At 45.2% G+C, this 71,223-nt stretch overlaps 3 protein-coding genes across 3 annotated transcripts; 1 reads left to right on the forward strand and 2 right to left on the reverse strand.

The window, feature by feature from the left end:
• Window positions 1-27,403: 27,403 nt before the first annotated feature.
• Window positions 27,404-48,134, reverse strand: LOC125344136 (cancer/testis antigen 55-like). Its single transcript, XM_048336744.1, has 5 exons — window positions 48,092-48,134; window positions 42,007-42,135; window positions 41,059-41,243; window positions 27,939-28,067; window positions 27,404-27,652 (listed from the first exon to the last, which is right to left on the reverse strand). The coding sequence occupies exons 1-5, from the start codon at window positions 48,132-48,134 to the stop codon at window positions 27,461-27,463; spliced, it is 678 nt and encodes a 225-aa protein (XP_048192701.1). The 3' UTR covers window positions 27,404-27,460.
• Window positions 48,135-50,896: 2,762 nt separating this feature from the next.
• Smim10l2b (small integral membrane protein 10 like 2B) lies at window positions 50,897-54,225 on the forward strand. Its single transcript, XM_048336664.1, has 3 exons — window positions 50,897-51,536; window positions 51,900-52,114; window positions 53,038-54,225. The coding sequence occupies exon 1, from the start codon at window positions 50,980-50,982 to the stop codon at window positions 51,214-51,216; it is 237 nt and encodes a 78-aa protein (XP_048192621.1). The 5' UTR covers window positions 50,897-50,979; the 3' UTR covers window positions 51,217-51,536; window positions 51,900-52,114; window positions 53,038-54,225.
• Window positions 54,226-58,403: 4,178 nt separating this feature from the next.
• Window positions 58,404-68,755, reverse strand: LOC125344137 (cancer/testis antigen 55-like). Its single transcript, XM_048336745.1, has 3 exons — window positions 68,671-68,755; window positions 60,340-60,452; window positions 58,404-58,586 (listed from the first exon to the last, which is right to left on the reverse strand). The coding sequence occupies exons 1-3, from the start codon at window positions 68,726-68,728 to the stop codon at window positions 58,404-58,406; spliced, it is 354 nt and encodes a 117-aa protein (XP_048192702.1). The 5' UTR covers window positions 68,729-68,755.
• Window positions 68,756-71,223: the final 2,468 nt, after the last annotated feature.

The following is a 71,223-nucleotide window of genomic DNA, read 5'->3' on the forward strand; positions in this document are numbered from 1 at the left end:
TGAAAGCTGAGGATTGTTGTTCAAAGACAGCCTAGGCAGGAAAGTCTGTGAAACTGTCATCTCCAATTAACCACCAAAAACTGAAAGCAGAGCTGGGGCTCAAGTGCTACAGTACTAGCCTTGAGCAAAAAAGCTCAGGAGCAGGGGCTGAGCCCTAGTTGACTAAAATTTTTTTTTACTAAGTCTAGCAGGGAAGTAGCATGGGGCAGGGGCGCTGAATGTTGTGTCTGGAGGATATTACACAGTCCTGCAAGTACCTCCTCTTGTTATCAGGTTATTTGGGAGGTTTTAGCCTGAGTGCAGAAAGGTCACTTGGGGAACTAGGCCTGTGAGGAATCCCAGAAATTTGCCCAGAATACTTACTGATAGGTAACCTGTGTCCTCTCAGTGCCCTAGGGTATCCTGGGACTCCCACTTGAATCTCCTCCCTCGATTGGACATCAGTCGCTAGAACAAGATACAGCTCCTCTGCTCATTTGTAAGACATGGCTACAAGTAGGAACCCAAGCCCAGACCCCATATAGTTCATTACATGGTAGTAGAAATCACTTTCCAGGTGTGGGCTATGGAAGGTTTGTGTTTTCAATCTGTGCATTTTTATATTAGAAACATAGAATATTTCTTCAGTTTAACAGAAGAAACATCACCCACCCAGAGTTGGAATATTTATAAGGAATGTGATATTAAAAGACAAATTAGTGGTAAAATGACACCAATGGTTAGGCTTTGTGGTACTTTGAGACTAGCCACTGCTTTAAGCAAGTATCACCATGCCCATTAAAGTAGTCATTTGTTTATAGCTAATAAAAGACAGTACAAAAACTGTGGATGGTATGAGCATAAACTGCCCAAGAATAAGGTGTGATGAGGAAAAAAAAACTGTTATAAACAACTCCTCATTAAACTGAGGGAAAAAACTGTTATAAACAACTCTTCATTAAAATAAAGTGCCAAGCATGGCCTTTAGGACACAAGACCAAAGCCATCCTCAAATTAGATTCCCCAGAAACAGAAAACAACATCGCATGAGGCGCGCGTGAAGGGAAACCGTGCTGGTTAAGGTGGGACACGCAAGAACTTTTTAAGATGAGACAGAATTTTCACGGATTGGTGCAAGTTTCTCCCTGCCATAAACGAAGAAGACAGTTTGGGGTGTGAAATGGACGCCAACTGAACTGTTGAGGACTCTGAGACCGCTCCCTTCCCCACTTAAGATGGCAGCGATAATACTCCCCCCCCTTCACACCCCCATTTCCATAGTTCCAGGGCAGAGGTGAGGAGGTGAGGAATGGCGGAGGAATACCTACCAACAGTCTAATGCCTCCCCCACCCCCCCCCGGCCCCACATCAGTGTCCGTCCTCACCCCTCCCACAAGAGTCCCTCCCCTGACCCCCCATCAGTGCCTGCCCTCATTCCCCCCTCAGTGTCTGCCCTCATCCTCTCCCCTCCTCAGCGTCGGCCCTCAGCTCAACAGTAAAGCCGGGCCCAGGAGCCTGCTCAGGGTTCTAACGCCCCGGGCCTACATGACTCCCAACGAGCGCCCGAGGCCCTATCTGGAGGCCCTGAGGTCACTGTTTTCAGCCAAAGTCTGGCCTCCTGCCCTCTTCCTCAAGCCCCGTGAGGCGAGACCTGAGGTAGGCCCTCTCTAGAAAAGCCAAGGACCCTTCCCCTCCACAAGAGTTCCCACCTGTCCGTCCAGCTCCTCCTCAGCGTCTGTGTGGTACGGAGCCAACAGGAGCCAGCCTCCCGGTCTGAACCAACGTCATGACCAACGCGGCTACTTATGAAGGTGAAGCCTGCTGAGGCCCCGGGAGATCCCACAACTGCCCACTCCTCTAGCCAATCAGAGGCTCTGGGCGGGAAAATTGGCCCCTCCCATTCAGCCTGCAAGCACGTATAGGGAGCACTTCAAAGCATGGTTTTGAGGAGACTTAAGCAATAGACCAGTGCCTCCCATCTGCAATATTACATACTCAGGAGTCTGACTTTTAGGATTGTAGTTCAAAGGCACTCTGGGAAGGAAAATATGTGAGACATATCTCTAATAAACCGGCAAAAATTCAGAAGTACAGCTGTGGCTGAAGTGGTAGAACTCTAGTCTTGAGCAAAAAAAGAAAAAAAAGAACAAATAATAAAATCTTTATGTTTTATGACACCCTTTCTTATTTGAAACAGTCATTTTTCATAGAATTAGTTCCCAATCATTTCTGCCATTTATTCAGCTTTTACCTAATCCAGCCAATTTCTCTACATTACATACTCATTTCATAAATATTTACTGAGGACAGATCATGAACCACACACAATTCTTGGTGCCTGGCATTAATCAGTACTTGGTAGAAACAAGAATATTGGCCTGGTGCAGGCAAATTTCTTATAGGAGCAAAGGAGAGGCAATAACCTTAACAAATAGTGAAGAATGCATGACATGGGTTTTGGAAAACACTCATGTGCATCCCTTTGCTGTACATTGTTCCAATTACAAAGGTCCACATCAAACATTAAAGAGACACTGGGGGAGGGGGAGTTGTTGGGAGGGGAAGAACTGGGACAGAATGAGGTAGGGGATGACACTATTCAAAAGGAAATGTACTCATTACCTGACTCATGTAACTATAATCCCTCTGTACATCACTTTTATAATAAAACTTTAAAATAAAATAAAGAACCATTGAATGAAGCTAGGAATGTTCTGAATGTAGTTCCAGGACTAAGACATTTCAAAACCACCCTCATTTGACCCTTGAAATGCTGCTGGCATTCCTCTCAAATTCCAAACAAGTTTAAAAGTAGATGTATGTATTTGTGCATTTTAAAGAGTGTGATCATTCCTTTTAAAACAATGTCTATAGAGAGAGTTGGTTCATTAAGGTAACCATTCTCTTCAAGTAAAACAATAACTCAGGTGATTAAAAATAGTATCAAAGTCAGACTTCATGGTCATCACCATGATTAGAGTACCTATCACTCATTAGGATACAGTAAAAGTTACTTCAAATATCACTAACATGTACAAATGTAGGAGGCAAATTAAGACATGCTTTTACTACGCCTGTGAATTCATGCCCCCTACACACATATTTTGTGTCCATGTTCTTTGATCTGAGTCATTCCTTGCTACAGTCCACTTGGGCTCCAGAAAAAACAAGATTATAAAATACAATAAGCATCTTCCACAAAAAGGCAAACTGATCCTCAAAGAAGCCATGCCATCTTCATATCTTCTAGAACGGGAACAACTAAAAGTCAGACTCTTAGATACCCCGGAGGTTGAGATCTGAGGGAACTGGTGCTGTATCAGTCAAGGCACAGAAGTCCAAGTGACTCATCTCTAAAAAACCAGGGAAAAGGTAGAAGTGGAAATGTCAGGGAAGTGGTAGAGCACCAGCTCTGACAGAAAAGGCTGTGTGAAAGCACAGGGCCCAACTGCACATTAGTGGCTCACTTCTGTAATCCTAGCTACTCAGGAGGCTGAGATATAAGAACTGTGGTTCAAAGCCAGCCAAGGCTGAAAAGTCCATGAGACTCTTAGCTCCAATTAACTACCAAAAAACAAAACAAAACAAAACAACAACAACAAAAAAAACAAACCCTGGAAATGGTGCTGTGGCTCAAAGTGGTAGAGCACTAACCTTGAGCACAAAAGCTCAGTGACATCTCCCAGATTCTGAGTTCAAGCCCTAGGACCATCACCAAGAAAAGAAAATAAAGAAGGAAAAGCAAGCAAACAAGCACAAGGCCTATAGTTCAAGCCTCAATGCCAGCACAAAAAAATTAAAAGACATAAAAAGAGAACAGCCAAGCCACAGACCACATGCCAGGCCTGTTTTAACTATGCATATGTTCTTCCTTACCCCCTGCATCCAATTTTTCCTATTTAACCTGAGGTCAATGTGTAGGCTACTAAAGATGACTGAAATGCTATCTTCCCATTGCTGCAATATAATCTTCCTCTCCATTCTTCACCATTTCTTTATTTGGCCTATTGGGGATTGTGGCTGCTCCTACTGTAAGACTCTGGGCTTGTGTTCTAACAATCCAGTTTCAAACCCAGGCACTCAAGCCTCCTAGAAAAACTCTCTACCACCCAAAGATTCTTCTAGCCTACAAAGATACTTTAAGTATTCCCTGGTTTTTATTTTCTTTTTGGTAAATTTAAGTGGAATGACTAGGTAACTGAGAAGGGCTTTTCAAGCACCTTGGACACAAGTGTCTATGGTACTTGTTATTTCTGGTTCCCCATATTACAGGGTATGTGTTTCAATTGTTTACATAATTCCCCAAACTTACTAATGTGGGAATTCTAAGTTGTGCATTTTCCTTGCTGTGTAATAAAGATATCTTTAAGTTGGGTGCTGGTGGCTCATACCTGTAGTCCTAGCTACTTGGGAGGCTGAAATCTGAGGATTACAGTTCAAAGCCAACCCAGGGAGGAAAGTCTGTGAGACTTTTATCTCCAATTAACCACTAGAAAAGCTGGAAGTGTCACTATGGTTCAAGAGGTAGAGATAACGTTAAGTAAGGAAGTTCAGGGACAGCAATCATGCCCTGAATTTGATCCTCAGAACTGTCATTAAAAATAAAAGATATCTTCTTGTAATTTTCATTTCAATTTCTCTAATTATTCATGATGGCTAAAATATTTTGAGATCATTTGTCATGTGGATATTTTTTTGCAGTGAATAATCCGTTCAAAGTTATTGCACATTTTGGAGAATTGTGTTTGTATTGCATTATTTTTATACACACACATATACATATGGTTCTTTCATACAGTGACGTTTATATGTACTTTACCTAAAATATGGTTTACCTTTTCATTTTCTTAAAAGTGTCCTTTAAGGGCTGGGAATATGGCCTAGTGATACAGTGCTTGCCTCACATACATGAAGCCCTGGGTTCGATTCCCCAGCACCACATATATAAAAAAAGCTGGAAATAGCGCTGTGGCTTAAGAGCTAGAGTGCTAGCATTGAGCAAAAAGAAGCCAGGGACAGTGCTCAGGCCCTGAGTCCCAAACCACAGGACTGGCAACAAAAAAGACAAAGAAAAAACCCCCAAAACAAAAGTGTCCTTTAAGTAATCCATTTTTCCACCTCCATACCTGTTCTAACCATGTTTCCATGCGTAGAATGGTGTAGCTTCACACCATGATTCTAAGGGCCTTGGTGGAGCTGGGCTTTGAAAACCAGATGAAGCAGGTTGTCCCTCTCCACCAACTGCACTCACAGTGTGTCTTGCTGCAGTCCCAGACCTCTCACAATCACAGTCCCAGTCCCAGTGATGAATCCCTTCATCTTGCTGTGTGGACCTCATCCATCCATTGTCCATCATGTTTCTGAAAAGCCACAGACACACACCTGAACTCGTCCTGATCTGTCAGGGATCTGTCTCCACAGGGATTTTATCTCTCTCTGGAGAGCATTTCTTCAGAGGAAGGAGGAGTAGAAGAGTGATTGTCTGCACTCTAGGCAGGTAAACAAGCTGAGGGCTGGGACATTGTACTTATGGGAACAATGATAAAGACAGACTGCTTGGGCCCAGAGACCCATTTCTGCCTTAAATTCTCCAACTTCCTGTTGTCTCAGGGTTCTCAGCCAACAAAGAAGCACTAATGGTAAGCCTTGTCTCAATTTATTTGTATATGTAATATTTAAACATTTTATATATAATTAATATTGTTATAATTATATGATATATATTACTATTGCATATATTTTATATTATGCTTAACATATTACAGATTATATAATGTATGTCATAGATAATATATAATTTAGCAAATATTATTGTATACTATATAGTATACAGTATACAACTGTATACTGTACAATATATACTGTATACTATGTAGTATACAATTATATAATAAAATAATATAATTACAAGTATAATTATATATATTATATTATACCTATACATTCACAATAGTTATAGATTCAAAACAGTGCCAACACTGAACACACACTCTGAAGCCATAGCTATTACTAATACCACAAGGAAAATACTGCTTTCTTCTCCTCTTGGTGACTCTCATGTTGATATCTACTGAAAGCCCAGGATACCCTCCCTCTGCTCACCATGTCAGCCACTGCTCCCAAATCCACTTCCTCCAGTACTGGTGAGCCCATAAATCCAGTGAACATTTCCAGCCCATTGCCAAGGACAGTCTGCCTCATCCTCCTTTGTAGATTCCTCTGGTTCGTGGGCCCCTCCTGTCCTATCTCTGCCATCATTTACAACAGTGTAGTCTTTTTCTGTGCAGGAGGAGAGAAAGGATCAACACACTTGACCCATTGTGTCCATGGATTGCAGCAGTTTCTTCCTAGTAGGTCTCTCTGCTCCATGCTGAAGTTCTCTAGAGCCTATTCACAACCAAAGTAGTATATTGCCATATATGATAGCCTGGTTCTTTACCATCCACCTCTCACTACACTCTTCACCACTCTTCATCACTCTCTCTTAGCTTAGCTTCTCCTTGAAAACATCAGAAAACTCTTACTTAAGGGTTTTTCACAGGCTAATTGTCTTCCTGGAGACACTTTCCTCTGAGCAGGACATCCTTCAAGACTTTGCTCACATACTGCTCCCTAACAATGCTTAACCTGGCTACCCTATTTGAAACTGCAGTCCATCCCTACACACTTGTCACTCTATTGCCTATTATGTTCAAATGCTTTTCAATCTATCATCTATGTTACTATTGAGTATGCTTTTCTTACTTGAGACAAAGTCTATACTTCATACCTTCCCCACTTGCAGTGAGAAAATTACCATTACTGGGCCAAGCTAACTGCCTATTAGTCCCACTAATTCCAAATGCCCAGACCTACTTCTCAGGTTTATAGTCAGGACTCAACAAATATTTACTGAGTAAATGTGCTCTCTGTAGCAGAATAATAAGCAATCAATAAGTGGTAGCCAGGCACCAGTGGCTCATGCCTGTAATCTTAGCTACTCAGGAGGCTTGAGATCTGAGGATCACCGTTCAAAGCCAGCCTGGGCAGGAAAGTGTGAGACTCTTATCTCCAATTCATCACCAGGAAACCAGGAGTAGACCTGTGGTTCAAAGTGGTAGAGCACAATCCTTGAGCAAGGATAGTACTCAGGCCCTGAGTTCAAGCCCCATAGCTGACAAAAGTAAGTTCTGAGATAAATTACTAACTAGTGGGCACTATAGAGGGAATTCTAATAGAAAACAGGTACTGGGCATGATATGACAGGCCCACAGGACTGACATAAGATTCCTGCTGAAAAGTAGCCACCATCCACTGGGTGTCTGGTTCATATTCTAAGCAACACACTGGATTTTTTTGTTTGTTTGCACAACCTGGGGTTACATTTGTACCATACCTTAACTGAACTTTTGACCCCACAAGGTAGCTCCCCATACATATAGCATGTATCTCAGCCCCCAAAGCCATTTCCCTGAGAGTTCCCTAATGGGGTCTTCAGGTTAGATTGGAGGAGCCTTATTTCCTTGGCCAACATCTCTCTTGAGTCATGAGTCCACTTGACTACTAACAGCATCCTTTTCAGCTAGTTTGAAGAAAGGTAGACTTATTACCAGATTCTCAAATGAGCAAGTTTATTTTTTTTCTTTTTATTTATGTGGAACTGAGGAATCAAACTCAAAACTTCATGCATGCTAGGCAAGCACTCTACCACTAAGCCACATTCCCAGCCCTCAAGTGAGCAAGTTTAAATGGCAGATGTTAGCCCCTGTGGTAGTGCAGTGTCCTTGTGGCTCACTAGAACTAAATCTCCTCTCATATGGGCTGAGGAAGAGGGAAAGATGTTAGACTCTGATGCCGTCTACTGAACAAACCCTGGAATTGCTCATGTTGGAACCATTCTTAACTATTCTGCCTACTCGCTTAAGTGTCTAAGACAAACCACTTAGCATCAAAACATAGAGAACAGTGAATTGCTTTTGTTTGTTGAGTACAGTAACGTAAGTTTAATATAATTACATGGTTTGTTTAACTTAATTTTTGTAACAGTACTAGAGCTTGAACTCAAGAGTCTGAGCACTGTCCCTGAGCTTCTTTGGCTTAGTCATTTTTTAATGATAATACAAAATGCAGTATGGTGCAGAACATCTTAAGTCATGATATCAAGGTCTAAAATTTAAATCTTCCTTCTGATTAACATTAGTCAAATTAGCTCATATCATTTTAATAATACTACAACTTTAACAGAAGATAGTTTTCCATCTCAAATAAGACATACCTTGTTTCTTTGTTGTTGTTGTTGTTGTTGTTGTTGGCTGAATTGAAGGACACTTGCTAGGCAAGTGTGCTGCCACCTAACACTGCATCTCAGCACTTTTTTTCTCATCACTTTTCCAGAGAGTCCTACATTTATGCCCTGATCACTCAGCACTAAGATCCTCCTTCTTGTGTTTTCTGTGTGCCACTGTCTTTTTCTTGGGCTGCCTAACACTTTTATCTTCCTCTTTGTCTCTGCTTCCTGTGTAGCTAGGATAATAAGAGTGACCACCATGCCTAGCTTCCAACTGACCATTTATAACACACATTACAGAGCATTATATTTGGCCATCTTTGAGGAAGGAGAGGAAGAGAATGGAAGAAAACAGCAATTAGGCTCCAAAGACTATGAGTAAGTACTGGGTGGTTTGATAGTGAGTGATCACAACGGAACCGGTTAGACTCTGCGCTGGTAGACAGAAGCCCGGTGTAGTAACCACTTGGATTAAATTCCTACAGTACATTTCTTTATTTCAGCTGAAACAAACAAGGTCATTGTAACCCAGTTCTGTTGCAATTTTTTTTTATCTCTTTTACTGAAATCATTCTGGATAGCACTGTCCCATTTTTGATTCTTTTTTCCTCCGTGTCTTTTTTTCTCCTCTGGGAAATAATATAGACCATTTGTTTTCACTCTCAATAATAGTTTCTCAGAATTGTTACACTCAGGGCCAGGTGACAATGGCTTACATCTGTAATCTTAGCTACTCAAGAGATGGATCTGAGGATCAGGGTACAAAGCCAGACTGGGCAGGAAAGTCCACGAGACTCTAATCTCAAATTAATCACCAAAAAGCCAGAAATGCAGCTGTGGCTCAAGTGGACTAGCACTAGTCTTGTGCACAAAAGCACAAGGTCTAGGCAGTGAATTCAAGCCCCCAGGACTAGCAGACTCCCAAAAACTTATTATCAAGTAATATAAATTCCAAGAAACTTATGAAAGTCTTAATTGACTCATAATCCTTCCAGAAAATACAGGGGAATGTCCTGAAACAGCAAAAGGGATTATTGCCTTCATTTGGCTTTTATATCTGCAGTTAAACTCTCTGTCTCTCTCTGTCTCTCTCTGTCTCTCTCTGTCTCTCTCTCTCTCTCTCTCTCTCTCTCTCTCTCTCTCTCTCTCTCTCTCTCTCCAAACAGCAGTTATCTGGGGCTCCTGGTGCAGCAATCCAAACAGGAGGAAGTAGATGCAGAAAAGTACTTGTGTAAGAAGGAAGCCTCAAGCCAGGCACCAGTACCTCTTGCCTGTCATCCTAGCTACTCAAGAGGCTGAGATCTGAGGATTCAAAGCCATCCCAGGCAGGAAAGTTATAAGAATCTTATTTCCAATTAATCAGAAAAAAAGCCAGAAGTACAGCTTGGCTCAAGTAGTATAGGGCTAGCCTTAAGCACAAGATATCACAGACAGAGCCCAGATCCTTAGTTTAAGCAAGAGGAACAGTATAATTTTTTAAGTCATCGTCACCTCTGGGATGCCTGTGGTGACACAAACCCTCTGTCCCACTTGCCCCTGGCCAGGTGCTGCAATACAGAAACCAGACTTCAGCTTCAGCCTGGAGAGAAGAAAGCTATGGATGGAGGAGCTGATAAACTGGTATGTGAGGGGTGACTGAATGGCAGGGAAGAAAGAAAAGAAAATGTAGCTTTTATTGGGGACCAGGATTGGGGAGGCCACCTTTTCTCTCTGTCCCTAATTTCCCTGAGTCAGGCGACAACAGCCATTTTTTATTTCTTCTCTTGGGTTGGGCTATTGGGAGGGAAAAAGAAAAGCATATGGGCTGAGAATATGGCCTAGTGGCAAGAGTGCTTGCCCCGTATACATGAGGCCCTGGGTTCAATTCCCCAACACCACATATATAGAAAATGGCCAGAAGTGGCGCTGTGATAGCCTTGAGCAAAAAGAAGCCAGGGACAGTGCTCAGGCCCTGAGTTCAAGCCCCAGGACTGGCCAAAAAAAAAGGAAAAATATGTGAGAACAGAAAAGCCCGAAGTGTGAGCATCCATTCTCTGTTGTTTGTTTCTCTAGATGAGAATGCACACCTGACACTGGATTTATCCAAAGAACATGAGCAGCAGGAAGCGCTCTGCAGTGAGCTCCCTAATGAGCTTCTGGAGGTTCTGGACATGCCTCTGGACACCCCGCGGTCCTGCCTGGAGGAGAGCTCCCAGCAGGAAACGCCTGTGGACCCGGGAGAGCCCACGCAGAAGGCTCCCACGGGGAAAGCCCAGCACTGTGCCGTGTGTGGCAAGTGTTCTGCTTATGCTCATAAGCAAGCTGGTAGTCCCGAGGTGGTTCACACAGAAGAGCTCGTGCACAAGTGTGCCATCTGTGAGGAAGGGTTCTTTCCCAGCCCAGACCTAGATGAGCGGGAGGTCACTGGCGGGAAGGAGAAGCACCATCAGTGCCCCAAGTGTGAGGAGACGTTCCCTGAGCACATCCAGCTCACCATGCACCAGGCGATACACTCTGAAATCAAGCCCTTCGAGTGCCAGTACTGTAGCAAAAGGTTCCTGCATAGGTCAAGTCTCTTGGAACACAGGAAAACTCACACAGGGGAAAAGTCGCATGAGTGCCCCACTTGTGGGAAAAAGTTTCTTCGGCGGGCAACCCTTAGCCAGCACCAGGTGACACACACCACAGAGCGTCCGTTTACCTGTGAGTACTGTAAGAAAAGCTACAGGCACAGGTCCAGCCTGCGATCTCACATAAAAACGCACGCAGGGGAAGTTCTGTACAAGTGTAACCTTTGTCTTAAAACTTTCCTCAACAAAGAGAACATCATCTTGCACCTTGCTGCACACCTTAGGAAAGGCGTCCCCACGAGCACGCAGGACGCGGGGCCTGCGGAGCCTGCCAGCAGCTCTTAAGCTGCCCGTGTGTGGGCTGTCTTGAAGAATAGCTTTCTTTGAGCTCAGTTCAGAGAGGCCTTTCACAGGTCGTTATTTTGAAAACTCACCTTCCAAGACACAAACATTCTCGAGTATTCCCCTGCGCTTGCCATTGTTCTAGATCTGATTTACTGGTCCTGGGCAGATTTTTAATTGTTGCCATGAGAATATTTTTGTCTCAATCTAAACCCAGTGTAGTTGTAATGAAGCATACAACCTGTGGTGTTCCTCTTAGAGGTGGAGTCTCCATCAGTAGCCAGGAGTGTGCCCAATTGTTCTGCAGAGACACACTGTTTGCATGCATAAAGGGGCGACTTGTGAGGGAAATGCCTCGCGCTGCAGTCCCTTGCCTCATCGTTTGAGCAGTGCGCCATTCTGTCATGGACAATGGTGACAAGCGGTTTGCTTGACTCCTGCCACAGCACACGCCACAATCCCTGGCTTCCGTGAGCCCCAGTGTCATTTGAAACTCAAACATGGTTCACTCTTGACATGTGGACCCTTCAGAGAAATCAAGCCCATTCATAAGTAGGATGAAGAGCAGCACAGAGCACCTGCCACAGAAATACTGTGATCATTTGTTGTATTTGATGTATTGACATGCGGGCCCTGCCCTGGTGTAGCTTCCCAGAAATAATAGCTTACCGTAATTTTTTGTTTACTATTATTGGTAATGATTATAGTTTGGATTTTCCTTTATGTAAAATTTTTATTATCTTCCATCAAGTTATGTTCCTCTTTATGATTTTTCATGACACTTTTTATTTCATTTCTTCCTCTTTGCCCCCAAATTTGTACCACGAAAGCCTTTTTCTTTTTTTTTTTGCCAGTCCTTGGGCTTGGACTCAAGGCCTGAGCACTGTCCCTGGCTTCTTTTTGCTCAAGGCTAGCACTCTACCACTTGAGCCACAGAGCCACTTCTGACCGTTTTCTATATATGTGGTGCTGGGGAATGGAACCCAGGGCTTCATGTACACAAGGCGAGTAATCTTGCCACTAGGCCATATTCCCACTCCTCCTTTTCCTAAATCTTTAGGCTCCCTTTGGATCAATGAATTATGTTTCTTTTTGCGTTCATTTTTAATTTCTTTGATTTTTATACATGTGGGTCACAGAAAGTAATGGTCTGAGATACAGGGCTCACTTCTAGATAGTCTATGTTCTCTTCTGAGATGGATAGGAGTTCTTCGTCTCTTGTGCTTCTGCAGGGCCAGTGACCCAGAGAAAGTTGATTGCCTTGTTCCTCATGCTGAGGTTTTATATTTTTGCACTTTTTTCTCTTTGTACAAGATTTCAATTTTTTATAGGGCTCACTTCTAGATAATCTATGTTCTGTTCTGAGATGGATAGGAGTTCTTCGTCTCTTGTGCTTCTGCAGGGCCAGTGACCCAGAGAAAGTTGATTGCCTTGTTCCTCATGCTGAGGTTTTATATTTTTGCACTTTTTTCTCTTTGTACAAGATTTCAATTTTTTATATGTTAAAGCGTATTTTTTTTGTCACTCATGGTGCTTGAACTTGGGACCTGAGAGTGTGCACGTGTGCACGCATGCGCATGCACGCACAGCCAGACAGATACAATCCTAGCTAGAGGCTGGGGCTCACGCATGTAATCTTAGCTACTCAGAAGGCTGAGATCTGAGGATTGTGGTTCAAAGCCAGCCCTGGCAGGAAAGTCCATGAAACTCTTACCTGCAATTAACTACCAAAAAGCTGTAAGTGGAGCTGTTGTACAAGTGGCAGAGTGCTAGCCCTGAGCCAAAAACTAAACAAAACAAAAACTCAGGGACAGTGCCCAGGCCCTAAGTTCAACCCCCAGCTCCAAGACTAACACAAAATAAAATATATTATATTTGTCTTTTCTCTAGAAATGAGAACTGTCAGCTGTCTCTCTAAGCGTGTGGCAACCTGACCCTCAGTCAGCAGGGTTGTTTCAAGGTGTACCACATTCGTTAAAAGCAGTATTGGGGGAAAAAATACCAGAGTCAGATCTCACCACTAGGTGGTAGAAGAGAGTTCTTCCACTCGCCTCTTGGATTTGCTGCGCCCATGGTAGTTTGGATGGACACAGACTAGAGTACCTGCAGGAAACTGCTTTAGCTTTGTTCTTCAGTCATGGCTTCCTCCTGAGGCCCAACAGTTCAAATAACTACAGCTCGTGCTTAAGCTGGGCCCAAGCTATGATTCTTTTCTAGCCCTCTGTAGTACATTTCCTCCTTTATTGTCTAAGTTGACTTTACTTTGTCCTTACTTCTCCAACGAGAATAACAACTTAGATGTGAGTTCCAAGGAAACTCTTTTTTTTTGCCAGTCCTGGGCCTTGGACTCAGGGCCTGAGCACTGTCCCTGGCTTCTTCCCGCTCAAGGCTAGCACTCCGCCACTTGAGCCACAGCGCCGCTTCTGGCCGTTTTCTGTATATGTGGTGCTGGGGAATCGAACCTAGGGCCTCGTGTATCCGAGGCAGGCACTCTTGCCACTAGGCTATATCCCCAGCCCCCAAGGAAACTCTTGAAAACGTTTGGAGGATTGCTTTGAGAGTGGCATTGTAACTGGCATTTCACTTTGTGGATGTGGATTCTCAGCCTTCTTTCCCAACTAAGTTCCCATTCCAAGATAGAGAGTGGAAAACAGGTAGTAGAGGACAATAGATCTGTCTTCTTGTCTCTAGAGGAAAGAGGAGACTTGTCTGCTGTATGCCCTGAAGGATTGACTTCCCCCCCCAACCTATTGCCTCAGGCCCATACAGAAACCAGGCAGGAACCTCAATGTGTGAACCTGCTTTGATATGCAGGCACCGGGCAAAACCTCCATGGGAACCTGCTTTGATATACAGGAAGGACATCTCACCTAGGCCCAGCTGTAATCAACCCTTTGAGAGCCAAATGGAAATGCCCCAACTTCCTAGATGTAGTGGTGCTTTCAATAATCTGCCTTCTTGCTCAGACCCCATATAAGCCTGGTCCCAAATTCCCCCCCTCACACAACCTCCAATCCTGCGCGGGAAGGTCTGTGCCCCTCGCTGTTCCTCAATAAACAGTCCTCGCCTATTGATGATCGAGTCCGGCCTATTCCTTTTCCATTCTCCTCCACTTTCCCAAAATGTCCTGAGACTCTGGCCCACTACGTGCTGAGAAGGTGCTCTGTGCCCCAAGGAACTAAGAAAGAATAAAGGATGACTGTGATAGCTACATTCCACTATGAAACCAAGTAATAGTTTACTTACTGTTCAGACTTCTTCCAAGCGTTAACCAAGTAAGTGTTGTTGTCCCTGACAGCTCTTAGTTAATACTAAAATAGGCATAGGCCAAAAGAGTTCTTCATCAGTGTGGCATCTGGCAAGAGACAGAAAGCAAAGAAAATTACCATCTTATAAAGCTAACATATACATAGTAGGCCATGTTTGACTGCATTGTTGACAAGGAAATCTTAGTGGTGGTAGCAAGCTAATTATAAGTAACAAAAGGCTTAAGTTGTGCCACAGTAGTGCCATGAATGATTGTCCCATATATACCCATGAGAATCAGGAGAATCATGGACAGCAGCAACAGCAACAACACTGTAAAAGACTTACACATGTTGCACACAGCTTCATAATTCCTTAATGCTTTTTTTGTTTGTTTGTTTTTTTGGCCTGTCCTGGGGCTTGGACTCTGGGCCTGAGCACTGTCCCTGGCTTCTTTTTGCTCAAGGCTAGCACTCTGCCACTTGAGCCACAGCGCCACTTCTGGCCACTTTCTGTATATGTGGTGCTGGGGAATCGAACCCAGGGCCTCATGTATATGAGGCAGGCACTCTTGCCACTAGGCCATATCCCCAGCCCCTTAATACTTGTTTTAAGAAGGAGACAACTTCAGCTTTGCTATGGATACTCCATGGGAGAGCTCCAACTTCATTATTTACGTATTAATTGTCAAAAACCCATGTGCGAGTTTCTCTCATAAACTATCTTCTATGACCATAAGTATTTTACAAAATCTGATTGTCAAATTAGTAAGCAAACTTCTGAAGCAGTGAGGTACAGTTTGCTCAAGAAAAGTCAGCAGCTGGTTGGTTAAATACATTCACTGCAAACCAAACAAACAAGAAAACAATCCCAGAACATGAATGAGACCCAGCAGAAAATTATTCAGTCTTGGCATCTAGTTTCCAAGTAAAACTTAGTAGAACAAAGGCTGATTGGTTCAATTAGGGTGATGTTAAAGGATGAATTCAAGTAGCTGTCGTCTCAGAGCTATGTTCAGGACAGTCCAGTAAGCCTGAGACAGCTTCATGCTATGCCTAGGACATAAACTCAGCCCATACACAGTTAACACGTTCTCACATATTGATATATGAAATTAGGAGATTTCTTGTGTACGCACTATTACTGATACTATAAGAACTTTATGTACAAGCTAAACCAATCCCAAAGTCTACAGCATCGGAAGACAAAAATCTATTCATATCCATACATATCTGATTTCTTCTAGACACCCACTAAGTTGAAAAAAAACTATGCGGAGTTCATGGCTTCTGTAGAAATTCTGTTATCCTTTGAGATTCAGAAACTTTAGGACCACATATAAAATGTAAACACTGGATATAAAGCATCATATGCCAATTGAAAACACAAGAAAAAAATTACAGTAGCCCTAAAAAGTACTGCTCAAAGCCAGGCTCTGGTGGCTCACACTGAAGTGATGAAGATAATCTGTTACTATGCTAGCTTTCAACAACAAAGTATTGCTAATACTGTCCTGCAGTGTTCAATGTAAAACTTTTCTGAAGCTGGCCCCTTCTGTAAAGTTATATAGATTGTATTCATCCAACTTGCTTTGAATTTGAACTTGTTTTGCTCTGTATTGATCACACATGTGAACAGTTTCATCCTGTTTCGCCACCTGGTGGTTAGATGATTTCCAGTGAAGATCAAGACACCCTAACCTGTTTGTTGTGACTGACATCTCTCGGAAGTAACAAGCCTCTATAGTTAAGCTAAAGGGAAAATTCCTGTTTGGGGGTTTATAAGCAGCCTTCTGAGATGGCCTTAGACTGCATCTTGATATCCCGACCTGCATGCAGCCTTGGCCCCAGGATTTTCTCCCTCAATAAAATCCGTTTAAAATGTTTTCTAATCTGAGTATCTCATTGCCTGTTGATCTGTGGACCCCACACCATTCCTGTTGTGGGGCACACCCGCCCGGATGCCTTGCATCATTAAGAGGCGGTTCTAGCTGGCTCTGCCTCTTTTCCCAGCCTCGAACCGCGTGTGAGCCAAGATGGCCACTGGTGGTGAACCCAGATGTGGTCCTGTGGGCCATGACATAGATGTGGGCCGTCCCTTGGAGCTCCACCCTGATGGACAGCTCAGGCGTCCATTCACAGCCCCTACGTAGGTGCACGTGCCCCTCCCCTTCTACTGCCCTCCAACCCCTTTAAAAGAACAGCTCATTGCCGCCATTAAACGAGTCTTAGCGCTGACTGGCTCCCAGGCTGTCTGTGTGTCCTTCGGGGAGAGGGGGGGCTGGGGGGCGGTCTGTCATCCCTCTTTTTTCCTCTTCCTGGCCCGTCTGTGTGGGGCGTGCTTTCCCGTCTCTCCTGCAGGACAGGAGAGCCTGGGAGGCTAAAACCCCCCGACATTTTTTGGCGCCCAAACGCAGGGCTCGAAGCACGACGAGGTGAAACTGTCAGCGAGCCAGGCCAATCGGATTCTGAGGTGAGGGTACCCCAAAAAGATGGGGCAGGCACAAACTCAGCATGACGACCAAGTGCTCAAAGCGATGAGCTTCATGCTACAAAACGTAGGTTTGGCGGTCTGCGACTCCCAGACCAGGAGGGTCTGGAAAGCGTTGAAACACGCCGCGATCTGGCTGGTGGCTGCCGGCCTTTTCAGCCTGGCTGCTTGGGAGGGGGGGCAGCCCTCCCGCTGCCCAGGAGGAGAGGGGCTCAAAGCCTCATTCCGATGGGCCCTTACACCTGCCTTGGTCTCATCTCCAGGATCCTGGGCCAAGCGTCTCAGCCCCGGGACACTCGGTGGACAAGCAAGTTGGGGGGTGACTGCGGCCCCCGCCGCCTCCTCACCCCTCCTCCACCGGAGGCTTCCCACCATCTTTTGCGGACCTGGCCTGGGGACAGTAAAGGCCCTTTTACTCTCATTCCTCCTGCTTCTGAGGCCTGGGAAGCATTGCTAAAAAATGTCTTGGATGGGGGGGAGACAGCCCCCTGGCTGCCCAGGAGGAAAAAGGCTTATTTACTTAACATCTGTTGTTGGCTAATCTGCTTTGAAAGAGACAAAAAGAGGCTTTCGGGTCTTGTTGATGTTTGCTAAGTTGGAGATTCAGTTAAATTCTGCTTGTTTGGCTGAATCTTCAACATTGGTTGGAGGTGGAGCCCACCCATCCCCCAGGTAGTGGGCGTGCCAAATTCCTCAAGGCTGGGCAGGGACTTGATGGTGTCTTGCTGTGAGCCTGCTAAGGATCTGACCAGCTCCGCTGCCATTAAACTGTGCCATGTGTCTGTTCTGTTCGTGTCTTATCTCCCATCTCCTGGACCTTCTCTGGTCATAGCATCCCACTTCAGCTCCCCATTGGAGCTGAACTGGTTTATCAAAATGTGGCTTCTTCATTTCTTTGCCAGATAATATGTGAAAATTTTTGTTTCCTAGGAAAGGTTTTGTTTTCTAACTTACCACATGGTTCTAAAATATGGGCAAAATAATATCATTTTTGCCACTGGAATTCCAGAAGACTTACATGGCCAATTCAGAAAAAGAAAATTTTTTCTAAGCACGGCCAAAGCTTGTGCACAACTGTCTGTATGTGTGTCTGTCTGGCTGTCTGTTTGTCTGTGGGTAAAACATGTAAAAACTAGCATTGAAAAAAAAGAGAGAGAGAGAAAAAAAACTCCCTCTAAAACTCCATCTCCCAACTAACCAGCAAAGAGCCAGACTGGAAGCTTGGCTCAAGAGAACCAGTGAAATGGTGAAAGTGGCACCATGGCTCAAGTGGTAGAGCACTAGCCTTGAGCAGAAGTGCTCAGGGACAGTGCCCAGGCCCTGAGTTCAAATCCCGTGAATGCCAATGGGGGCAAACCATCCCAGCAACAAGCATCTAGACCCCTGGGACTCAGCCAGTCCAGGGAACAAGGATCATGGAAAGGAGTAAGAGGAGAATGATGTCACATCTTACATGGAGTCAATTTAAACTTGCCCTTCCAAAATTAATCAGAGTTGGGAGATCAAGAGGAATAGTTGTTTACACACCTAGAGGAATAGTTGTTTACCCACCTAATGTCCATACCTGTCCATTTTCCCTCTGGACAGAAACTTGCATTCTTGCCCTTGTTACTTGCTATTTGTGTGTGTGTCTGTGTGTGTGTGTGTATATATATGTATATATATATGTGTATATATATATGTGTGTATATATATATGTATATATATATATACATATATATACACACACACACACATATATGCTTCTGACTGGTTACTCCCAACTAGTCCACTATCCCTAAACACTTCCTTCCAGTTATTCCTCCTTCCTTGTAATGGGCCACAATTGGGTTTATGTTCCAAATGGAACTTTTCTGGCTTATGCCAAGGGTGTGTTCTCCCATGTTGTTCATGTTAACTGGCCCTGTGAACTTGTCAGCCTTTTGCCTGACCTTTTCAAAAGCCTCTTTTAACAGGATAACATCCCTCACCGAGGTCGCCACCTGGGAACTTGCAGTTCAAGGCCATCCTCTTACTACACTGCTGTGCCCAGCACAGATCTGGACCCTAAAGGCCCCAGACCCAGGTACTCCTTGATGTGCCCAAGCTGCAGGAGATAGCCAGAAGAGACCATGACACCCATTGGCCCTGATAACCATTCTCGTGGAAATGATGAGGACTTTTACCAACCAAACTGGATGGTACCAGGCCAAATGATGAATCAGGGACCCCTGACTACTTTGCCCCTTTTCAGCAAGAAGTAGCTCCAGAAGAGACAACCTCCGCCCATCCTCCCAGCCTCTATTAATAAACAACAAAAGGGGGAGATGTAAGGCACACCCGCCCAGATGCCTTGCATCATTAAGAGGCGGTTCTAGCTGGCCCCACCTCTTTTCCCAGCCTCGGACCGCGTGTGCGCCAAGATGGCCACTGGTGGTGAGCCCAGAGGCGATCCTGTGGGCCATGACATAGATGTAGGGCGCCCCTTAGGGAGGTCCCTTGGAGCTCCACCCTGATGGACAGCTCAGGCGTCCATTCACAGCCCCTGCGTAGGTGCATGTGCCTCTCCCCTTCCGCCGCCCTCTGACCCATTTAAAAGAACAGCTCATTGCCGCCATTAAACGAGTCTTAGCTCTGACTGGCTCCCAGGCTGCCTGTGTGTCCTTCAGGGAGAGGAGGGCTGGGTGGCGGTCTGTCAGCTCTCTTTTTTCCTCTTCCTGGCCTGTCCGGGGGGGCATGTTTTGCCGTCTCTCCTGCAGGACAGGAGAGCCCGGGAGGCTAAAAACCCCTGACATCCTGTAATCTTAGCTACGCAGAAGACTGAGATCTGAGGATTGAAGTTCAAATCCAGCCAGTCAGGAATGTCTTTAAGACTCTTATATCTAATTAACCACCAAAAAGTCAGAAGTAGGGCTATAGCTAGGCATTATCCTTGAGCAAAAATCCTTAGGATTAACATTACCCAGTCCCTGTGGCTGGGGATATGGCCTAGTGGCAAGAGTGCTTGCCTTGTATACATGAAGCCCTGGGTTCAATTCCCCAGCACCATATGTACAGAAAACAGCCAGAAGTGGCGCTGTGGCTCAAGTGGCAGAGTGCTAGCCTTGAGCGGGAAGAAGCCAGGGACAGTGCTCAAGCCCTGAGTCCAAGCCCCAGGACTGGCAAAAAAAAAGAAATTAAAAAAACAAAACATTACCCAGTCCCTGAGTTCAAGTACCAGGACCTGTACACACACATACACACACACACACACACACACATGCACACACATTTGCACTGCTCAATACACCCAAAGGATCTTAGGCAACAAACTCCCATAGCCACCTATCCTAGTTTCTGAAAGAGAAGCCTGGGAACCTAAGTCTTGCCAAAACTATATTGTACATACAGGGGAACAGTGTCCTGACAACTGACCCCAAATTCAGTGCAGTGGTCTGTACCCCCAGGCTATTCAGTGTCCTGTAAATCCAACTTCATTTAAGTGAGTAATATAGAACACCACTGTTCTTTTCTCAGATGGATCAAAGGCCTCATAGTAGGTCAGCACATGTCCAGGAAGCTCAGAAAACCAAGCTGAATGGCACTTGTGGGATGAGCAGGGAATAACCTATAGATTGTGTTACTGGAGTCAGTGCAATGGGCTGAGGGCAAATCGAAGAGGATCTAGGGAAGATCAAAATTATGCAGGAGGATATCCTCTGTATATATCCTCTGTAATGCTAATACTCACTTATGTTCCTTAACCTGGAATGGAGTTCTTGATATGCCATGAAAAATTCTATCAAGTGATGTTTATCTAAGGCCATAAAGATTAGATCTGAAAAAAAAAAAAAGATTAGACCTCCACCAAATGGAGGATATCAAAGCTCTGCTCATTCAGATAATTAAATACATGGGATTTGGAATGTAGCCTAGTGTGGATTGCTTGCCTAATATGTGAACGGTTCTAGGTTTAAATCCAAGATCCAAAAAACAAATAAATAAAACAAGATGATGAGAGAGAAAGACAAAGTAGTCCCTTGCAATTGCATTGGCATCAGTATATTAATGTAAACTACCTATAATAAAGTCTAATGAATTTACTGCTCATTCCAATTGTGTACACAGAATTTTCCATGAAACATAATGATATGCAAATATACAACAGGCTAGAGCAACAGCAATTGCCCGTACTTGCTTGTTTTGGAGGGCCTCTTTGCCCAGGTACCATGTAAAATACATACAGGTGTTCAACATAAAATATGTTATGAGAGCTGACTGTGTAGAACAACAGAAGAATTGGAGATGTTAGTTAAGAACTATTAGAGGGGCTGGGAATATGGCCTAGTGGCAAGAGTGCTTGCCTTGCATACATAAAGCCCTGGGGTCGCTTCTTCAGCACCATATGTATAGAAAAGGCCAAAAGTGGCACTGTGGCTCAAGTGGCAGAGTGCTAGCCTTAAGCAAAAAGAAGCTAGGGACAGTGCTCAGGCCCTGAGTTCAAGCCCCAGGACTGGCAAAAAAAGAACTTATCAGAATAATTGAAGAGGGTAAGGTTCTGTGGTATATACATATAGGCGTAGCTACTTGGGAGGATGTGATAGCAGAATCACTTGAACTTGAGTGCAAGACTAGCTTGAGCAGCATAGTGAGACCACACTACAACAAAAACAAATGGGCAAGTGAATAGCAATTGAGGAGTGTGGTAAAGATGGTTTGGACAAAAGTATTAGCAGTAGAGGAAGGAAGTGGTCAGGTTCTAGTGGTATGTTGGAAGTAGATTTGAGGTTTTGGTGATAGAATTAAGGAGAGGAATAAAAGCAACAGGATTTATGAAGGAGAGAAAATATTTAGCTTGAGTAATGTAAAAAGTTGCTACCTATACAAGATGAGGAAGACAGAAGAGAAAATCTGGGGAATTTAAATACAATCCATCAATAAATAAATGCTTCATCCAGGCACTGGTGGCTCACACCTGTAATCCTAGATACTCAGAAGGCTGAGATCTGAGGATCACCATTGAAAGCCAGCCAGAGCAGGAAAGTCCATGAGACTCTTATCTCCAATTAATCACCAGGAAACTGGAAGTGGCGCTGTGGGTCAAAGTGGTAGAGCACTAGCCTTGAGCAAAAGATTGCAGGGACAGCACCCAGGCCCTGAGTTCAAGCTATACAACTGATTAAACAAACAAACAAATAAATACTAGTCCAAGGCATACAAGTGACTAAATAAATAAATACTTCACAATTGTTGCATCATTAAACTGACAAAATCTATACTGGGGACATGGATCAAATTGTAAAATATTTGTCCTGTAAGCATGAAGCTCTGAGATCAAGCCTCAGTCTGGAAAAAAAAATAGAAACAGTGGACATTAAATTCCATTAAATATTTATAAACTTAGAATTGCTACCCAGCAATATGGTTCTATTCATTTTTAAATTGGAAAAACAGGAAACCCTTTGCTTTTGCATGGAACTTTGTAGACACCTAGGGAACTGACTTGAAGCCTTGTCCCATTAATCACCTGATTTATGAAGAAAACTGGAATGTCATTGTAACTCATTACCTTAAATAAATATTAGATGCATAATACAATGCCTTCCATATAGTAATAAAACTCTTCTTACTTTATATTTTCAATGTCTGTGGACATAATGATTATGTTTAGTCTCAATATAGCACATTAAGAGATTTTTTTTTGGCCAGTCCTGTGGCTTGAACTCAGGGCCTGAGCACTGTCCCTGGCTTCTTTTTGCTCAAGGCTAGCACTCTGCCACTTGAACCACAGCGCCACTTCTGGCCATTTTCTATATATGTGGTGCTGGGGAATTGAACCCAGGGCTTCATGTATATGAGACAAGCACTCTACCACTAGGCTATGTTCCCAGCCCAAGAGATTTTTCTTTTTTGGTACGACTCAAAAGTACACTGGACTAAGCAGTGACTCCTGATCCTCCTGCTTTAGCCTTCTCAGTCCTGGGTTACAGTCGTTTGCCACAAAACCCCTGCAACAGATTCATTAACATTTAATTGTTTTTACAGTATCTCCTGGCCTGGGGACAAGAGTCCATATCAAGGCCAGGTGCCAGGGGAGAGGGGGTGGCTCATGCCTGTATGCTAGCTATTCAGGAGGCTGAGATCCGAGGGTCCACGTCCAAAGCCAGCCCAGGCAGAAAAGTCCCCGTGAGACTCATGTCTCCAATTAACCACTCAAAACCACAAGTGGGGAAATGGAGCTGTTGCTCATGTGGTAGAGCGCTAGCATTGAAATGAAGAGCTCAGGGACAGGGCCGAGGCCCAGAGTTCAAGCCCCACCACTGACACACACTGCCCCTCCAGGGAAAGAAAAACAAATGAAAAAACAAAAGTGGTACTATGGCTCAAGTGGGAGAACACCAGCCTTGAGCACAAAGAAGGCTCAGGGACAGCACTCAGGCCCTGAGTTCAAGCCCCACAACCACCACCACCAACAACAACAGAAGAGTACATACCACTTGGAGACCATGCCCAGGACCATTTCCACAACTGGCTTTGAACCTTAGCAGGCTTCTGCAAACAAATGTTTCTGTTAATGCTACTAAGGTGATAGTCACACTGGTAATACAATTTGGTGACATTGGTAAAGGACTAAAAGCAGATGCATCTTTCATTATAATACGCACTGACCTGAAATAGGTCCCCAGTGAGATCCAAAAGGACATTTTTTTCTTTGCTTTTTTCCTCTGACACAGCGCCCTGGAGGGCAAGTGCCCTCAGGCTGCACCAGCTATCTGGATATCACTCTACCCCCAATACCTATGAAATTCTAGCCCACCTGTCTTATGTAGAACACCAGGAAACAGAAGGAAGTGCAAAACTGGAGAGGGGAAGGGCTATTCTCCGATAGGAGCAGGTACAATGGACAGATCTTTGCTCAAATGCTCCCAACCGAAACTAGGATAATTGCTGCCTCCCCCTCTGCTCACTGTGTCCTTACAAGCAAAAAAAAAAAAAAAAAAGGAAAGAAAAATAGTAAATATGATCGTTCTCTCTGGTTGAATGACATTCTATTTCCATCTTATTACTTTCTCCCTTGTGCTACTAGAAACCAACAAGTTCTTTGAAGTAAGAAAGAGAACAGTTTTATGAAACAACAAGATTGTTTTGGAAAAATGAACACATGGATGTTACAAAAAATAAGTAATGAAATAAGCTATTGATTTTTCTTATCAAGAAAGATATGTCTTATAAAAATCATTTAAAAAGAAATGGGACCCAGGAGAGGAGGTGCAAATCTGCAACCCTAGCTAATTGAGAGGCTGAGACTGAAAGGATTGAAGTTCTAGGCCATTACTGGCAGAAAGTTCTCAAGACTCCCATCTTTTTTTTTTTTTTGCCAGTCCTAGGCCTGAACTCAGGGCCTGAGCACTGTCCCTGGCTTCCTTTTTGCTCAAGGCTAGCACTCTACCACCTGAGCCACAGTGCCACTTCCAGCTTTTCCTGTTTATGTGTTGCTGAGGAATCGAACCCAGGGCTTCGTATATGCGAGGCAAGCACTCTACCATTAGACCATATTCCCAGCTCCAAGACCCCATCTTAATCAGTAGGTGGCAGTGATGGTGGGCACCTTACATGAGAGGATAGGATCAAGAGAAGCATGTTTCCAGGGCAGACAGGCAAAATGTTTATGAGGCTCCATCTCGAGGAAAGAAGCTGGATATGGTGGCAATCACCTGTTACCCTAGCTATGCACAAAGTGTAAATAGGAGGACCATGGCCAGAAATGCTCTAGAACAAAAAGTAAGACCCTATCTCAAAATAACCAGAGCGAAAAGGGACATTGTTTAGTGGCAAAACATCTGGCTCATAAGCATGAGACCTTGAGTTCAAACCCTAATACCACCAAAAGAATGGGAAACAAATTGGACGTACAATAGAATTACAAAAAGGAAAGACAATGGAAATATAACAGACTCTGAAACAAAAGTTTTGGTGGATTTTTTTGCCTTTTTTTTAGGTAAACTCTCACTATACAGTACAGGCTACCTTTGAACTTGCCTGTAATTCAACCTCAGAATCTTCCTACTGGAACTTGCCAAGTGCAGGAGTTTCAGTCCTATACAACCTATGCCCATCATTTCTGGTTTATATAACAAGAGTGATCATTTTTCCTAATCTGTTGCAAATTCCCATTAATGAATATCTACCAGCCCCCACATAGAACTTAGCTTCATACCATTCTAGGGCGCCATGGCTGTCAGCAGCACACAGGTTATCTTGCTCTTGATCTTGATCTTGCCTCTGTGAACCACTAGCATTGTGTTCTTGAGCAAGAGATTTGGCTTCTCTGAGATGACACAGAAGAACTGGCTGTCCAGATGATCATGAGCACGAAGGAAGAGGGTATGCACTAATGCGTGGCATTATCATGGTCTCTCAGAGGTGGTCAATGTGTTGTTGGAGCCATGACAGTACAGAGTATTATGGTTTTACTAGTTATTCAGTGCAAAGTTGGAAAGATACAGAAGATCCACCCATGTTTCACTAAGTATCCTTTAGATTCTTGTCCTATAGGTTGTAGTTAGTTATTCAGTGCATATATTACTGACCCAAAGTTGGAAAGATACAGAAGATCCACCCATGTTTCACTAAGTATCCTTTAGATTCTTGTCCGATAGGTTGTAGTTCTGGCTTGAAGGTGTTCTAACACACATTGTCCCTCCTATAAAGTCTTTCCCCAACCACCCAGGCCTCTCCATCTAGGTGGAGGTAAATCCTTATTTTCACTTATATTCTCTCTGGGAGAGTTAGGGTAGCAATATAAACCAGTCTTCTTTGCTCCCTGCTCTGTGGACGGTAGTAGCTCAGAGAGTAAAATTTTTGTTCATTATGCTTAATTCTAATGCTTATGAGTGCTTGGCACACAAATGGGAAGTTTCATAGTGAGACAATAAGTGAAAACACCAAAATATTGAGCTGACTTTATTATAAACTGAGGCACTGGAAGATTGGAAGGATTACCCAGACCTGCAATGCAAACTCAGAATTAAATTGTTTTCTTTAAAATCAAGGGCTTTTTGTGGTATTATAGATCCCAGAGCTGAGGCTGAGCCATAAGCCACATTCTAGTTGTTGGGAAAATGGAGAACGGAATAGGAATAGGTTGGACTCCATTGTTCACAGGCGAGAACTATTTATTGAGGAACAGCGAGGGGAACAGGCCTTCCTGTGGGTTTGGAGGTTGTGTGAGGGAGTGAATATGGGACCAGGCTTATATGGGGTCTGAGCAAGGAGGCAAGTTATTGAAAGTGTTGCTAGGTCTAGGAAGTTGGCCCACAAAGGGTTGATTACAGCGGGGTCTAGGGGAGATATCCTGCCTGCATATCAAAGCAGGTTCAGGTTAGAATACTGAGGTTCCTGCCTGGTGTCTGTATGGGCCTGAGCCAATAGGGTTGGGGTCAGTCCTTCACCAGCGATGCCCGAAGTTCTGAAATGGCTCCTCCCCTAGAACATAGTGATGGCTTGAATGCTCTCTTAAGGGAAAGCAAGAAGATTCATGGACTCCTCTTATGGAAGGTCATCAATACCCTTCCCTATGCTCAAGCAACTTCCCCTTCCTGCAAGTGGCCCTGGGTTTGCCCCTGATACAAATCTGAAGGTGGACTGGCACCTCTCCCATAAAGTGACCAAGGAGGCTGTGGACATCATGTATGGCTATGTTTTTCTTTTAAAGAAATCAACTGAGGCAAGGTGCTATGGCTCATGACTATCATCTTAGCTACACAGGAGGATGAGATCTGAGGACTGTGGTTCAAGGCTAGCCCAGGGAGAAAAGCCCCCATGAGACTCCTATTCTTCTGGCACTGTGGAAGAGTGCTGTCTTGAGCAAAAAGATCTCAAGGACAGCACCCAGGCCCTGAGTTAAAGCCCCATGACCAGGAAACAAAAATCAACTGGGGTCCTCATGGTATGCTCAAAACTTGATTTCTATGGTTTGGATAATGAATTAAACACACAGACGCTCTACTGCTGCTCAAATAATTCATTTATTAAAGTTAATGACATGTACTTGCTGCTGAGTTAATGAAGATAAGAAACACACCCCTGGAAACACTCTCGTCTTGACAGTACTTACATTCTCAATAGCATGGGAAGAAGGGCCACAGATACACACTAAATTCAAAAAACTGAGTAGGCATTTAGAGATGGAAAACGTTGTGGATAAAGAAACACTGGACACACAGCATAAGGAAGACTCCAATCTGAAGACAGAGTTTCACTTTAAATCATGCCCATTAACATGCTAGCCTTGTGCCTGTCAACTTAGATGCTTTGCCTCTGCAGGTGTGTGATCAAAGGCCAAAACTGGCACTGCCAGCCTATGACCCTGGAAACTATGTGTTTTACATTAATGGCAGGGTTGTTTCTATCTGGTTTTTTTTGTGGTTTTTTTGTTTGCAATTAAAACAACTTTGAAACATTTCTTATTGACAATACACTTCCCTTTAGGTGGCTCATGGTGTCAAGGGACCAGGGTGTTTACAAGAACAATTATAGTTAATATTTCCTTTAAACTTGGCTTACCTAAACTTATTCATTAAATGAGGTCCTACACTGTCCCTAAAAGGAAAAATAAAAGGTGCAGTTTCTATTCCATGTGCACTGGGGTCATGGAGATTGCTCTCCAACAGTAGCTAGGCTGAGTACTCTGCACTACCAGCACATTAACAAGGTCATGTAGCTGAGGTACATATCCAGCAGGAATTTTCAGAGAATCCAAGGTGAAAAAGATATTGTTGTCCACCACCCCATCTCTTCCACACATACTGGTAATGAAGACCTGTGATGAGAAAGGATGAGATTAAATGTGGGAAAGCATCATCCATCCTAACAGGCTTTGCACAAACCACAATCTTGAGATCTCAGCCTTCTGAGTAGCTGAGATTCCAGGTGTGAGCCACCTGTGCCTGGCTAGAAGGATCTATTTTATTTTAGGTGTCCCAACACACCTGATAGAATCCTGAGCAACAGAAAACAGCACTTTAGGAAAGTTAAGAAAAACACAAAGGACCAGTACTTTGTGTACAGGAAATACCTAAAACCCATACTTCATGCATAGGAAATACCTGTTTCACATGACTGTATCTCAGAGGCTTCACAGAGATGATCTTCCTGTCCTGCATTTCTGTTTTAAAGGAAAACACAACTTCCATCAGGTCACCCTCGTAAGGCTCAAAATCTAAAACAGCCACAGAGAGAAATCAAGTTGAAATACATGTATTACTTTTGATAAGGTCACATTTCACAAGTTATCTATCATAAACCTTAAATTATATCTACGGTTTGTTTTGAACCATCCAACTCCTTTAACCTATAGACGTTTACAGTCCTACAGATGTTGGTTTTCCTATACTAATTGGACAAATTCACATGGGATAAAGTGTCAACTGTGCTTGAAGCCAGTCCTTCTGTGAGCATCACAGGCTTTACTAGGCAGAGCTGAAATATCTTTGCTAGAAACTGAGAATGTTGTGGTAAACTCAGTGTTAGAAATCCCATGCTGGAGATAAAAACATTGGTTTTGGCATGTGAATACGAACAGAAATTTGGAACAAAGCATTATAGTCAACATGTATTCTTAGAAAATCAAGGACTGATAGAGCAGATATGTACTTGGAATTGGTTTGGGGGCAAACATGATTGATAACTGCAACTGAATATTCCATTCATTCAACTGATAGAGATAGAACCTCTATTAATGAAAATTTCTAAGAATGTGAGTATGTATTTATATATTTTCCAAAAAAGGAGTAAGGAACTGAATGGAAAAACAGAGATCAGCAGGGCCACATGGGTCTTTATTTCCTTCCTTCCTTCCTTCTTCTTTCCTTTTTCGTTCTATCTCTTTTCTTCCTTCTTTCTTTTCCTTCCTTTCTTTCAAGGAAGGGTTCATTTTTAGCATAACAGGTTAAAGGAGAAAAGAGAAAAATGTTTCTTGCAGTACTCAAAGCAGCAGTCTGTTATGTTCTCAAATAAATATATTTGGTCATGATGTATGGCAAGCCTCCAATACTTAGGCAATGGTCTTGTTAGCCAAGATGGGCCTTAATTAGTACTGTAAAATAGGGAGTTGTCCATAGGCCTTCCCACAACATATGGACAATAGATGAGCTTTAGGGCTTCCCTTCTTCAGATAAGCAAAGATGAAGATTTTTATCATTTCAAAGAGAGGGTACTTTTCTATAGCTAGCTCCCTTCACAATGTTTGTAATTTAACATTTAAGTGCTGGAAGCTTACTTGTTTTGTTGGTTTGCTTCTTGGTTCCAACTTCTAGCCTTTTAATATTTATTTAGTATTTTATATTTAATAACTATAAAGTATATTTTATATAAACATATTTAATATAAAAAATATTCTATACTATTGAGTTAATACAATATAATGTTGTATGTATTTTATAAAAATAAATTTAAATATGATAAACATAAATTTAATAAATATATATTATAAAAATAAAATCATTATGTGTGATATATAAATGTATTTTATAAAATATAAAAGTTAGGATTATATGTTTTATATCTTTATGTATAATATAGTATTGCATTTTGGATTTGATAGTTTACCTTTTTTTTGGTACTGGGGATCGAACCCAGGACATTGCACTTGCTAGGCAAGCCCTTTGCCACTGAGCTACCTCCCAGCCCTGGATTTGATAGTTTATAAATATATATAAATATAAATTATTTCCCTCACTTGATATGTATCTGTCTCCTGCCACATCTCCTCCCTAAACAATTTTGGTCCATTTTAATCTTAAAGTGGCTGGCAAGCCAGTGGCTCACACCTGTACCTAGCTACTCTTGAGGCTGAGATTTGATGATTGTGATTCAAAGGTAACCTGTGTAGGAAAGTCCACGAGGTTCCAACTAACTAGCCAACAGCCAGGAGTGGAGCTGTGACTCAAGTGGCGGAGCACTAACTAGCCTTGAACAAAAAAGCTCAGGGTCAGTTCAGGTCCTGATTTCAAGCCACTGAACCTGCACAAAAGTGTTGGGGGAGATGTACGTGTGGCATGATGACAGAAACCAAGGAATTGCCTTTGGAGCTTAGCAGATGAATGTATCTTTCTTCACAGAATTGAGGACTCCTGAGCCAAGTGTTTGGAGACTCGGATACCAACTAAAAATCAACTTCTAAATTTCACATCCAAGAACAGTACAATAGGGAGGTATATTGTACAGCTGGAACAGTGTCTCTCTTTGTATCCAAGCTACAAGGCAGTTGAGAATTAAGCAGGTACTTTAAATTTTTTTTTTACTTTTTTTCTTTCCACTCATATTTCCAAATCTAGCTGGTCAGGGGATGGCAGGAGTATGGAGTCCAGATGGAGCAGTTTCTAGCCTAGGCGACCTTCCCCAGTGCAGAACAGTGTTCCTGCTGCTTTGCTCAGTAACATCTTTTTGGTCACGTCTACCTTACAAGTAGACGATGAGGGCTTCATACTCAAAGCCTGGTAAACCCCATATCTAGAAATCTCTATTGTAATAAGGAGGTCAAATCTGGCTGGCACCATCATTGCCCACATGGCAAGTTGGACTATCTGGCATCTTGTCTTGATGGGTGTGCCTGGATTCCTACAGGAAGGTAAGTCCCATCCCCAGGTAATGGGTGTTCCTGAATCCCAAGAGACAGGGGTTACCACTTAGCCTATAGGTTATTGAACCTGTCAGTCCAGTGCCTGTAACTAGGAGCTTCCTGTGACCCTATTTAGGGTCTGGCCAGCTCAGGCGCCATTAAGCCATGCCACATGTCTCCATGTTTGCATGCTGTGTCCTGGCTCCTAGCTCATCTCTTGTCCCCATGGTGTTCCAAGTCAGCTCTCCATCGGAGCTGAGTTGGTTTGTTGGTATCATTTTTGTTCTTTCCTCCCTCTCTGGCCTGTTTCCTGATAGTGTTAAGGGCATGTGTGGGCTGCAGGAGTTACTTAGAAATTTTCCGGAAGTAAGTCTCTGTCCTGTTTTGTGTTACATGTTTCTCTGAAACCTGGGACCGGTCCATCTGGAACTTCCCCAATAAATTCATCTTTTTGCTTGAGACTGTCTCTGAGTGGTGGACTCTTGGATGGATGGGGAATGCCCTCCGGTGAACCCCCATAACATCTATTGAACTGTATCCAACTCAAATACCATTTGTGAGGGGAGGGTGTGAGGGGAGAGGGCTATCCCTGGGCCTTGAATGTAGGGCCTAACCATTGTCCTGAGTTTCTTTTGCTCAAGGCTATCACTCTACAACTTGAGCCATAGATCTACTTCTGACTTTTTTGGTCACTTGTGGATCTTGAACTCAGGGTCTAAGCACTGTCCTTGAGCAGCTTTGCTCAAGGTTAGCGCTCTACCACTTTGAGCCGCCACAGACTTTCCTGCTCTGGCTGACTAAACTGTGATTCACAGATCTCAGCCTCATAAGTGTTGGGATCCAGCCTTTGGACTTGACGGGGGACTAGACGCCACCCTTCCCCCAGCCCTGGGGGAATGTGGAAGCAGGCCACAATTCTCTGGGTCCGGAACCAGAAGAACCGGCTTTGCAAACAACCCCCAACTTTCTCGCCAGCCCAGGCGCCCCCAGTCTCTCCCTGGCGTGGCGCTTTTGAGTGGCGTTAGCTCATGAGGGGGTCATGTGACAAGCTCCCAGCCTATCAGCGTCGTGGCCGATTGCCTTCCCTTCCTATCATTTCCCTTTACCCCCGCCTTAATAAATCACATTGCTCTTGAAGCTTCTCCGAGACCCGCGTATGCCTGGCTTTCTTTACTGGTAAGGAGGTGGGTAAGCGTTCTCGTTCGGCCACATGCACGTGAGGTCAGTGCTGGCTCCCCCACCCCATCCTGGCCTTACCTGCTGGCCAGGTGACCAGGGGAGAGGGTGAGAAAGGGAGTTGTGAGAAGCGTAGCTGAGCCTTGATCCCCACGCCAGGGGAGGCAACCCGAGCCTGACATTTTTTTGGTGCCCAGCGTGGTTTCGCAACCCACGCGAGGAAGTCTGGCTCCCGACAGACCCTCACGGAATTAGAGTGGAAACTCTGGGACGCGCGGTCCTCCCACCCAGGTCAAAAAGGGGATGGGACAAATTCAAAGTAGGCGAAGAAATTCGCCCCTTGAAATCCTGAAGTTCACCCTCCAAAACGCAGGGATGAATATCTCAGAACCATGTGCCATGCTTATTTGGCAGGAGCTAAATCTCAGGGTCCCATGGCTAACTGGAGCCAACTCACTCTTGTGGGAAACTTGGGACCGACTAGAGTGGGAATTACAAGAGGCAGAATGGGGAGGAGAACTCCCACTGCGAGCCATTAAGACCCGCAAGGCTTGCTTCTCCTCGGACACAGGGGGGAGTCCCTGGATTCAGGAGAGGGCAGCCGGAGGGAATTTTGATCCGGAGGGGGCCCCCGACGCCCTGCTCTGAGAGGCCTAGGGACGAAAGCACGTTTGGTCCCTGGGACCCCAATCCAGGTGCAGCTCCCGCGGCAGCCGGGAGACACGCGGTGCAGCTGCCGGCTCGCTACCCCTCCCCCATGGGAGGCTCGGCTCACCTCTATACATATGCAGATTTTGGCAGCCCCAAGCGGTGGCTTTACAGCCCCCGCGGCCTCAGCTGTGGCGCCCCACCACCAAACACAAACAGCCTGGCCGCTTTTGAATTCAGAGCCTTTACCCCTTCATGGGAGTTGCAGAAAATTACAGATTTCCATGAGTTCAGGACGGTGGTCCTTGAGAGAGGCGGGCCGAACGCGCCCAGGGCAGAACATCTGCTTTACGGCCGACTTTCAGATTCCCCACCGACCAAGGCAATAAACAGCCTGAGGCCCTCTGCTGGGCAATCCCCATTGTCCCCAAGATGAGGCCAGAGACAGTAATCATGATATTTGGAAAGAAGTTCCGAGTCTTAATTGACACCGGAGCAGACCAGACCATACTAAAGAAGGAGCTAGTGCCTCCGTCGTGGGACCTAATACCCGGCCCCCAGATGTCGGGGGTGGGAGGCACAGCTGAAAGTGAAACAACCAGAGACTGGCTCCCTTGGTATGATATGAATGGTGGCAAGGGAGTAGTGCGTCCCTTAATAATGACCAACTCACCAGATAACTTGTTGGGATGAGATATTTTGGGAAAGATTAAGGCTGCGGTCATCACAGGCCAGGACCTGTCAGGTGGCCCTAGTGGCTACTAAAAAGAGCCTCCCTCTGAGGCCTCGGGGCTGGAGGCTCCCAATTCTTCTACAGAGCCTCATCCCCAATCCTAAGGGCCACGGTTCCTACTGTCCCTGCCATCCGCGCCCCGATTTGGGTGAAATGGTGGCCTATTCCCTCAAACAAATTAGAAAAGTTAAAGGAAATAGTTTTAGAACAACTGTCCCTTGGGCATATTAGACCCTCGCTGAGCCCTTGGAATAGCCCTGTATTTGTTGTACAAAAGGCCTCAGGTAAATGGAGGATGGTACAGGACCTAAGAAAAATTAATGAGCGGATAGTCCCTGCAGGCACCCCCTTAAGGGGGCTGCCATGGATCCCCTCTATTCCTCGGGATCTTAATTTTATTATACTTGACATCAAGGACTGTTTCTTTTCCATTCCCCTCGACCCCCAGGATTGCGAGAAGTTTGCTTTCTCTGTGCCCTCGGTTAACTACCAGGGGCCTGATCAGAGGTATGAGTGGGTAGTATTACCTCAGGGCATGGTTAATAGTCCTGCCTTCTGCCAACATTATGTGTCACAAGTTCTTCAACCCCTTCAGAACCAGTCAGAATTATTCTATACATTTACGTAGACGACATTATTATTGAATCAGCAAATGTTCAAGTGCTAGACTTGGCCTATAGCAAGGTACAAACACTCCTACAAAGAGGAGGGCTGCATATAGCCAGTGACAAGGTTCAGAAAGTATACCCCTTTAAGATCTTGGGGGCAGAGCTTAAACTAGACTCTGTGTGCCCCCTTAAGCCCCAGTTATCCTTCCAGTCATCTTATACTCTGGTGGAGATGCAAAGACTGTTAGGTGAGATTAATTGGCTAAGACCCTGGCTTCACCTGTCTACGGAGGAGCTGCTTCCGCTCCATGACTCTTTGAAGGGCAAAGCGCCCACTGATGTTAATTACAATAACTCCATCACTTCAAACAGCCTTCCAGAAAATCCAATTGGCCCTAAATAGGGCACAGCTGGCACGCTACAAGCCTGAGTGCCCACTTTGCCTTTGGATCCTCCCCGGGTCTGAACTTTCCTCAGCTGCAATTACCCAGTCAGGCGAGCCTCTCCAGTGGGTGCACGCCTCAGTGGGAGGAGCTCCCAGAGTTTATTCCCAGCTAGACCAGCTAGCTGACTTGGTAATTAAGGGCAGGGATACTTCCCTGAGACATTATGGGCGAGATCCCGATGTGCTAACTATTCCCTACCGGTTGTCAGATTTTGAATGGGTCAGAAGGAATAATGCACGTGTGTCCAGTGCCCTGGAGGGCTTTATGGGAAAGGTAGATTGCCACTATGGCACCTCGAGGTGGGTGACCTCATTTTCCAGGCTACAATGGACGCCTCCTGTGCTTTTCTCTACCAGGCCTCTTGTCAAGGCTGCCAATGTGTTTACAGATGGGGGACGAGCCGGCTCTGCCATAGTGGTGCGCTCCGCCTCGCCCCCTGCCAGTGGGAAAGAAAACACCCATTACTTTGAAGCCGTCACTGGCTCTGCACAATTTAAAGAATTGTATGCAGTCGCCCTGGCACTGACCCATGTCAAACAGCCAATGAACTTGTTTTCTGATAGTCTGTATGTGGTTAATTTGCTACCCAACCTGGTATGTTCATACATTAAATTAGATGAAAACCCAACCACTCCTCTGATGATTCAAGTCAGGTCTCTGTTAAAAGAGTGGGGTGAGCCTATATTTTTACAGCACCTTCGTGGACACCAAGGACTGCCTGGGGACCTGGCACAAGGTAATCGTATGGCCGACCAGCTGGCCACTAATGGAACCATCATAGCTCTGGCCATTGTACAACCTCAAAACCTTCAAATGGCCAAAGGACTCCATGAGCGTACTCACTTAAATTGGAGAGGGTTACATCAGAGATTTCCTTCAATTCCTATAAAAGACTTAAAAAAGATTATAAGGACTTGTAATTCGTGTATGCCTTTCATGCAAGTCCCTCCCCTGCAATCTCCAGGGGTGAACCCAAGAGGTTTGAAACCTAATGTAATTTGGCAGACTGATGTAACCCACTACACTCCTTTTGGAAGGCTAAAATATATATTTATGTCTATTGACACATGCTCTGGCACGTGTTGGGCCTCTCTGCATATGGGGGAAAGAGCACGGCATGCTGAAAGCCACTTCTTACAATGTTTTGCTATCCTAGGGCTGCCTTTACAGGTGAAAACAGATAATGGACCTTGCTTCACCAGTAAGCCTTTACAGGCGTTTTTCCAAATGTGGAATATTAAACATACCACTGGAATACCATACAACCCAAAGGGTCAAGCCATAATTGAGAGGCACAATAAGACCCTGAAGGATCAATTATTAAAACAAAAAGGGGGGGGGAAAGCCCCCATGACCAGCTGAGGACAGCGATGTTTACATTGACTATTTTAAATTTCTCTAAGGACCAAACTCTGTCGGCTTTCCAGAGACACTGGAACACCCTACTTAAAGGTGGAATTCCTTTGGAAGGACCCCCTTACAGGGGCATGGCGAGGCCCAGACCCACTTATCAGTGCGGGAAGGGGCTTCGCCTGCATTTTCCCAACTGGGGAACCGAATCCAATCTGGATACCAGCTAGAGACTTAAAATATTGTTCATCAGAATAGCCACCCAAGGGCACCTGCCCTTGAGGGATGTCTACCCTTGTTTCCTCTCAGGAAAGCAAAGACCATGGTGGAATTCTCTATGGAGAAACGGGAAAGCCTGCCTGTACCAGCGATGGACCCAGTGTCGGCCCTGTTTCTTCCCTGGACCTTCCCTGGCGCCCTTTGGAGTAATGTTTGCTGTGGCAGCATGGCCCACAGCCTTGCACAAGGACCGAAGGAAAATTTTGCACACTGTTGTTCCTTCGCTCCCCCCTTTGCTGCTTATCTTAGGGGTCCCCATTGGAGGGAAATAGGAGCTAAAGGGTTTGGACACCTTAATGTTTTATGATAAATGTTTACAATAAGCAAGGGATTGACACCTTGCTGCAATGTTTACTATGAAGTATTTACTAACCTCAGTTGTTAAGTCACCAGCACCCTGGCTGCCAAATCGCCAGGACCTGAACCTGCCTCTACCTCACCATCAAGGGAAGGAAGAGCCATCTGCGCTACCTTGAGTGACACCAGAATGGACCAGGATTCCTCTATTTCCTATGGACTGAGCCAGATAAGAGACCCTCCATTGCATTGTGCCTGTGTTATAATTGCTCATGTGTTACAGTTGCTCATGTTTGCATTTGCCTTGTATTACGATTGCTTATGCTCATGTCTGCTTTATGGTCCCATTTACATTATGTTTACATTGCCCTGTGCTAGACACATGGGTCTCTTATATTGTAAGCGATAGGCCAGAGCTATCTAGATAACAAGTGGCCTTTGGCCTTTTAGCCATATAGGAACCCCATGGGGCTCGTCACTCAACCCCTAGGACCCGCTGCTCACTGAGGTCTGCTGGCATGAGAGAAAATTATCAGGGCTTTCTTTCAAGTGCCAATCCCACTCTCCCCGAGTCCTCTCATCGGGCCCGCCAGCCCGGCAGAAAGGTCAGCCTGAAGAGCTAGGGCGTTAGCCCAAGACGGGTACGACTCCCCATGTGGGGGGCAACCTAAGACACGGCGCGTTCTCAAGTAGGGCGCCTCCTGCTGATCAAAGAAAAAAAATAAATGTAAAAGGGGCAGATGTTGGGATCCAGCCTTTGGACTTGACGGGGGACTAGACGCCACCCTTCCCCCCAGCCCTGGGGGAATGCGGAAGCAGGCCACAATTCTCTGGATCCGGAACCAGAAGAACCGGCTTTGCAAACAACCCCCAACTTTCTCGCCAGCCCAGGCGCCCCCAGTCTCTCCCTGGCGCGGCGCTTTCGAGTGACGTTAGCTCATGAGGGGGTCATGTGACAAGCTCCCAGCCTATCAGCATCCTGGCCAATCACCTTTCCTTCCTATCATTTCCCTTTACCCCCGCCTTAATAAATCAGATTGCTCTTGAAGCTTCTCCGAGACTTGCGTATGCCTGGCTTTCTTTACTGGTAAGGAGGTGGGTAAGCGTTCTCGTTCGGCCATGTGCACGTGAGGTCAGTGCTGGCTCCCCCACCCCATCCTGGCCTTACCTGCTGGCCAGGTGACCAGGGGAGAGGGTGAGAAAGGGAGTTGTGAGAAGCGTAGCTGAGCCTTGATCCCACGCCAGGGGAGGCGACCCGAGCCTGACAATAAGTAGCTAGGATTACAGGTGTGAGCCACCAGTGACTGGTTCAAATACCATTTTCATAGTACAAATTATTGCTTTAGGTAGATAAAACCAAAAATCTATATCCAATATTAACAGATAGAGTTCAACAATGAATACATGGGGGGGGGGAAGTGTTAGCATTTCCCATTTGTTGTTTATTAATAACAGAGGAAGGGTACCAGACCAGGAGTAGCATGTCTCAAGAGACATCCAGCCAAATGCTGGAAGTGGAGCTGTGGCTCAAGTGGTAGAGTACTAGCCTCGAGCAGAAGTGCTCAGGGACAGTGCCAGGCCCTGAGTTCAAACCCCGTGAATGCCAATGTGGGCAAGCCATCCCAGCAACAATCGTCTAGATCCCTGGAACTCAGCCAGTTCAGGGAACAAGGATCATGGAGTGGAGTAAGAGGAGAATGATCACCTCCTAAATGGAGTCACTTTATCTCGCCCTTTTAAAATTAATCAGAGCCAGGGGATCAAGAGATAGTAGCTTGTCCATCTAATGTCCATACCTGAGTATAAGAACTAGCCAACCCATCCAATTTTTAATTTTGTGTCCTAAACCCTTCCTTTTGCCTTAATATTTTTTTGACAGCCCCTGCCTCATGAGACTTTTAGGCTTCATTCAAAGACTGGCATCTACCACCAAGGGACCCTTCTCGCCTTCTCCAGGAGGGGCCACATTTCTGCCTTTTACCCTTAATGCTGACGCCCCCCCCCCGCCAGCAGGAAGCAGCCACAGAGAGTCTTCGTCCTTTTTCACAACTATTAAAAGGCTGGAATGTAAGGTCCATCTCTGGAGGGCTCCATGTAGATGCCCCCACCTCATTAAGTCTCCACCCAGTTACCTGGGTAACCAGAAGACCTGGAAGCAGTCACCTCCCCCTTCCCTAAGGTCACATCCACCTGGCCACATCCCCTGCCCCTGCCCTAGAGAAGGCAGGGCTAGGTGGGGGTCACCCCTTCTCTCTCCTCTCTCCCTTCTCTCCGGCCATGGATCATCTCAGCCACAGGCCCGCAGTTCGGTAATAAACTTTCTGTACTGCCTGAATATCACATGGGGTTCTCCTTTACCGGCTTCCTACTTTAAAAACCTAACAGGAACTATGTCTAATGCACATTTTTTTTTTTTTTTGCCAGTCCTGGGCCTTGGACTCAGGGCCTGAGCACTGTCCCTGGCTTCTTCCTGCTCAAGGCTAGCACTCTGCCACCTAAGCCACAGCGCCCCTTCTGGCCGTTTTCCATATATATGGTGCTGGGGAATCAAACCGTGAGCTTCATGTGTAGGAGGCAAGCGCTCTTGCCACTAGGCCATATTCCCAGCCCCTCTAATGCACATTTTAAAGCATTTTCAGTATGAATACTGTCCTTGCACACTTGTAATACTGTGAAAGTAGAAACCCAATACTTAAATGGACAAAAATTACACAAATATTTGTAACCATGCAATAAATGAAATGAAACAGCAGGAATTTTTTTAAAATACTGCATATTATCTCTCTGTACATCAGTTTGATAATAAAAATTTGAATAAAATAAAATAAAATAAATAAAAATAAAATAAAAATAAAAATCAACCATTAACAAAAAAAAAATAATGTGTATTTAACGGGCACTGGTGGTTTACACCTGTAATCTTAGCTACTCAGATTGAGATCTGGAGGATTTCAGTTTGAGGCCAGCCTTGGTAGAAAAAATCTGAGAGATTTAATTTCCAAAATAACCAGAAAAACAACTGGGTTAGAAACATGGCTCAAGTGGTAGAAGTCAGCCAAGCAAGAAAGCCAAGCGAATAGAAGGCAGACCCTAGGTTCAAACACCAGTACTGGCCAAAAATAAAATTTAAAAATATTGTCCACATCAATCATTCGAGTGTGCTTGATTCAAGCCAAATGTATTGGAGAAATAGTTCAAGAAGTGAAATCCTCTCATCCAATAAGCCTGTTCAATTTCAACCCTGGAGATGATGCCTGTAACTATCCCCAAATTCAACTGCTAATACTAAAAAATTAGATAAAACCCAACTTCATAGCTTACAAAATGTAAACTGTACCTTTACAAACAACATCCAGAGAGAAGTAAGTTGAGGGCTTAAGGTGCTCACCACCACCCACTTCAGAGGCAGAGCCAAGGGTGAGATTCATTTTGGTGTCTGATGGTTCACCACCATAACAATCCTCACAGAAAGCATCCACCTATAAGGTAAAGAAAGACTTGCTTCAGAAATGACAAAAAGTAATAAAATAAGAACAAATGCTGAGCTGACTTTTAAAAACAAACAACTATCATAAACATTGGTGAATATATATTCCAACTTTCAAAAAATTCCAGTAGATTTTCAGGCATGATTGTTGTAATTTGGGTGAGTGGAGGAACATAGTACAATGATTTCTCAATTGACACACGTACAGGAATATCTTTAAAAATCTACCCAACAGGCCAGGTGCCTGTGGCTCACACCTGTAATTCTAGCTGCTTAGGAGGCTGAAATCTAAGGATCACCGTTTGAAGTCAGCTTGGGCAGGAAATGTTCCAGAGACTCTTATCTCCCCTTAATCTCACACACAAAAAAGCCAGATGTGGAGCTGTGGCTGAAGTGATGAAGAACTACCCTTGAACAACAAAGCTTAGGAACAGCACCTAGACCCTAAGTTGAAGCCCCAGACCTGGACACATAAACTAACAAAATCCCTAAACCATAAATAAAAGTTGCAGTAGGAACCAGGAAAGGCTGAAATATGCTATAATGTTTCAGAAATGCAAACATTTAGTCATAAGTAAGGATAATTAAGTGGATATGTTAACCCCCCCCAACAATATCAAGGCTATGCGATTGTGTTCAATGGCACAAGGGGCATTTGTACTCAGTGAAGGAAAGGTGAATCCTTTCATTCAGCATATACATGGGGGCAGCAAGTCATTCACAAAACTTATCTGCATCTTTCTCTCACTTGCTACCTTTAAAACAATGACAGATTGACTATTCAGATATAAACAAACAAATAACTTTCATAGGACTAATCCCAGTGATAAATGTGTCATGAGTGAATTCTGACTGCTCCTAAAAGTAAAAGTTGAAAGGCAAACTTGGGAGATATGCCCACCATAAAAGTCCTACTGAAATTCATTATTTACCTGACATGTCTCTGACAAATAAGTAATTCTAAGAAAAGCTGCTCTATTTTCCCCAAACTGATAAGGAAATAAATAAAATGTATTCCTTAGATGGTCAAAACTTTCAGAGATTGATAGTATGCAAGCTGTCCCATTCAGCTGCTTATAGTGTTGGTAAAATGACGATGAGTAAAGCTAGACAAAAGATGCTCATGCTTGTTATCAGGAAGCTGAGCTCCAGAGGATCTTGGTTCAAAGCCAGCCTGGGCAGAAAAGTGTTGAGACTCTGTCTCCAATTAACCAGCCAAAATCTGGGCTGGAGGCCTGTCAATCACATTTCTACAAATACAGAGATTCATTACCTGGGAGGGGAAAAAAAGGAACTTGCAGAAAAATATATACTTCATACTTATTATTCCTAACCCCCCCCTTTAAATGCAGAAGAACAGTTAACAAAGCACATATATGTATGTATATATCACATATCAACAATAGGGTATAAATTGATGCTTTTGATAAAATGAATAGCATCAGTAAAATGAAAGCAGATGTCTCCCGCAGTCATTTTAGTTGATAATGAAATGCTACTTTCCCTTTTCTCCCCTAGGTCCCTCACAGAAGCTGGAGAATAGCATCCAAAATACTGAACTGTCCCCACCTCACAAAACTTGCCTTGATTGCTTTCCATCCAAGACTTGTTTCATGTTCTTCCACAACTGCAACAACTCTCTGTCCAATTCTCAGAGGGAGATCACCAGTCACATTCTCATAATGGAAGAAGATGGAGTCATCAATCCAGCCATGATCACTAAAGGCCTTTGTTACCACTCCTTCCACAGTTTTCACTTTATTATTCTCTACAATAAACACAGAAGAACATAAATAATTAAAAATACATGCATGCACTACTAATAAGCTCTACCATAGGAAATTGTGTTAAACAATGATCAAAATTCAGAAATAAAGCGAGCTAGACTTGAGATACAGGTGGCAAGGACAGTAGGACACAAGGACGGAGGGTGCAGGATCCTGGGGAACCAATTGTCCAGGTGGAAATGCAGGTTGTTCCATTTCTCACTATGGCACAGTGGCTTCAGACCCAAAGCAGTTGGGTACAGAGGCAAGAGCAGATTCTGGGCTCCCACTGCCTGTCTTTGAATCACAGCTCCTCCCCCCATCTTCTGTAGGAAAATAAGCACATTTGTTAAGCAGGTGCAACTGGTACCCATCTATACAATCAAGTTACTACCAACACCTTCCTGGCTGGGATGGAGCTCCATAGCATACTGTTTGCCTAGCAAGCACAGCGCTCTGGCTAATACCCCAGCAACACAAAAAAGGAAAAACAAACCAAAAAAACCCTCAAATTGTCTGCATCTTATAGTGGTTACAAACAGTAACGTGTGTACGTGTGTGTGTGTGTGTGTGTGTGTGTGTGTGTGTGTGTGTGTGTGTGTGCTGCAAATGTCAGGGTCTCCTTTAATTCAGAGAAGGCACAGGAAGAGATTGCCAGGCCTGATGAGGTCATGAGAGCTCATGCTTTGATCACAGGTTCTCCTGTTTATAGACTCAGTAGCTTCAAGACACAGTGCATAGGCTCACATCTGTCCATCAGTTTACCTGTACCATGCTGTTCCTCAGTGCAGCACACCTCCCTTCCTGTTTCCCAGTGCTGCACCTCCTTCTTGTCCTCCAGTGCAGCAACCACTTCTTTATTGCCAGCACACTGTCCAGCAATGGTGTACTGGACTGTGAAGGTTTCTTGGAAAGAGATCTAGGACCCAGGCCCATATATCATGGCAGGGTACATTGCACAACAACATTCAAACTTCTTAGAACTATGAAGGCCTTCCATAGCTTAGAGTGAAACCTAAGAGGGTGCCCTATCTGCATCTAGAAAACCACAAAAAATTATTAATTATTATTATTTGAAATAGTCATGTGACTTGAACTATCCCTGGGCTTTTGTGTTCATGGCTACCTTTCTAGCACTTTGAGCCACAACTCTGCTTCTGGGGAGTTTCCTGCCTTGGCTAGCTTTGAACCATGATCCGCAGATCTCTAAGACCCATACAGACACCAGGCAAGAACCTCAATATGTGAACCTGCTTTGATATGCATGCAGGACATCTCACCTAGGCTCGCCTATAAACAACCCTTTGCGGGCCCAAGGAAAAGCCCCAACTTCCTAGACCTAGTGGCACTTTCAATAACCTACCTCCTTGCTCAGACCCCATATAAGCCTGGTCTCAAATTCAACCCCCCTCACCACCTCCCCGCCGCCCCCGCACAACCTCCAAACCTACGGGAAGGCTGTGCCCCTCGCTGTTCCTCAATAAACAGTCCTCACCTGTTGATGATCGAGTCTGGCCTATTCCTTTTCTGTTCTACTCCATTTTTCCCAACATATGGTGCCGAAACCCAGGAGAGGAAAAGCACCAGGAGTGACTGGGTTCCTCCACCCGCCTCCTGGCAGCCTCCCATCCAGCCTTTTCCTCCTCTGAGGCCTTTCTCCATCGGGAGTGCAGAGCCCGCCGAGCTTACTTTGGGCTCAACAGCCACCTGAACCAACCTCATGGCCTTTGCCTCCATAAGTGGTGCATGCCTCATGGACGGCCACCCCCTGTGGCTTGAGGTACTATTGGCCCCCTGCATAAACCCAGAAAAGACCTCATCTCCCCCTATTCTCTCTCCCTCACCTGTCCCTGGACTCCGATCTCCAGGCAGGAGGCTCTCCGCCCTTTGACCTACCCTACCTACCACCACCCAAAAGCCTTCGGGACAAGGTAACTAACTAACTTAGTCCATGGCGGAGGCGCCCCTATACAGATCTGGGGACTCCAGGAGTCCCCCACCTTCCTGTCTGTAGGGTCCCCAGAGACTCCAGGAGTCTCATCCGTTCCTGATCCTCTAACACCCTTTAATTAGGACCTTTGGGGACGCCCTCTCCTAATTATTGGGATCCTTCTTTTTGCCTTCCCAAAGCCTCGGGGATGCCTGAAGCGGCCCAACAGGCTCCATAGTCCTACCAAATTTTCCAAATTATCTCCCGGAGACAGCCCATTGGCATTTCTGTGGTCTAACCTCGGCTGACTGAGTTACAGTCCAAAAAACTGACATGTTTGCCTACCACAATCTGGCCTCAGTAAACTATGACCACTATTGGCCTGAATTCTGACCCTTCGATTTTACTATCACTGATTTCAACACTTTTCCAATGAAACAGCGAAGGGTCCGAGGTCCCCTACACCCAAGCCCTCCTCTGCCTCCACTCCAGAGACCCTGCCTCTACTCTCCTGCCTTGCTCAACAAGTCCTTCTCTGCTATAAGCCTCCCAGCTCTCTCCTCTAGAAAGGGAACTTTCCTTGCCCTGTAGCAATCTCCATCTCCTCCCTTTTCTTTCTGTCTCTGTCTCTCTCTCTCTGACGATCTCCAGACCTGAGATCATTTTCCATTACATCACCTCCATTCCCTCCGACAGCCCTTGTGCCCTTGAGAATGAGACATAGGCATGGTCCCAAGGACCCCCTCTAGGTTCCCTCTTAAAGGCTAGCCATCCTGGATTAGCATTCCATAATCTCAAGTCTATTCTCCTTCCTAGCTCCTGTAACTACATTCCTCTTCTCTTTAGCTGGTCTGGATTCTCTAAGTAAACACTGTCTGCTCCAAGCAAACTTCTTCTGTTGACCTTTGCCCTCTCTAACTTCTCTCCTTTTTCCTTCACCCAAAAATCTTATAGCATGCCCAAAATAAATCTAACCTTTTTGACTTTGGGACCCAGACATTAAACCATTCCTTTTCTCTTTCCTGAGCCTACTCACTTCAAAATCTGGATTCTTTTTTTTTTTTTTTTTTTTTTTTGGCCAGTCCTGGGCCTTGGACTCAGGGCCTGAGCACTGTCCCTGGCTTCTTCCCACTCAAGGCTAGCACTCTGCCACTTGAGCCACAGTGCCGCTTCTGGCCGTTTTCTGTATATGTGGTGCTGGGGAATCGAACCTAGGGCCTCGTGTATCCGAGGCAGGCACTCTTGCCACTAGGCTATATCCCCAGCCCCAAAATCTGGATTCTTAATTTCTCCCTTAAGGCAAGCTGCAGAGTAAAATCTCTCCTCTCACCTCTACCTTGATAGCTCTATTCAACTGCATCCTCTCTGTATAAACCTGTTCAGCCACCCCCTCCCCCAATTCTCTTTACAGGCCTTGGAGACTGACACCTAGGAAGAGACAAAGGACACATGGGGCGTTTCTGGAACCCCTGACTCTTTCACCAAGCTTACTCTTCTTCTCTGTTCTAGGTGTTTAAATATCCAATTCATATACTAATGTGCCTCAGCATCAGAGTTGTTTTTAAAGGTTTTCTGTTCTTGTTATCAATGTTTGTTTAAGCATGGGGATTCTGTTAAATTCTGTTTGTTGTTTGCTAAATCTTAAGTTTCGTCTTGTACTTTCTTTAGTATTGCTAGTCTATCTAAAACTGACCATGTGGTTCTATCATATTGGGCAAAATAATAATTTTGTCACTGGAATTCCAGAAAACTTAACTCCTAGACGTTCCTTTCTAATTATGCCTCAATGTCCCCTTTAGGTACTTTAGGGACTTGCTTTCTAGACATATATATCTCATTATATATACCACTTTATATATACCTTATATATACCTCCTTATATATACTTCCCCTAAAATCCACCACTATTTTCCTCCTCCAAATAAAACCAGACCTTGGTCACCTCCCTCCCCAAACCCAATCCCCAGCCTTCTCTTCCCTTCCCTCCTCCCAGAAGTAAATCCCCTAATCTGGGACACTTCATACCCTGCTGTGGCCTCCCACCATCAACCAGTTCTTATCTCTCTTAAAGACCCCACCACTTTTGTAACCCCAAACCAATATCCAGTTTCTTTGACTACCTGCCAGGGCTAAAGCCTATTATTCTCCAAAGCTTATTATTCTTCTCCTTCTCTCAGCCTCTGTCCTATCTCCTATCCATTCTCCTCATAACACTCCAATCCTGGGAGTCAAAAAGCCAAATGGCTCCTATCACTTGGTTCAAGACCTCCAAAAAATTAACCAGGCAATTGTTCCAACATGCTCTATTGTGTCCAATCCCTACACTCTACTCTCCCCTGTAATTGCTCATTCTTTTCTTTGACCTATGATCACCATATACCCCACCTGTAGGCCCCTTTTTGCCTTTACCTGGGAAGACCCAGACACTCTCCAGGCCCAGCAGCTAACCTGACCGTGCTTCCCCAAGGGTTCTGTGACAGCCCCCATTATTTTGGTCAAGCTCTGCAAAAGAATTTGGCCTCATTAAATCTCTCCCCAGCCTCCTCCTTCTATATGTAGATGACCTTCTTCTCTGCAGCCCTTCCACTGACTTAAACCTCAAACTCTCTCCTCTCCTTAACTCCCTTGCTTCCTGGGGTTATGGGGTCTCCAAAATTAAAGCCCAGGGGGCTGGGGATATGGCCTAGTGGCAAGAGAGCTTGCCTCGTATACATGAGGCCCTGGGTTCAATTCCCCAGCACCACATATACAGAAAACGGCCAGAAGTGGCGCTGTGGCTCAAGTGGCAGAGTGCTAGCCTTAAGCAAAAAGAAGCCAGGGACAGTGCTCAGGCCCTGAGTTCAAGGCCCAGGACTGGCAAACAAACAAACAAACAAACAAAATTAAAGCCCAGATATGCCAAAGATCAGTTATATATTTGGGACTAACCATTTCCCAAGAGGGACAAGCTATACCTCCCCATAGGGTTCAGGAGCTCCTCATCTATCCCCTGCCTTAACCCAAGCAAGCCCTCTTGGCCCTCCTGGACCTCTTTAACTTCTGTATCTGTATCCCCAACTTTTCTCTTTAGCTCAACCTCTGTGCTCTGCCAGTAAAGGGCCCCTCCTGTTACCCCAATCTCTCTCACCTCCTACCCACCTCAGCTCCTCCTCAGCTCCTACCTTTTGGCAGTTAATTCATCTCAGGTATTTTGCCATGGTGACAGAAAGAAGACTATCACAGGTACTTATACATGCCCCCTTAGGAAAGAAAACATAATTCATGCCAGGGGCTGGTGCTTCACACCTGTAATCCTAGCTACTCAGGAGCTTGAGATCTGAGGATCATGGGTTAAAGCCAGCATGAGCAGGAAAAGCCATCAGTCTCTTATCTCCAATTAACCACCAAAATGCTTGATGTGGAGCTGTGGTTCAAAGTGGTAGAGTGCTAGGCATGAGCATAAACAAACAAAACAAAACAAACAAACAACAACAAAAAACAGCTCACGGACAGCACCCAGGTGCTAGGTTCAAGACCTACAACTGACCAAAAAAGTTTACCCTCATACTGTAAATGTATAAAGAAACCTTCCTATAATCGTAGCACTTGGGATGCTGAGGTACAGGATCATGGGTGTGATGCTGGTCTAGAAGTCAATATACCATGTCTAAAAAGAATGCTAGATGGCTTATTATGAACAAAAAGCATTCTATATATAAATGAACTTATTAAAATGGGAGGGGATAGAAGAAAATAAAGATAAAGGAAAGAGGGAAAAGCAGAAAAATAAATACAAAATCCAACAAAAGTAGGCATCTGTGCCTATTCACTTTGCATCTATAGGAGAACTATTCAAAGGTATCTGGAGAAGTTGGAGGAGGGGGAAGATGGCTTCAGGAGAAACTGTTTATTTTTCTTTTTAAAGGTTGTATTAGCTGGGTGCCGGTGGGTCAAACCTGCAATCCTAGTTACTAAGGAGGCTAAGATCTGAGGATCAAGGTCCAAAGCCAGCCCAGGCAAAAAATTCTGTTGAGACTTATCTCCAATTAATCGCCAGAAAACTGGAAGTGGTGCTGTGACTGAAGTGGTAGAGTGCTAGCCTTGAGGTGACGAGCTCAGAGACAGTGCAGGACATGAGTTCAAGCCCCATGACCTGCAACAAAAATATTGTCTTGGCTGGGTGATGGTGGTTCACACCCTGTAATGCTAAGCCATCCTCTGTAAAAAAAAAAAAATTTTAAAAAAATCCGAGCGACAATTGTCGCCAATTAACCACCAGAAAACTGGAAGTGGTGTTGTGGTTCAAGTGGCAGAGTGCTAGGCTTGAACAAAAAAAAATGGTCAGGGACAGTGCTTCAGGCCCACGAGCTGAAGCCCCATGACCAACAACAATAATTGTGTTGTTATGCAACCCAAGGCAGCCGTTAACTCAAGATCTTCCTGCCACCACCTCCGTAGTGCTGGGACTAGTGACATTCGCCACTATACCCAGCGCAAAGACTTTTCCTGGCTTTATCAGCAGCACTTTGGAGTAGAGTTTGGGTTGTGAGTGATCCGGCACTTCGGGTCAAGGAGTTGGTGCATGTTGTTGGATGGTTGTGACATGGGGGCTGGGGGTGGGGGTGGGGATGGGAAAACAGGGTAGCGAATGAAGGACAACTGAACATGGAGGGTGAGAAAGTAGGAGGTCGGTCCGAGTGAGGGCGGAGGGGCAAAGAGGCAGGAGTGGAGTTATTTGGGTTGGGGGTAACAGTGGGGGATGAGGGGGGCAGACCCAAGAAGTCCGAGATGCTAACGTTATACGATGTCGTCTCTCCGGGTGCTGAGAGGCCTACCCAGTCCCCGAGGCCCCAGATCTGCTGTGTGGGAAGCAGACCCCAATGGGCCGGTCCCTCCGTCACGTGAAATATGACGTGAAACCTGAGGTGAAACGTGAGGTACCTTCCAGGAGACTCTGGTGCTCCTCCTTCTCCTCCTCTGACATCGCTTGCTTTCCAAAAAAACTAAGAGCTCTGGAAAAAAACCGCTGCATGGTGCCCCGGTGGGCGCGGCCCGAGCCTCGCAAGCCTCCGACGTGAGCGAAGCTTCTGTGGGGCTCGGCCTCTGGATCGTTCCTTTGAGCCCAAGAGAACGCCGTCATTCAGCCAATGGGGAGCGGTTTCACCAGGGCTGACCAATGAGAACCGGTGCTTGAGTAGGCGGGACTTCGCGAGTCTTGCTGCCACTGCAGGTGGTGAGCGGAGGCGGCTTGGAAGGCCACCCTCCAATTCCCGCCAATTGGAGCTTCCTGTGCATTTCCTACCTATAGGTTCTGCCCTGTGCGACCTTTCGGGAAGGCCCATGCCTGCCTCGCCAAGCAAGCCGCCCTGAGTAGGCAGGTGGGCTCCAAGGCCCAGCTCCAACATCGTCAGCCTCCTTGCCTCACCGCCTCCAGATCCTTTCCTTTTCCTCACAGGGCCAGGCTTACTTCCCTCACCCACTCCATCCCAGCATCTCTAAGCAGGAGCTTTCTGTTCCATAGTAAATGAGAATACCGATGATAGAGAAAGCCAACCGTTCACATTTAATTGGATCACAAAGCACATGCTGGCTACCACGTCTGCTGGTGGGTTGGGGCTGTGGTTCAGCACAACCGCCGCCGTGGTTCTGAGAGACAGTTTCAGTAGGAGCCGACAAGGAGATCTGTCGACGATGCAACAGTATGTGGGGAGTTTGGGTTGGGTCACTACTGGGATCGTCTGTGGCTTTTGATACATATTTTTGCATGCATCCAAGCATCTCTGATTTGTTTCAGGCTGTGAATTGCTTCCATAAGAAGGCCATGGGCTTACCAAACCAGCAATAAATAACGACATAGTATTCCTTCAAGGAGTGCCAGTTATAAGTAGCTGCCAAACTCCAAGGCTTTGTTCCTGCACCCGGACTCTCTACCTTATATCTCTGCCTTGTTTCCGCATACTCACTGTATGATACTGCTGAGGTTTTTCTCCAGAAAGTCAGCTTGTTATTCTGCACTATAGGAGTTGCCCTATGGTAAAAGAAGGTGGAAGCATTTTCCTAATTCTACTTTCTGAAGTGTAAGGCCTGCAATTTCACTCCACAAACCTCTAAACTTCTCGGACCTTCTTTGTGAAGATCACTCCCCAGTGAAGCGAGTTATTTCCAAACTTGCCTTCTGGAAACAAATGAAACCTTTTTTTTTTCTAAGAGTCTTAGGGCTTTAACTCTGGCCTTGAGTGCTGTCCTTGAGCTTTTTTGCTCAAGACTAGCTCTCTACCAGTTGAGACACAGCTCCATTTCCTTCCTTTTGGTAACAAGTTCGAGAAAAACGTCTCAGGGACTTTCCTGCATGGGCTGGCTTTGAACTATAGTCCTCAGATGTCATCCTCCTGAGTAGCTAAGCTTGAAGGTTTTATTCAGCCTGGGAGTTCTATGAAGAACCAATAAACCTCCTGTTTCACAATCATTCTAACACAAACTGGAAATCTATAAGATATAAAATTCTTAGGGACATAGTTACAAGTTGCTCATAGTGGACACATTAAAGTAGATGGCTAAAGTGATCATTTCTAAGATATGGTGCTTGCATGTTGTTTCTAAAATGTATTGTCATTATAAAATTACATATTGCTCTTGGTAGGAATGGATTATAAGAAGCATAATAGGATCTATGACCAAGGGCAAATATAAACTCGAGATTTTTAAGTAACCGAGGCAAGTAAATTGTTAAATAACAACACTTAGACATGGAAGGATAATAGAGAAATTAATCTTTAATGCAATAGGAAAATACACTACAAAAGTCAGGCATGTGGATTTGTTGTCATTGCATTATATAATTACAGTTCCATTCGAATTAAAGAAAGGTACAAGGGGATCGGTTGATCAGGTTCTCTGCAGAAAACTTGAGAGAAGGGTAACCGTGGTTGGGAGGGGCTTTCTGGATGTGATTTCTTCCAGAACCAGCAGAGCAGACTCAAGGAATCTGTTAAAGTGATCTTTGGACATAGATCTTTACAATCCACTCCGGTGGATTGTATTTATGCACCCAGAAAATGGCATGGCTGAACAAGCTAGAGAATGTAAGCTTTGTGGAGGGGAGCGGGTCATATGGGTGGCACTATGCAGAGTGGCCATTGAGCCAGGTTAAGTTAGTGAGCCAAGCCTGTGTGAGGTGGGGGAGTTGGTAAGAAGAGCTCCTCATTAGTTATACGAACATGAGAAGAGGCTGAACAAATGGGATGGGTGAGACAGCCGCGGAGCTTCCAGTAGTGTTATTGAGGTTGGGTGGGATTATGCAAATAATGACTGACCATTGGGCTGTGCGAGGCTAGTAACCTGAGACTGCGCAACGGCGGCCTTGCTGCAGCAATGATTGAGGGGCGGGGTTTCGATAGGGGCGAGAATTCCCTGAGACAGTTTGGGGGACGTGCGGTGGGAGGAGGGCGGGGGGAGAGGAAGAGCAGTATGGTCTTAGAGTCTTCTGCCGGGGGGAGGTGTAAAGGCAGCAGTGGGGCCTGGATAGCTTGTGGGCGGGGAGCAACAGTCGTAGGCGGGGCGCCAATGGGGGCGGGAATTTGCTGAGGGAGCGTGGGGAGGAGCTAGGAGGCGGCTGGGCGGGACCGCTGTGCTTTCCCCTGGCGGGAGAAGGCTCAGAGGCGGCTTTCGGGAGGGGCGAGCGGGGGCGGGGCGAGCCGGGGGGCGGGGCGAGCCGGGGGGCGGGGCTCCAATCCAAAGGGGTCTCGGCCGAGCTTCGAGGCCGGCCGCCCACAAGGCTCGTGCGCCCTCGTAGGGTCCTGGTCGGCGGCGTCTGCGGCGGCCCCGGGCCCATGGCGGCGTCGGCGGCTCTGTCGGCAGCGGCGGCGGCGGCGGCCCTGTCCGGCCTAGCGGTGCGGCTGTCGCGCTCCGCCGCGGTCCGAGGCTCCTACAGCGCCTTCTGCAAGGGACTCACGCGCACGCTGCTCACCTTCTTCGACCTGGCGTGGCGGCTGCGCACGAACTTCCCCTACTTCTACGTGGTGGCCTCGGTGATGTTCAATGTCCGCCTGCAGGTACGCATCGAATGAGCGCCCGCGGCGGGGCGAGCGGCGGCCGCCACTGGCCCGCGCCCGGCTCCCGGCCAGGACGCCGGGACCTGAAGGACAGCGGCGAGGCCCAGGGTCGCCGGGACACGGCCGGGGCCTCCGCCGCTCCCGCCCTCCGCGGCCAGGGGCCGCCCCCACGGCGCGGGCCCCGTCCCAAGCCGCCGAGCCCCGCGTGCGAGCGGTCCTTCCCAGCGGGACCTGGAGAATGCCAGCCCGTGCGACCTGTTGCCTCCCGGTGGCCAAAGGGGACCACGGGGAGGACGGAATGCGACCGCTTGATCCGCCAGGCCCCAGGCTGCAAGGTAGGGGCGACAGGGTGCAGCCGGGGGGTGGATGGGTTGCTATGACTTCCCCATGTCGGGGCGCCCTGCAGGTTTGCAGGAAATCGGGATGACACGCGGGCCGAGCTGCCCAGCCGAGCTGAGGAGCCAGGCGGGCAGAGGCTCCGGGACTCCCGCCCGGGGGTGGGGGCTGCGGCGGCGGCCTCTGCATCTGCGCGGGTCAGCGCATCGCCCGCACAGGAAGCCCCTCCCGCCCCCGCCCGCTTGATGGGGAGGCCCGGATGGTGTCCCCTGAGCCCTGGGGAATTGGGGGTGGGTGGTGCGGAGGACGCCCTGCGAAGGTTCGAGAGGAAAACACATGCACCCGCTCTTCATCTTCTTCAGGTACGCAGACAGGGAGGATGGTGCTCTTGTGAGTCAAACCTGAGCCTGACTCTTTCTCAGCCCCCAGGTCCCCGGGCTTCTCAGCTCTTCTGCCCAGTTCGCAAAGCTGCCTCGTGCCCCGTCCTTGGGGCCAGGGGATTGGTGTCTGGCTGCTCCTGCTGGCTCTCTGCTCCTCAGCCCCGTCTGCAGTCATGATGAAGACATCCACTTTGCTGGTAGGAAAGTGTGGGGACCACGGCTTCCCTCCCCATTCCCTTCTCCCACAGGGTGGCTCTTAGGCAGGCCAATCCCTGCTTCCAGCAGGAGTTCATGCGACTTCTCAGAGCCACAGAACCCCAGATATACACAGCCCGAGGACCCCACTGTGAGCCAAGGGATCTGGGAAAATGGGAAGGTGTCCCCCAGTGGGCAGCCCCGTCATGGCGAGGGCAGGTGGAAAAGGGGATTGCAGACGAGCATGCAGGGGGAAACAAGGCTTCCTCTCGGTGGCCACACAAGTAACTCTGAGGTCTCTATCTCTTGCTTTTCCAGGCACTGGTTTCTGTAGCTGGTGGCCTACCACTTCCCTGGCCTTGTCAAGACTCAGATCCCTACCTGAAGTACCCGGGTCCCAGCAGCTGCTCTCCGGTAGAGGCGCTGAGGGCAGAGTGGCCCAGGGCACTGAGATCTCCTAGCAACACGGAGGGAGATGTAGTCTCTTCCTTTAAAGAGTCCGATGGGCTCTTGTCATACAGACAGCAGGGGGAGAGCCCAGCCTGCCCTGGGTCTGCACGCTGCCTCCCCTCCCCAGGCTTCTCCAAGACCTGGGCAGCAGTGAGATGGGGAGGGCACAGCGCTCTCAGGGCACCCAGGAAGAGAAGGGCCAGGGGCAGGCTTCAGAGATGTAGCTTTTCTTAAGGACAGAGGGAAGATGGGAGGATAAGGGAGATGGGCCCCAAACTGTTTACTACAGAACCTCCCAACCTCACTAGTGGCTCTGCAGCAGTTGTGTGGCCAGAGCCTCTCAGTGTGGCAGTGGAATAAGGCGGATAGGGGGAATGTGGCTCATGAACACAGGATGTAGCTGAGAGGGTGAGGGGATAAACCTGAGGAGGGATGGGCTAGAACTCATGACATGACTGTCTCTCTCTGTCTCCAGTTTCTGTCCTCATCCCCAGGATCATAAGGGAAAATCTCATCCAGACGGGCTGAGCGTGGTTCAGGAGTTGCCGGGTATGCTAATCACCGTCATCACCCAGCCTAGAGAAGCCCAGGGCTGCCCTCACCTGTCTATTCTTCAGCTTGTCTGGCAGCGATGACTGAGGGCCATGCATGTTCTCAGTGCCTTGGAGGGAAACCTGCAGCCGTGTGACCCGCCCAGGAGACAGTGACCCGGCCTCTCGCCATCTGCCCTGTTCAGGTGCCCACTGGAGCCCAGGACCTGAATGGCCCCTGTCTAACCCCATAGACACAGGCTGGAAGGGGGCGGCTACTGGCCTGCCTGTGGGTTCCCATAGCCCGAGCCTGATGGCTTGCTTCCTTGTGCCAAGTCTCCCAGAGCCCCCAATCCTGCTGGTGCCTCTCATCCACCAGGGAGCACCTCTGGGCAGCTGTCAGCTTCTGGCCTGACCCATCCCCTCAGGCCCCTTGTGAGGGACAAGAAAGCCAAAGTCACGGGCCTCCAGAATTGGCAATGTGCTTCCAAATCCTGCCTTTATCCTCTGGGCAGCTGCCTGCTTTGCTCCAGCCTCTTCCTACAGCAGCCAGGAAAGGGGAAGGCCCATCATCTAGTATCCCTGCATGTTCGCAATGCCAGTGGGAATGTGTGAGCATGGGTGTGTGTGTGAGTGCATGTTTGTGAGTGTGTTCGTGAGTGTGTGTGTGTGAGTGACCTTGCATCTGGTGTGGGTGGAGCTGGAGGAGCTTCTGGGGTATCCAATTCTCCCTGTACATAAAGAACTTGAACTATACCCCCCCACAGTGGGTGCAGCCCCACCCCTTCCAGGAGGCATTAGGAGGTATCACAGATATGGCCTCAGCTTTGTGTTCCTGCCTTCCTCTGGCCTTGAGTAGTTAGAGCTCTGCTTTCTCCCCTCCCCTCCTGGCTGCTCCCTGTCTTGTGGGGCCTTGCTGTGTGATGGGGTCTCCATGCACTTTATTTGTTGGGAGTCTGTGTCCTGGAAGCAGAGGCTCAACCATTGTGGAGACACCACCTGGGCAGCACCAGGTTTTTGTGTGATAAGCTGCCCTGGCAGCTCTGTCTGGTCAGGAAGGGGGTCTTGTTTCTGCCGTTGTAGTATCTTGTTGGTTCCTCAAATGTAAAGAAAATCCTTGTGTTCTGCATACCTAATGCCGACTGGCTGTTTATTTCTGCTGTGTGCGATGCAATAGCCCAGGGGAGGGTGGGGAGGGGGGCGACTGCGCTCCCCAGGCAAAGGGCTGGGGGCCCCATAGAAGGCGGAGGGGGCCGTGCGGGGAACCTGCTGCTCCTTACGAGCAACTTCTACACCAGACTCAGATCCCTCTCTGTGGAAAAGGGCTGAAGCAAAGCTTGGCCTTGGATGGGGGTGGGGTGGGCACCATAGGCCCTACCTACCCCTGAGCGACAAGATGGGAAGCCTAAGTCTTTTCCTCCATTTTAGAGGCTGGTGTGAACATGCTCGGTTCAGCTGGCTCTGGGGGTAAGGGGAATTGAAACCGCCTGTTTGTGGGCTTCTTCATGTAGCCCAGTGATGCCTGTGCAGCAGCCTGCGGCCAAGTCCCTGCTGTGTGGCTGCACGCAGATGGCTGAGGACCCTTGGGGATAAACCACCATCACCTCCTAGACCTGGATGGTGGCTTCCCTCCCCTGACCATAGCCCCAAGCTACTTCCCAGCAGAGTCCCACCCCCAATGGCTCCCCAGAGGAGCCAGGCATCCTAAGCGGAAGTGAAATGGGCGTGGCAAGAGAGCAGAAATCTGGGGGGGTGAGGGAAAGGCACCTGGGATGGGGGAGCAGCTGGAAGCTGGGGAAGGGGTGCAGTTACCAGTCAAGGCAGTAGGAAATCCGCAACCCCACACTGGAGTTGTGAACTTCCAATCACTTCCCTGAACGTAGGCTATCCAGTGACCAGAAAGCAGCTGTGACCACAACCTCCAGGTTCCCAGGAGGAACAGCACCAGGCAATCACTAAGCCTGCATGGCTGCTCTTCCCATCAGGAAAGAGCCAAAGAAGGGAAAGGTGGACTCTGCTTCTCATGCAGCACGAGCCCCCCAGGCCTCTAACAAGTGGACGGGAATTCACACCCAGAAGCCTTACTGCTTGCAGAGCAGTCAGTCCCTGACACTTTTCTGAGTGCATGCAAGGAAAGAAGGAATGTGAGGCAGGTACTGAGTCCTAGTTCACCACATGCATCGTTGTCATCAACATCCTAGGAGAAAATTCTCCGTTCACTGATTAGTAAAGGATACACGTGAGTAAGAGCATGAGATTACAGGCAAGGTGGCTCGCGCCCATAATGTCAGTTTCTCAGGAGGTGAAGGCAGGAGGATCGTGAACTTTGAGGCTAGGCTAGGCAAAAGTTGTGAGATCTTGTCTCAAAAAAGAATCACTCGGCAGAGGCTGCCTAACAAGTATGGAAGCATGAATTCAAGCTCCATTTCAGCACACATACAAAAATAAAGGTCTGGAAAAATGGTTCACTTGGTAGAGATTAGTAAGAGGCCCTGGGTTCAACCTCCAGAACTGAAAGGAAAAAAAGCTCAAAGGAAGACACGGCAATATCAAGAAATAATAGCAAATAAATGATCATTAAAAGTGGATTCGATGGCTCTCATCACCAGTGGCTCACGCCTGTAATCCTTGCTACTCGGGAGGCTGAGGTGAGGATTTTATTGCAGTTTGAAGCCAGTCAGGGCAGGAAAATCAATGAGACTTTAATTACCAAGAAAAAAAGTGGAGCTGTGGCTCAAGTGTTAGAGCACTAGACTTGAGCACAAAGGCTCAGAGACAGTGCCTAGGCCCTGAGTTCAAGCCCCAGAACTGACAAAAAATAAAAGTTGCTCAGGAGGATCCGAAATGCCAGATGAGTAGCAAATCAGTTTCCAGCTTCTCCGCAGCTTGAGATGTAAAGGGCCAGAAAATCACTACTCAGTGAGGCAGGTGACGGAGGGAACGCACTGAAAATCAATACTGAACACACTGCGTCAGAGGGCAAGCAAGAGCTCCTGGGCACCGAGCTCACGGTGGCTCGGCAGCCTGGCAGAAGAGAAGGCTTGCAGACAGGAAAAGAGGGAGACGCGAAGTGGACAAAATTGGCAGAGAGCCAGATGCAGAACAGAAAGGCAGTCGGACCTCAGCAGAACCGGGCATTTTAGAACTCTACAAGTGCCCTGGATTCCCAGGGTAAAAGCACGGGGCTGAAACCAGAGGGCAACTTGGCACGTCTGAGCCCAAGTGTGCTGCTTCAGCAAACACAATCCCCACACTTTTCTTTTCCCTGGACCTGAAAGCAATTATCACCATGCTGTCCCATCCAGTGCCTCTGCCTTGTGCTGGGGTGGACCGGAGTGAATACATTGGAAGCGGGGCTGAAGGGGCTCGGGAGACTCCGCGGGCGAGTGTGACTGCACGCAGGAAGTGCGCCTGGGAAACCATGCCACAGCCAGTGGAAAGCACAGGACCTGCTGGGCCCCTCCACCAGGGTGGTTTGGGGTCCTGCTCCTTACATAGAAGTGCAGGTTGGCAGAGGTAGTTCCTATCCACTCTTACCCATATCAGCAGTCCAGTGATGACAGTACTTTGCTTTTTAAAACATTAATACCATTTTATTGATGTGTATGTACATACATATATACATCTGTGCATGCATAAGCATATATTTATTTGTTTGAGTGAGATATATTGTTTTCCTTTTTTTTTTGACTAGTCCTGAGGCTTGAACTCAGGGCCTGAGCACTGTCCCTGGCTTCTTTATGCTCAAGGCTAGCACTCTACCTCTTGAGCCACAGCACCACTTCCGGCCATTTTCTATCTATGTGGTGCTGAGGAATCGAACCCAGGGCTTCATGTATACGAGGCAAGCACTCTACCATTAGGCCATATTCCCAGCCCCATATTGTTTTTCTTTTATGCTATATTTTTAAACTTTTTTTTCCTGTCCTGCCACTTGAACTCAGGGCCTGAGCACTGTCCCTGAGCTTCTTTGGCTCAAGGCTAGCACCCAACCACTTTAGCCACAGAACTACTTCTGGCTTTTTCTGCTTATGTGGTAGAACCCAGTGCTTCATTAATGCTATGCAAGCACTCTACCACTAATCCACCTTCCCAGCCCCTATGCTATATTTTGTGTGTGTGTATGTTGAATGTGGGGCTCAAGCTCAGGGTCTAGGTACTCTTTGAGCTTTTGTGCTCAAGGCTAGAGCTTTACCACTTTGAGCCACAGTTCATTTCAGGTTTTGTCATGGTTAATTGGAGATAAGTGTCTCCTGGCCTTTTTTGCCTGGGCTGGCTTTGAACTGTGATCCTCACATCTACTTTGAACCACAGCACTATTTCTGGTATTTTTTTTAATTTAGTAATTAATTGGAGATAAAGGTGTCACAACTTTCCTATCTGGGCTGGTTTGAACCACAATCCTCAGATCTCAATCCCCTGAGTAGCTAGGATTACAGGAATGAGCCAGCACCTGGCTCAGACTGTCACTTTAAATCATGCCTATTAACACATGGGCCATGGTGACTCTAGACTAAGCTGTTTTGCCTCTGTGGGTTTATGATCAAAGGCCAAACCTGGAACTTCCAGCACAGAATTCACTGTGGTCATGGAAATCAGGGTGATTTACCTTAATGGCAGGGTTCTTCTTAGCTATGTTTTTTAAATTTATAATGTAGTTCCATAAAGTGAGTTTATGTTAACAAGAGAACTTTCCATTATCTTTCTGTTTCTTTCTTTATTTTTTTTTTGAAAGAAGGTCTTGCTATGTATCACAGGCTGGTAATTCATTAGTTGAATGCAATCAATAATACTTGAAATTTTTTTATTCATATAAATGCTTAATTTCAAATAAACAAAAATATTACATCAGTATACAGATGCCAGTTTCCAAAAATATATTTCTTGTTGTTTTCACACATGACTTTCCTCTGTAGCCCTAGCTGCTTCAATCTGAGATTACAAGTGTTGTAGACCACATCCATTAAATCATTAGATTAACCTAAGAGTTTTATTTAAAATGTTGTTCAAATTTCCTATGCTAAATTTTCTATTAAAAAAAAACATTTTCGGGGCTGGGAATATGGCCTAGTGGCAAGAGTACTTGCCTCATATACATGAAACCCTGGGTTCGATTCCTCAGTACCACATATATAGCAAACGTCCAGAAGTGGTGCTGTGGCTCAAGTGGTTGAGTGCTAGCCTTGAGCAAAAAGAAGCCAGGGACAGTGCTCAGGCCTTGAGTCCAAGCCCCAGGACTGGCAATAAATAATAATAAAGCAAACCATTTTCATCCTATAGAAGAAAAAACAACAGGGAATGCGGAGGAACTTTACACTGGGGTGATGGAAACTGCTCTCCAAGTACAGCCCACCTGGATACTCTCCACTATGACTGCATCAACCAGGTCATGTTTTTGAGGTTCATATTCAGCTGGACACTTCAGAGAATCCAAGGTGAAAAAGATGCTGTAGTCGATTATTCCACATCTGTTGTTTAGTGAAGTATTGCAGATCTGTGGTGAAAAAGGATGGTTTATGTATGTATGTATGCATGTATGTATATATGTATGTATCTATTTTTACCAGTCCTAGGACTTGAACTCTGGGTTTAGGTGATGTCCCTGAGCTTTTATGCTCAAGGCTCCAGCTCTACCTTGAGCCATGGCTCTATTTCAGGTGTATGTGTGTGTGATTAATTGGAGATAATATTCACATACTGGCTCTGAACCATGATCCTCAGATCTCAGTCTCCTGAGTAGCTAGGATTACAGGCATGAGCCACCAGAGCCTGGCTTGATGAACATTTTTGCAGCAAAGCATAATCCATCATAATGGTTGCTGCACATCCTCGCTCCAGCTCTAACTTGCAGGCTGTTCCACCCCACCATGGATTCCCGGACTGCCTGCGGCACTGGCAACACGAGAGGCACTTTGTCAACGCACCTGTGCCCAGATCCCACCTTATACCAATTCCACCAGACTCTGGATAGAGACGGGCCCAGGGTCTTTGCTGAGAAACCTTGCTCTAAACATGATCCACAATGGCCATTGCTAAGGCTGGGAGATTGAAGGGAATAACTTGAAAGGGATGTGGTAATAAGAAGCTATTATTTTTCCATCCTTCTCCATCACGTTCCAAGCTTATTATTTCACCTGTAACTTTGTTGAAACTCATTTTCATGCTTCTTTATCAAAACCACACTTAGCTCCTATAGTAAGCTCAAATGCCACAACCTACTACATTCATCTTTTCCTAGAAATATATAATGATTGCTTTTCATTCTATTCTCAGGACATCCTAACTAATATTTGAATATCAAATAACTGTATAACTTAGAACTCAATTATACATGTTGTATATTATGTACAAAATTCTTCCCTTTTGGAATTTCTTTTTTTTTTGGCCAGTCCTGGGGCTTGGACTCAGGGCCTGAGCACTGTCCCTGGCTTCTTCCCGCTCAAGGCCAGCACTCTGCCTCTTGAGCCACAGCGCCGCTTCTGGCCGTTTTCTGTATATGTGGTGCTGGGGAATCGAACCTAGGGCCTCGTGTATCCGAGGCAGGCACTCTTGCCACTAGGCTATATCCCCAGCCCCCCTTTTGGAATTTCTGATATTTCAATAGGAAAATGGATTCTTTGGAAGAAAACATATTTTCTTATATTTTTCATTTGTCCCAGCACACACAGTAGATTTCTGAAAACATAAATTATCACTAACTGGGCACCAGTGACTTCTCAGCAGGCTAAAATCTGAGGGCTGCAGTTCAAACCCAGCCCCAGGGAAAAGAGTCCAATAGGGTCAATCTCCAAAATGACCAGCAAAAGCAAGGTTGGAAGTGCAGCTTAATGTGGTAGGGTAGAAGCCTAGCAAGCAAAAGTCCCTGCATTCAAATCGTAGTACCAGCCAAGAAAAACAAAAATCACTAGAGGGGAAGTATAAATGAAACAAACTGGCTGGTTGTTGTTGGCTTATACCTGTAATGCTAGCTACTAAGGGACTGAAATCTGAGGCTCACCATTTGAAGCTAGCTTGGGCAGTAAGGTCCATGAGACTCTTATCCCCAAATAATCATCCAAAAAAAAGCTGTAAGTAAAGCTATGGTTCAAGTGGTAGAACATAAAAGTGGTAAGCATAAAAGCTCAGGGACTGTACCAAGGCCCTGAGTTCAAGCCCCAAGACCAGTACACACACACGCACACACACACACACACACACACACACACACGAGTGAAACTAATAACTAGTGGGACTTGGATATAACTTACCTTTTCCACGAGCTCACAGTTCAAGGGCTTCACTGAGTGTGTATTAATCTTTGCAGTGCCTGGTTCTTTGGAATACTCAATTTCTACCCAGTCACGTTTATAGGGCACAAAACCTAGAGTCATGGAGAAAAAAATCAAGTAGTTATTTAGAAAACTATGTACATACAGTTGCATTGCTACTTCATACTTTCCCTCTCTGTCTGTCTTGAAAGGACTGAGTAAAGAATCTATAATCTGTCAATTTAGTTTATGCTAAAATTTACCAAGTATTTTGACCTGTAATACCCTAAAACAGCTTGCATTAGATGTAAAGTGTATTTTTCACAGGTGTAAAACACCTCTTTTTTGGGGGGAAGTACTATGGTTTGAACTCAAGGCCCCATGCTTGCTAGAAAGACATTCTATCTCTTAAGTCAAGGCCCTAGCATTTTTGTGCTGAAACTGATTTTTTAATGGTCTTGAAATTTTGACTAGGGCTGGACTTGGACTATGGTACTCCTACCTATGCCTCCTGCATGGCATACCATCACACATGGCTTGTTGATTGAAATGGCTTCTAACTTTTTCTCTAGGATGGTTTCAAACCCAGATTCTCTCTCTGTCTTCCAAACAGCTGGTAGTCAGCTGTGAACCACCATGTCTGGACCTTGAACAGATAGCTTATAAATATTTCAATCAAAAGATAAATATAATTATTTTTGCCAGTCCTGGGCTTGAACTCTGGGCCTGGGCTCTGTCCCTGAGCTTCTTTTGCTCAAGGCTTGAGCTCTGCCATTTGTTCCACAGCGCTACTTCTGGCTTTTCAGATCTTAGCTTCTTGAGTAGTTAGGGTTACAGATGTGAACCACTGGCCTCTGGCTTCAAATAGGATTTTACAGTAAGTAATAAGCCACAGGAGAACAGAGGTACATGGATGAACTGGAAACACCAGACACTACAGATAAGAGTGGAAATCTACACAACCCCTCCAGTTAACTAGCAATTGGGGCAAAGTTAAACATTCCTTGAGTATTTGATCCAAAAATGTGGAATGGTATAAGACATAGATCTTGGGCTACTTTTCCTCTTCCTCTCCTCTTTCCCCCATCTTTTTTTTAAATATGTATACATTTGTTTATGGTCTGATGACTTCAAGTAACCCAGACCTCTAGATGAAACTAACCTCAAGCAACTGTCCATGTGCCTATGAAAATGTAAACATGTCTAAAGCCACGTTACTGTTGTTTTGATCATGCATTCAAGTTTGCCCCTCCATTCTGCCACCTCTCAAATTGGCAATTCTATCTTTTTTTTTGGTCAGTTGTGGGGCTTCAACTCAGCCTAGGTGCTCTCCCCGAGCCTCTTTGTGCTCCTGGCTTGCACTCTACTACTTGAACCACAGTGCCACTTCTGAGTGGTCACTTTTTGAGTGACTAACTAGAGATGAGTCTCATAGGGACTTTTCTGCCCAGGTTGGATTTGAACTGCAATCCTCAGCTCTCAGCCTCCTGAGTAGCTAGGGTTACAGGTGTGAGGCACCAGTGCCCAGTGGCAATTCCATCTTTCCTACCACACAAATGGGAAATGGCAGATACTGAAAAGAATAAAGTAACATCAACAAGATGCCATAGTAGGAGATCCCAGCTTAACTTTCCTCCCACAAACAACAATTGGACAATGACCTCTGCAACCAAAAATAGCTCTTAAATTACTTAGGAGTCCAGTTAGAGAGCTTTCACAACCAGAAAAAAACAAGGAAACTGCATAAAAAGGATAGAAATGAGTTGCCTGCACTGTTTTGTTCTTTAGGAAGACACTCAGCACAGAGCAAGGATTCTCTGGCTGAAAAGTTCCTCTGAAAGGAGAAAAAAGAAAGGGGTGCACAATGGACTTTCCCAGCCTTCTAGGGAACTCCCTGAATGATCTATTTTGATTTTGCACCACCCAGAAATCTGGCAAGCTGACAAATGGGCTGTGCAGAGATGTAAGGAACAAAGAAAATGAGTGTGTGCGGGGGAGAGGTAATCAGTATCCCCTGTGTGCTAGGAGCCACAGTGGTGCCCAGTGGTCTGTTATGCATAGGACTCCGGGAGCCTCCCTTGCTAAGGACCTTGACAGCCCCCAGGATGTTGGTTAGAAGGGACCAGGAAATGGGAGGGAGTGGGAGATAATGATGGAAACTTAGAAACTTCCAGTTAGAAGATAGATACATTCTGACACCAAATGTGCAGCATGATGACAATAGTTAATGACCATGTACTATGTACTATAAATTTGCTAAGAGAGATCTCAAGTGTCAGTCCCACAAAAATGGTAAATACGTAAGGTCATCATCATACGTTCGTTTATTTGATTGTAGTAAGCATGTGCTTACTTAAGTATGTGCAATCTTTTTGTGTGTGTGTGTGTGTGTGCTGGTTCTAGGTCTAGAACTCAGGGCCTGGGCACAAGGCTAGTGCTCTACCACTTGTGTTACACCTGCCCTTTCTGGTAGTTAATTGGAGATGAGCGTCTCCCCCTGGACTTTCCTACCTGGGGTTGGCTTCAAAACACAATCTTCAGATCTCAGCCTCACAAGCAGCTGTGATTACAGGTTTTAGCTACAGGAGCCTGGCAAGTATATGCATACTTCAATAAAGCAGGGGGAGGGGGCAGAGGAGACACACTAAGAAAAATCTTTAAAATTAACACCAACTCCTCCTTCCCTCACACAAGAGTCCAAATCCAGCAAATACTTTCATTTTTAGCTTCAAAATATGTCCAGAATCAATCAACCCTTAGAATATGCACTTCTACAACTGTAGCCAAAATGTCCATCACACAGGCCAAAATAATCACAGTGTTTTCTGGACCAATTTCCCAACTCTTCTTTTGTCCATATAGTCCATCCCTTCTTAACAAAGCAGACAATGACTATCTCATGACAAATTTCAGGGGAAAGTCTTGGCTTATACCTACAAAGCACTCTACCACTTGAGCCACAGCTCAATGTAACAATGGAATCTTCACCCTCTGTATAACTAATGTAAGCTAATAAAAATAAATATAATGAAGGCCAGCAACGGTAGTTCACTCCTTAAATCCCAGCGCATGAGATGATGAGTCAGGAAGATTCTCAGTTCAAGGACAGCCTGGGTGACATAGCAAGACTTTGTCTTAAACAGAGGTATTAAGAAAAAACAAACAGTGTCTGAACCAGGCACCAGTAGCTCAGTCCTGTGGCTTGGTTAAGCATGACTTGTTTTTTAAGGTTTCTTCCAGCTGTTGTTCCTGCCTTCCTATGGGGTTACTAAATGTGAGCTGATTCCTTCTCCTATCAATTTCTCACTCATGTCCCTAGCCTTCTTTTTTCCATCCCACAGAGGTTATTTGGGATATTAGATTCTGCACCATTTTCCTGCAGGGTTGGGCTTGATTGTTCCTTGTTAGAATATGGCTCAAATGTAGACTCTCGGGCTTTATTCTCCCTTTTATAGTGTTCTCATACGCACTGACTCTCTTTTCTTATTCTTCTCATCTCCCTTTAGACCCCCCCACTTTAGACAAAAGTTATCCCCAGTATAGTTTTCTTCCTTTATGCAACTATTTTTTCATTATTTCCGTTTGTCCAAAAAGTGTCTTACTGGCACATATTTCCAACTGACTTGTCTATTACTTTTCCCCCATGTGGTATAAGAGCAACTAGAACATTTTATTCCAGCAATGAAATATAAACTGACTGGGACAATGAAGAAAGACCTGCCAAGATAAAGCTTTCCCATAGAAGGATTAAGCAGAGACACATAGTTTCAAAGGAAAGAAGAGATGTTGATAGATTCAATAGGAAGTCACTTGTGATAAGAATTTCAAAAGTAACTTGCTATGAGATTGAAAACAGTTTGCAAGCATGATTAATTTACCCCCATGGTTGTCTGCCTTCTGATTAGACAGAAATTTGCACTCTTACCTATTACACACCATTTCTGGGGGTGCTGGGGCTTGGACTCAGGTCCTCACACTCTCACTGGGCTTTTTCACTCATGGCTGGTACTCTACCACTTGAACCATGCCTCCTATTCTTTTCCTGCCATTTCTACAGATCCAGGAAAAATCCAAATGCTTTTCTCCTTATTGGACTACATATTCTCAATACTTTTAATAAAGTTTGTTTCCTCTTGTCTCCAGACTATAGTCTGAGGGAAAGATGACAAGGTGTCAGTGGCTCTCACCTGTAATTCTAGCTTCTCAGAAGGTTGAGACCTGAGGATTGTGGTTTGAAGCCAGCATTGGCAGGAATGTTTGTGAGAGTCCTATTTCCAATTAACCATAAAAAGTCTGAAGTGGAGCTGTGGATCAAGTGGTAGAATGCTGGCCTTGAGCAAAACAAAAACAAAGCAAAACAAAAAAACCCAAACCTCAGGAAGAGCACTCAGGCCCTGAATTCACACCCCAATACTGGCATATGCATCATGTACACGTGCACACAGGCACAGATTAAGAGGTAAGAAAAACAGGATAGTTCTTGATATCCTAACTACAGCACAAGTCAACACAGATGACCTGCTTAAGGTTAATTTCTCTGTTTACTTCCAGACAATTCAGCCCAAATCGCTGAGCTCAAATCAGTGCAATGTCTTACTCTGGTTTGAACTCCAGAGATCTGTCCTCTTGGTCCTCTGCCTATGTTAAAAATCAATGTGTTACCATTGTTTATCATCAACTGTGGGGAATCTTTACTGCTGTACTTACTACTGTGTCTCACTGGTTTCAACCTGTTGTACTTTATATCTGTAGCATAGCTTCCCCTCCATAGATGAAACTCTAACTGTTTATGATCTCTAAAGAATGCACTGCTTTCCATAGGAGCACCCTGGACCACAGAACCTGGGATCCTAGCTGACCCCACTGTTCTCATTGACACACTGCTCATGTAGGCCTATGCCCCACACCAGCAGGAAATAACCAAAAGTGGATGGTCTCAAGTCCTTGAAGGGGAATGATAGATCACACAGCCTTCAACAATGACAAATGTAAAGGAAACCTAAAATGGAAGAGAGAGCAAAAGATCTCTGGGCTGGGGTCATGGCTCAAATGATAGAGTACCTGCTTAGCAATCAAGAGGCTCTGAGTTCAAACCCTTGTAAAAATAAGAAAAAGAGATCACAAGATTTCTGAGAGAAAGTATTGTTATTAATGTTCCAACTAGCCTATTTGACTTACCAAGGTCATGGAATTATGATAAGATGGGCTTTTTGAGTATCATACTCACCTAAGAATCATAGGCTTAATTCTAGCCTAAACTAGTCAATGAATAGTTTCTAAAACAGTAGATTTTTTGGTAGGTCATAGGGCTTTATCTCAGGGCATGAGCATTGTCCACTTCTGTTTTTTGAGTGGCTAATGGGAGAGAAGAGTCTCATGGAGACTTTTCTGCCAAGGCTGGCTTCAAACCTTCAGATCTCTGACTCCTGAGTAGCTAAGATTAACAATAATTAATTAATAATCAACATTCCTATCACTTTCACCAAAAAAGAAATTAAATACTTACATTAATGGAAAAACTATCCAGACATTACTATGTTAACCTAATGAATTTATTCATTATGAATTATTATGAATACATAATACAGACAGCATGAGGTTTAAAAAATATTAGGTTTAAAAAATATTACTTATTCAATACTTGCCAACAGAATTCAGCAATCAAAAAGTTATATACCATGATCAAGTAGGTTTTATCCCAGAGATGTAAGTTTGGCTTAATATATGTTAATCAGTAAGTATATTATGCTACATTAACAGAGAAGGAAATCTTAGGAAAACAATTCAATTTGCAATGTCCTCAAAAAAATAAAATATTTAGGAGTAAACTTAACCAAGAAAGCAAAAAACCTTTATAGTGAAAACTATAAAAATATGAAGCAATGGAAAGACCTCCCATGTTCATGAACAGGTAGAATTAAAATGAAAATGGCCATACTGCCAAAGGTGATCTACAAATTTAATGCAATCTCCATCAAAATCACAATGAAATTCTTTACCAAGATAGAGAAAACAATTTAAAAATTCATATGGAAAAACAAAAGACCTCGAGTAGCCAAAGTAATTTTAGGTAAGAAAAAGAAATGCTAGTGGGATCAAAATCATAGACCTCAAGCTCTACTACAAAGCTATAATAACAAAACTTGCTTAGTACTAGCACAAACCAGACCTGAAGATCAGTGGAACAGGTTAGAAGATCAGAAATAAAGCCATATACTTATAGTTATCTGATATTTGACAAGGGAGCCAAAAATATGTGCAGGAATAAAAAGATAGCCCCTTCAATAACTGATGTTGGAAAAATGGTCATTCATATGTAGAAAACTAAAAGTGGATCCCTGTTTGTCACCATGCACTAATATCAATTCAAGGTGGGTCAAATACTTTAACATCAGACTAGAAACTTTGAAATTACTGCAAGATGGAGTAGGAGAAACAATCGAACTTATAGATATTTTCAGGAACTTGGGGGCGGGGCAGTCCTGGGGCTTGGACTCAGCACCTGAGCACTGTCCCTGGCTTCTTTTCTTTACCAGCAATCCATCTGACAAAGGCCTAAAATCCAAAATATACAAGGAGCTCAAAAAATTAGCCTCTCCTCTACAAAAAAATCAACTAATAAACCTATCACTTAAATGGGCAAAGGAGCTACAGAGAAACTTCTTAGAAGTAAGAATGAGGGTTGGGAATGTGGCTTAGTGGTTGAGTGCTTGCCTAGCATGTATGAAGCCCTGGGTTCAATTCCTTAGTACCACATAAACAAAAAAAGCCAGAATTGGTGCTGTGGCTCAAGTGGTATAGAATGCTAGCCTTGAGCAATGAAGCTCAGAGACAGTGCCCAGGCCCCGAGTTCAAGCCCCAGCACTGACAAAATACAAGACGTAAGAATGACAAACAAATGTATGAGGAGCTGTTCAACATCCCTGGCCATAAACAAAATGGTAATTAAAACAACTGAGTTTCTATCTCATCTTAGATTGGCCAACATCAAGAATTCGAATAACAACACATGCTGGTGGGTATATGGAGAAAAAAGAATCCTAGTGCAGTGTTGGTGTGAATGTAAACTAGTGCAACCCCTCTGGATGGCTATTTGGAGGTTCCTCTAAAAACTAAACATAGAACGTCTCTATGATTCAGCCACACCACTCTTGGGCATCTACTAAGATACTATAAAGACATTTGGGCACCCTCATTCGTTGCTGTACTATTCACAATAGCCACATTATGGAAACAGCCCAGATGACCTACAAAAAATGGTGGTACATATACATAATGGAATCTAACTCCTCCATTAGAAAGAATAATGTTACATTATTTGCAGGGAAATGGATGGATCTAGAACAAACCATGCTAAGTGAGGTAAGCCAAGCTCACAGGGATTAAACAGTACATGTTTTCTCTCACATATGGAAGCTAGATCTAAAATAAAGTGAGGTATGATACAAGACTCTAGGCATTCACACACAAATAATGAAATTGGAGGAGGCTACACCCAGGACAGTAACCCAGAGGTATAACTCTTCTGAACATTTAAAATATTATTTATTGAAATGAATTCCAGGATATGGAAACACAATTTTTTTGGTTTGGTTTTGCTTTTGGGGACTTTATTTGTTCTTTTTTTGTCTTTTAAGGGGAATAAAAGGGGCAAAAAAAGAGACAGGAAGGATAAACAAACACAGTCATGGAAGTCAGTCAGACAGTAGGTAGAAAATGAACTATGCAACTTGTGGGCAAGGATGGGAGGGGAAAACTGGAGGAAAGTGAAGGAACGGGTGACCTTGTCCAAAAAGAAATGTACTTATATTTATATGTGACTTATGAAATGGTAACACCTCTGTATAACACCTTAGTAATAACAATAAAATTACATCTTAAAAATATTACTTATTCACCCCTATGTTGCTTACTATTTTCCATTCCAAAGTTCTATCCCTATGATGCATACTACTTTCCATTCCAAAGGTGTATCTCAACTAATTGAAGACAAGAATACACTAGAAATAATTCTACCCAGGTGTTGGTGGCTCACACTTGTAATCCTACCTATTCAAGAGCTGAGATCTCAAGATACTGGTTCAAAGCCAGCCTGAGCAGGAAAGTCTGTAAGATTCCTATCGCCAATTAACTAACCCTCAGAAAGCTGGAAATGGCACTGTGGCTCAGAGTGGTAGAGCACTAGCCTTGGACATGGAAGCTCAGAGGCAATGCCCAGGCCCCTGAGTTCAAGTCCCAGGACTAGCACCAAAAAAAGAAAAAGAAAGAATCTCAGTACTTACATCTCCTTGAAATATTAAGCATGACATATTTATAAAATGTAAAACATACCTTCAGAAACAATGTCCAGAGAGAAGTGAATTTCTTTTATCAGTGTAGACAGTATCATTCTTTATACCAGTAGTAACCCAGTCAATTAAATATTTCACTGGTAAGTTCGATGATCTAGGGACATCAAAAATTACCAGCAATACGGGCTGGGAATATGGCCTAGTGGCAAGAGTGCTTGCCTCCCATACATGAAGCCCTGGGTTTGATTCCCCAGCACCACATGTACAGAAAACGGCCAGAAGTGGCGCTGTGGCTCAAGTGGCAGAGTGCTAGCCTTGAGCAAAAAGAAGCCAGGGACAGTGCTCAGGCCCTGATTCCAAGCCCCAGGACTGGCAAAAAAAAAAAAAAATTACCAGCAATAGCATCCACCTGTAAGATAATGAAATCATTACTTAAACTATGACAATAAATAAAAAGGAACTAGTATGCTTAAAACATGGATGTTGAAGAGGAATTGAACACGTACTTGAAATTCCAGCTACTTCGGGAGCTAACGGATAAAGGATAAGTTGAGTCCAGAAGTTTGAGATCAACCTGTGTAACATTAAAAGATCCTGTCTCAAAATATAATTTAAAGCTGATGCCAGTGGCTCACGCCTGTAATCCTAGCTACTCAGGAGGCTGAGATCTGAAGATTGTAGTTCAAAGCCAGCCCTTACAGGAAAGTTCATGAGACTCTAATCTCCAAGTAACCACCAGAAAACCAGAAGGGGAGCTGTGGCTCAAAGTGGTAGAGCACTAGTTTTGAGTGAAAAAGCTCAGGGACAGTGCCCAGGCCCTGAGTTCAAGCCCCACAACTGACTTAAATTATTATTAATAATAATACTTTAAAGTTATCCTCAAACTAATAAACATATTTCGTGTTATATTAAAAGCAGATCATAGCCATGAGATGATAAAAGTAATGTCCATGCTTCATGCCTTGATAAAAGGCATCCAGAAGCCAGGCTTACACCTATAATCCAAGCTACCCAGGAGGCTGAGATCTGAGGACTGCAGTTCGAAGCAAGCACAGTCAGGAACTTTTGTGAGACTCTTGTCTCCAATTAACTAGCAAAAAGCTGGAAGTGGAGCTGTGGCTCAAGTGGAAGAGTGTAACCCTTGATATTACTCAAGGATGTGCTCAGGCCCGGAGTTCAAGCTTCAGGATCAGAAATAAATAACATCTAGAACTTGGAATTGCACACATAGCATTAGATTGAGAGAAAAAACCTTTACCTCTAGGAATTCACAATTTATCTGAAGGAAAGAGAAATAAATATTTCTATGCAAGTGGAGATGTAGGACATAAAGTAAGTTCAAAAATTGGTCTCAGGATTCTGAGGAGGAAGGAAATTCCAGACTGAAAGTATGGGAGGGCATTACTTTGAGGAAATCAGGTTTGAGCTGGGTTGTGAATGAATATAAAGTGTTTGCCTGTCAAATGGCAATGGGAACTGGGGCAGGGAAATAAAACAAACAAAAAACAAATGCAATTTCTAGGAATAGAGAGGAAACCCATTAAATTCAAGACCCAGAGGCTAAGGAGAGTAGCATGAAATAAGGTTGGGAAAATAACCTCAAATGAGGGACAATTCTAAAAAAAAAACCAAGTCAAAATAAAGACTCCATTGCTTATGGGAAAGATGCATAGACAGCTTTTTGTTGGGGCTGGGAGTGTGGCTTAGTGGTAGAGTGCTTGCCTAGCATGTATGAAACCCTGGCTTTGATTCCTCAGTACCACATCAACAAAAAAGCTGGAAGTGGTGCTACAGCTCAAGAGGTAAAGTGCACTAGCCTTGAGCAAAAGAAGCTCAAGGACAGTGCCTAGGCCCAGAGTCCAAACACCAGTACTGCCCCCACCTCCCAAAAAAGAAAGAAATCTTTTTGTTTTTTGAAATGTGAAATTTTCTTATCTTAAGCTTCTAAAGTATACAAATAATTCATGTCATCATGGAAAAAGGAGAAAAAGATAAGCACAAGGCAGAAAATGGTTACCCATTACCTAAAGACAACTATTAACCACATTTCAGTATTTTCTCTGACTTCTAGACTTGTTCCTTACAATTATTAACACATTAGTTGTTTAAGTTATTAGGATTCACTATAGTAGCTCTATATATTATACTATGTTCTATACTCAAGGCATATATTATGCATGAAGCAGGTTCTCCACTGTTCTCTCTCAGATGATTCCTCTGTGTCCCCCAATGCCCTTTCCAATATCTTGTAATCCCTTTTCTGCCATCAAGTCAGTTCGTGTCTACACATGAGGGAAGACATGCAAAACTAGCCTTTCTGGCTTATTTCATTTAATATGATGTCCTTCATTTTCATCTATTTTATTAAAAGCATCAAGATTTTATGTTCAGGGCTGGGAATATGGCCTAGGGGCAAGAGTGCTTGACTTGTATACATGAAGACCTGGGTTCGATTCCCCAGCACCACATATATTGAAAATGGCCAGAAGTGGCGCTGTGGCTCAAGTGGCAGAGTGCTAGCCTTGAGCAGAAAGAAGCCAGGGACAGTGCTCAGGCCCTGAGTTCAAGCCCCAGGACTGGCAAAAAAAAATAT

Source organism: Perognathus longimembris, chromosome 28, assembly GCF_023159225.1.
Source record: "Perognathus longimembris pacificus isolate PPM17 chromosome 28, ASM2315922v1, whole genome shotgun sequence".
Classification (NCBI taxonomy): Eukaryota; Metazoa; Chordata; class Mammalia; order Rodentia; family Heteromyidae; genus Perognathus; species Perognathus longimembris.

Excerpts from the sequence above, each read along its gene's own strand:
- LOC125344136 (XM_048336744.1), bottom strand. The coding sequence starts at position 48,134 with ATGTCAGAGGAGGAGAAGGAGGAGCACCAGAGTCTCCTGGAAG. Across the intron at positions 28,068-41,058 it reads TTGGATGGAAAGCAATCAAG|TCTGTGGCTGTTTTAGATTT; the intron begins GCAAGTTTTGTG and ends ACTTGATTTCTC. Across the intron at positions 27,653-27,938 it reads GATACAGTCATGTGAAACAG|GTCTTCATTACCAGTATGTG; the intron begins GTATTTCCTATG and ends TTCTCATCACAG.
- Smim10l2b (XM_048336664.1), top strand. The coding sequence starts at position 50,980 with ATGGCGGCGTCGGCGGCTCTGTCGGCAGCGGCGGCGGCGGCGGCCCTG.
- LOC125344137 (XM_048336745.1), bottom strand. The coding sequence starts at position 68,728 with ATGATACTGTCTACACTGATAAAAGAAATTCACTTCTCTCTGGACATT. Across the intron at positions 60,453-68,670 it reads TCTGGACATTGTTTCTGAAG|GTTTTGTGCCCTATAAACGT; the intron begins GTATGTTTTACA and ends CCATGACTCTAG. Across the intron at positions 58,587-60,339 it reads ACTGTGAGCTCGTGGAAAAG|ATCTGCAATACTTCACTAAA; the intron begins GTAAGTTATATC and ends TTTTCACCACAG.